The 57,022-nt window shown below is 54.9% G+C and overlaps 2 protein-coding genes across 3 annotated transcripts; both read left to right on the forward strand.

Annotated features, from left to right (window-relative positions):
• Nucleotides 1-992: 992 nt before the first annotated feature.
• UBL7 (ubiquitin like 7) lies at nucleotides 993-14,056 on the forward strand. 2 transcript variants are annotated; one of them, XM_019832056.3, is made up of 11 exons: nucleotides 993-1,146; nucleotides 2,724-2,936; nucleotides 3,736-3,867; nucleotides 6,921-7,003; nucleotides 7,835-7,919; nucleotides 8,446-8,503; nucleotides 9,580-9,713; nucleotides 9,973-10,022; nucleotides 10,264-10,431; nucleotides 11,001-11,123; nucleotides 13,808-14,056. In XM_019832056.3, exons 1-11 carry the CDS (start codon nucleotides 1,059-1,061, stop codon nucleotides 13,943-13,945), a joined length of 1,272 nt encoding a protein of 423 aa, XP_019687615.2. In that variant the 5' UTR covers nucleotides 993-1,058; the 3' UTR covers nucleotides 13,946-14,056. The 2 variants fall into 2 exon arrangements, with proteins under 2 accessions (XP_019687615.2, XP_003987003.3); XM_003986954.6 differs by having other exon boundaries at nucleotides 3,748-3,867.
• A 10,719-nt stretch (nucleotides 14,057-24,775) lies between these two features.
• Nucleotides 24,776-47,822, forward strand: SEMA7A (semaphorin 7A). Its single transcript, XM_011283023.4, has 14 exons — nucleotides 24,776-24,994; nucleotides 38,193-38,344; nucleotides 38,887-38,928; nucleotides 39,254-39,346; nucleotides 39,569-39,653; nucleotides 39,773-39,883; nucleotides 40,535-40,674; nucleotides 41,249-41,433; nucleotides 42,273-42,381; nucleotides 42,466-42,664; nucleotides 45,086-45,213; nucleotides 45,414-45,568; nucleotides 45,768-45,829; nucleotides 46,138-47,822. The coding sequence occupies exons 1-14, from the start codon at nucleotides 24,826-24,828 to the stop codon at nucleotides 46,497-46,499; spliced, it is 1,992 nt and encodes a 663-aa protein (XP_011281325.2). The 5' UTR covers nucleotides 24,776-24,825; the 3' UTR covers nucleotides 46,500-47,822.
• Nucleotides 47,823-57,022: the final 9,200 nt, after the last annotated feature.

Raw genomic sequence — 57,022 nt, forward strand, 5'->3', positions numbered from 1 at the left:
TCTCCTCAGACAAGCTATCCCGCTCAGTTGCTGCCCCAGTCCCAGGCTTACGTTAGAATGTTCTAGAATTACACTTCTACGTTTGTGCACACCAGATCAGCCTTCGGCTGCTATGATCAACCTCATTCACTTATATTCGCCTGTTCTTTTGCTTTCCTTAGTCCTTGAATTAATTCTCGAATAGAATCCAATTAGAAGTGGCCACTCTTGGGGCGCCTGGGTGGCTAAGCAGGTTGAGCACCAGACTATTGATTTCAGCGCAGGTCATGATCCCAGGGTCACAGGATCAAGTCCTGCCTCGGGCTCCAAGCCGAGCCCAAGATTCTCTCTTCCCTTCCCTTGCTCTCTCTCGCTCTAAGATTTAAAAAAAAAAAAAAAAAAAAAGTAACCTTCTTCAACATTTTAGCGCTAATTCTAATTTCTGTGCAAACGCAAACCAATTCTAACCATGCATTTAAAATACGCAGTTTCTCTATTACAGTTCAGTGGAAATTCCCCTCTCCAAATTGATTCTATGAATGACTGTTATATAAACCTCACCACTGCATGGTGAAGCAAGGATTCCGACTTAACAGCGGACCCACGTTTAGAGGGAGTCGTCCTTCCGTTCCTGCTTTTGCCTCATTGGTAGACTGGCTGCGAGAAGCGCAAAAGAGGATGCCTTCATCCGAGAGCCCTCGGTTTTCCAGGGGAGGGCCGCAAGGTACCACTGGGTGTGTCTGAAGAGGCCGCTAGGGAAGGCGGGTGGCGAGCGTCGGAGCAGGAGGGGATCCGGGAGGGGCCTTCCCTCTGGCGGCGCAGTAACAACCCAGCACTGCCGGAGGACTCTGCATGCTTCTGGGGACCGCGCCAGGCCCACCTCCCGCAACTCGCGCCCTGGAACGCACACAGGCACCAGGTCTTTCACCCGCGAAAGCCGCAGCGGTGCCCCGCGCGGGAAATTTCAAGGGGCTCGGAAACCACGCCCACCCCAGAACCGGAAGCTTTGCAATTAGCGCCACCGGCAGGCAGGGGCTTTAGAAGGGACCGGGCCGCAAGCAGAAACTGCAATTCCCAGAATGCAGCGCAGGGTTTCCGGTTTCCGGCGAGAGGTCCGGAGTGTGTTTACACCGGCGGCTCTGCGGCCGGGTTCCTTCCGCGGGACGGGTGAGGGCTCTGGGCCCCGGGTCGCGCGGGCTCGACATGTGTCCATTAGTTAGCTGGTTCCGTGGGAGTGGTGGGGTCGTCACCTAAGAGATAGTGCCCCTGCCCCACCATTAGCTGTCTGTAACCTTGGGCCGGTGACTTCACCTTCCTGAGTCACGGTTCCCTTGTCTTTAATGTTTAGTTGGTAATGCCTGTCTCAAGGAACAGTTGTGAGGATAAAATGATATGGTATATAAAAAGACCTATTTATTTCCTTCCTTCTTGTAAACCTGGATATCGGTACCTTGAGGATGCCTTGGGGTCTGCTGTGCAGCTTCAAAGCCACACGGCCTTTTTTTTAACTTCCCTACTAGAGGCCTCTTTGGAAGCAATAATGATTATAACGAGGGCTTGCCTTGGAGGATTCTTCCACCCTCAGAGTTTCTGATTCATTTTCTGGGACCCGCATCTGCCAAGCGTTGGGACAATAAAGGCAAAAATTCTAGTCTTTGCTATCAGGGGCCTTCAGGAAGGCGTTGGGGACTGGGGTTTGACAAGTATATAGATATTTGTAACCCTTTGCCCTGAGTATATGTGGGAACAACAGAGGAAGGAGAGAGGGGACAGAGAAGGTTGTATTTGAGTTGATCTTGGTAGTTTGCTAAGAGGCCAGAGGGAGGAGGAGGGATTATACATGCAGAGTTAGCAGATGAACAGAGATATAAAGTGGGAGACGTTTGTTAAGACTGGAGGCTTCCTGGGGGTGGACTTAAGTGCTGGGGAGGTTAGGGCAGGGCAGGGCTCTGTTGGGGAGGAAGGCTGGCAGAGGGAACAGAAAGAATGTTGTCATAAAACAAAACAAAACATAAAACAAAACAAATGTTGTCATAAGCCAGGCTGTGGAGTTATAGACTTATTCACAGAAGTGGTTTGGAGTCGTTGGAGGAGTCCTAAGCAGAGGAATGTTTTGATAAGATCTGTGTTTTAAAGTGATGATTAACTATGGAGAACAAACAGATGGTTACCAGAACAGAGGTGGGTGGGGGGGATGGGTGAAATAGTGATGGAGGTTAAGAGTACATTTAGCATGATGAGCACTGAGTAATGTACACAATTATTGAATCACTAGACTGTACACCTGAAAATAATATAACACTGTTTGTTAGCTATACTGAATTGAAAAAAAATAGTGATGAGTTGGGTGGCAGCATGGGTATTTGATAGGAAGAGAGGCAAGAGGCAGGGGCTTGTTACAAAGCTATTGCAGTTCAAGCAAGAGTTGATGAAGAAAATTGGAAATAAGGAGTGTACGTAAGGGAAGGGGTTGGATGATCTCATTTGAACCTCACGACATTCCATTTTTATGTCCACTTTAAAGATAAAGAAACTGAGGCCTAGCAAGCTGAAGGTTTTTTGCTGTTTATCATAGGATGGGTATAGAAAGGACCCCAGATTCTAGTTCTGGCTTCCTGATGTTGCACCCTGTGTTTTTCCAACAGTGTCACAATGAATTATCTTTCATTCAGCCCCTTGGTGGGGTGGGGGCGGCGTAGGGTGGCAGTCTGCCCTTTAACCACTAAGGCTCTGTTCCTTTACAGGGAGAAAGAGAGAGCGCGAAAGAGAGAGGATGTCTCTCTCAGATTGGCATCTGGCGGTGAAGCTGGCCGACCAGCCACTTGCCCCAAAGTCTGTTCTTCAGTTGCCGGAGTCAGAGCTGGGTGAATACTCACTGGGGGGCTATAGTATTTCATTTCTGAAGCAACTCATAGCTGGAAAACTCCAGGAGTCTGTTCCAGACCCTGAGCTGATTGGTGAGTCTCTGAAACGGGTTGGGCTGCTGCTCTGCTCTCTTTCGGGGGAGGATACTTCGGGAATTACAAGGGTAAATTAAGAGTTTGGGATTTGTTGCCTCATAATGTTAATGGTCCAGGGAAGTTAATGGTAGTTGGGTGAATAGAAACACAAACCATGAAATAAAACTATTGGTTGCCATTTCAGTTGCGCATTATACTGAGTTCCTTTATCACAGAGCTCCTTAACCATGACATTGTTAAATTCTTTCCCTGAAAGAGCAAGAATTTGGGGTACGCTAGGGAAGGAGCAGCTCGTTGGGGGAGGCCCCCAGTATATGGCATTTGAGATGGGTTTTAAAGGATAATTAGAAGGATTTGTGTTTTTGCTTGCTTGGTTGGTCAGAGGGAAGGCAGTAAATAAAGGAAAGGAAGATGGTAAGGGTATTCTAGGTGGAGGAAGAGGGAATTTAAATATAATGTTAAATTATATCATAAACGTAATTTATAATAGCTGAGGTGTCCAACTGGCAAAAAGTATGTTCTTAGTCATAAAAACACTGGGTTCATCCTTTTTTGTTGTTGCATTTTCCCATTCATTTAAATATCAGTCAGCATGATGTTAAGCTCTAGAGCCTACCTGCGCATAGATTCTGTATTTTATGAGTTTGTACTTGCTAATAATTTGTTACCAAAATGTATTTATTAATAAAGAGTACTTTTTAAAGCACGTATCCTTCTCCAGCTATCCGATCAAGGTAAGTTTCTTAGGGGCAGAAACTATCTACACTGTTTTGAAGAATATAATATAAATGGACAGTTCTCTTTTTAGATCTGATCTACTGTGGTCGGAAGCTTAAAGATGACCAGACCCTTGACTTCTACGGCATCCAACCTGGGTCCACAGTCCATGTTCTGCGCAAGTCCTGGCCCGAGCCTGATCAGAAACCAGGTGAGTAAGGGCCCTTAGACAAGCAGAGTTTCTGTAATGTCTACACCGAAAGGGTCTGTGTGCTCTTGAGGCCTGGCCTGGGTGGAACAAAGAAGTGAGTTACTGAGATAGTGATGGAGGATATCTATTATTACCTAGTGGATGAGTCCCATTGGTAACAGAGTGCAGTTTTGATTTTTTTTTTTTTAATGTTTCTTTATTTTCGAGAGAGAGAGAGAGACAGAGCACGAGCAGGGGAGGGGCAGAGAGAGAGGGAGACAGAATCCAAAGCAGGCTTCAGACTCGGAGCTGTCAGCACAGAGCCCGACGCGGGGCTCAAACCCATGGACTGGGAGATCATGACCTGAGCCGAAGTCAGACGCTTAACTGACTGAGCTGCCCAGGCGCCCCAATAGAGTACAGTTTTGGTCTACTTGCTGCCAACACCACTAACAGAAGGGGACTTGTTTCTCTACATTTTAAGTTCATTACCCATTGTATTCTAGTGGGGGTAGGGAGCGTGTGTCTCTTTAAACTTGTTTAGATTAACGGTTTATTTCTCAGTGAACTTTGGATCTCTTTGTTGTTGTTGTTCTTACTAGGAAAAAGCTGAAACTCCCTGTGCTCTCCTAATGCTGTAGCAAATCTTCCCACAAGTGGCCCTGGACAGCTCACTTCTGCTGTACTGGTAGTTTATTTTCCTGAAGCTTGAAAATATTTGAACAGTACTAAAGTAGCTCTTGGAGAACACTCACAAAACCTCGAATGCCCTTTTGATTTATTAATAAAAGGTGCTGCTTGGCATTCATAATTTCAGTTTTACATCTGTGTTTTAAAAGTGTCCCCAGGGATAAAGCTAAGCTATGTAAAAGAGGTTTGTTAAACTGCCCATCTGACATATTTTTGAAATGTTCATGACTGCTGTGATTGGTTATCAGTCTGAAATATCCCCTCTTTTCAATTCTAAACACCAAGGACAAAAAGATCTCTTGTCCACTGACGGGAGGTGAGAAAGAGAAAGGCAGTCTCTGACATTCAAGGGTTGGCCTGGCTCTTGGCTAGGCCTTGACACATGAACAATTTCAACAGATCGCCAACACCCGTAAGGCCACTCACTCTGAGACTATAATGGATCAAGACAAAAATAAGATCCCTCTCATTTCTGAACAGAGACAAAGCCCTGAGCGTTGTTCACATCACAGAAGTGACCAAATATCCCTCCATCCTGGCTATTATGAGCGGCTGTTGCTTCTTTACCAGTTACAGCGTTGGCCTCGCTCTAGTTTTCTTTCCTCTAGCTAAGGATTATTAGCTATCCGATCATAAAATCACCCCCACTTCCTGACAGCATTCAATCCAGAACAAAACCCTACTTCTTGAAACCGCCCCCCCCACCCCTGATCCCCCAGCCGAATCCCAAATCCTATAAATCTTCTGTAACATCATCGTATGGCGATACCCCCAATTCTCGTGGTGTGCATCCTTCCCTTTGTACAGAGCAGTGAGCCCAACTTGGTCCACTGCAGGTGTGCCCCTCTCGTCTTTGGCTGGAGGGCACTGACAGAAGGAAAGTAACATTTGTTGCTTCTTCAAGCCAGATTGTTTCTCTTTGATATCCCATTTAATCATTAGACCTGCAGGCCAGGTAACAGCATTAGCATTTGATAGATGAAGAAAAGGAAAGTTAGAAAAGGTATTTATTCAAGGTCACCTACTTAGAAAATTAATGCAAGAGCTGGGATGTGAATCAGCTTTTCCTGGCTCTAGAGCCCACATTCTTTCCACTGGGCTGGCTGCTTCCCACTTCCAAAGAGTGAGGTAGAGATTAACTCAGAGATGTTACAGAGACAACCACAGCTCTTAGCTGATGATTGGATTCAGATATTAAGAGTCCTTTTCCTCCTCCCTTTGGCCTGGAGTTTTATCTTTGAAACACGTGCATGTTTTCTTGCGGGGTGAAAATAAACTTAGATCTGAAAAGAAACGGTTTCGCGGTGGCATTTTGGATATTTTATTTTTGAGTGCTCTTATAAAAGGAAGCACATTTCTGGGTCTCCCACTAGATTAGCGCCTGTAGGAGGAGAACCTGTCAGTCCCTCCCTTCCCACCTGGATCCCTTTGATGGTTCTCTGTGGCAGGTTACGGATCTCTTCAGGATCTTACTTAGCCTGCTGTTTGAGCAGGGACGTGTACCGTGAGCCCTGGCTACAAAAAAAAAAAAATGACTTGGGATTCCATCAAAGCACCTCATTCTTTTATTCTCCCATGATTTTGCACACAGTCTCACTGAAGCTTAGAATACCTTCTCCTAGAAAACATCTGCTTTACCAATTAAAACTAAGCCAACGGCTAAACTTTCCCATATATACAAATCATAGTGTCCAAAGATCAGGAAGGAGCTTTGAGTCCCAGTGAAATGCTTGCTGTTGGGCGTAGGTGATAACAAGGTTAAGGGGTACAGTGTTTTTTCTTGGTTCTTATATATATGTATATTTTAAGATTAAAAATAATATAGAAGCCTAAAAGAAAATATGACAGAGAAAACAATTAGCCTTGATCCTGCCACCCTCCCTAAGTTCTCTTCTCCCCTTTGTGCCCTTCCAGCCTTGGACCACGTGCACACTGACACATTTTACGGAGTTTTACTAGAGAACATATGTACAACTTCGTGTTCTATTTCTTTCTCTTAACATATTGTGTCAGCATTGCTCCATATTGTTCAGATGGCTTTTGGTTCTTATTTTAAATCGCTGTCTAAAAGTCTACAGAGTTGGCTATACATTCCTCCTTTTCAAATGTAACAAGTCTAGAACTCGCGCAGTGGGATATTGATCGGAGCGGTCTCTTTCAGGTGCTGAGATCCACCACTGCCACCTGAACTTGAATTTGTTTGCCTTGTGTACTGGAGCTGCTCCAAAGAGGGTGTGGTTCTCCCATCTGTGGTGGCATTAGTGGGTTTTTCTGAATGGGCACTCATGTTCTTTGTGGGGTGCTGAGGGAACACGCTGGGTGATGCTCTGCATCTGCCGCAGGGACAGGGCCGGGTTGTAGGTAACTGAGTGTCTTGTCCCCAGAGCCTGTGGACAGAGTGGCTGCCCTGAGGGAGTTCCGGGTGCTGCACACTGCCCTGCACAGCAGCTCCTCCTACAGGGAGGCGGTGAGTGTGTGCCGAGGCCCCTTGCCCCAGACTCTTGCCAGGATGGCAGGAGAGGGTGTGAACGCTGGTGAGTGGTGTCGAGTGGGAGCTGGAAGCCTGTTACCATGGCTACTAAGAGTTCCTTGGGGAGTTTTTGTCGTGTCTGTGGGTCTCAGCAGAGCCCTATCATCCCCCAAACAGGCTCTCTCAGCTAGGTCTTGTTGATTTCCTCTTGTGAGAATGATACTACCTCTCCTGATACTGGATTGGCCTCACGGAATGAATATAGTTGCAGCCAATGGATCCACATGCTGTTTCTGCCGGGCGTCATTCTTTGACTTTTGCTGAACTGCCTGCCCACTGCTCCTCACCTGGATTTCCTCATTGGGCAAATGTGCTGATGTCTTTCTGTAGGAGAGTTGATAAGCAGAATTAATAGAGCTGCAAACTTCCCGACATATATGCATATGAAATGATAATTTTACAGAGATTGAAAAGGGCTTTTGGCACCTAGAAGAACGTTTGCCATTGGGCTTACAAACTTTTATTTTGGAAGCTTTATTTTTTGAGCTTTTATTTTGGAAGCATTAGAACTACAGATGAGGAACAGGACTAGAGATTGTAGGTTTACCGTGGTCTTGCTTTCTTTAAAAATTGTTTGTTTCCCCTCCAGTAAGCTACAATCTTAGAGAAAAAAGTTCATGTGTTTCCTGGGGCTATTGTTCCACTGTGGTGGTGTGCATGCAAGCACACAGAGGGAGGAATCACTTCAGCAGCGTGCAGGTGTTTGCTGAGTGGATTGAACTGGTTGAGTGCTCAGCGCCTCTGCCCCCACCCCCATTTCTCCTGCAGGTCTTTAAGATGCTCAGCAATAAGGAATCTCTGGATCAGATCATTGTGGCCACCCCAGGTCTCAGCAGCGACCCCATTGCCCTCGGTAAGTGCAGGACTGAGCTTGAGGAAACAGGAGTTGTTGGAGAAGGAGAAACAGGGAGAGGCAATTACCATCTTGTGAAGAACCACTGGTCTTGTTGGGGCGAGGGGTAACCAAGATGTGTTACATACACCCAGCCCTCCAAGAGCGGTCAGTGCTGCTGAGAAATCATGGCCTAGCTAACATCATAAATGAGATGGTAGGTTGCCAGATGGGGGCAGCATTTAGCCCCCAGGAGGGAAGACTTCCTACACACTTTGGTGGCCAAGGGAGGAACCCAGACATATGGGGAAGAGAGACTGATGTGTCGGTATGCAGCATGTGACCTAAGTGCAGAGGGAGGTGGTGAGTGGGGAACACGGTGGAGAACACTTGGGTTGTGCTTCTTGGTGTTTTGTTTCCTCCTCTTCTCATGAGAGCTGCTCTGTGATCCTGTGTCCCTGTTGAACTGGTTGCTCTGAGACCTAAAGCCTCTTCATACCCTCCTAGACTAGGAAGAGTCTCTGAGGTGAGCCCTGTTCTCCTTCAGGTGTTCTCCAGGACAAGGACCTCTTCTCTGTCTTCGCTGATCCCAGCATGCTTGATACGTAAGTCTACCCATCTTATTAAAGGGTACCCTGTGTCTCCTCATGGTTGGGCCAGAAACCTAATCGTTACCCCAGATTCTGCTCTTAGAGCCCAACCCCATCTCTCCCAAAGTCTACCTGTTAAGTATGTCAGCAGGTGAGAAAGAGCAGGGGCTCCCAGTAGACCGACCAAGCCCAGGGACAGGACACGTGGAGATGCGGAGTTGAAGCAGGGTTCTGAGGGAGGTGGCTTTGCAGCCGGGCTCAGTTCAGTGCTTATTCGGTAGACATTGGAGAGCCTTTAAAATATATACATATGTAAAAATATATATAAATTAAAATATATATATATATATATATATATATATATATAAAGTGTATATATATGTGTGTATATATATATACACACACACACACATACATATATATACTTTTTTTTTTTGAGAGAGAGAGAGAGAGTGAGAGAGCGAACACACACATGCACAAGCAGGGGAGGGGCAAAGAGAGAGGGAGGCAGAGGATCCAAAGCGGGCCCCATGCTGACAGTAGAGAGCCTGATGCAGGGCTTGAACTCACGATCCACGAGATCATGACCTGAGCCGAAGTCGGATGCTTAACCAACGGAGCCACCCAGGTGCCCTGAGCCTTTAAAATATTTTAAGATGGGGAAAGATGCAGGAGCATTGATCCCTAAAATTGTAGAACTAGAAGGGACAGTACAGGTTATAGACCTTATTTTGCAAGTGAAGAAAACAGCTCCACCCTGGGAAGAGAAGGCACCTGACAGAGGTCATCCAGGAAAGTAGTGACGGAGATGAGACTAGAGAGAGACCCCTGAGCCGCCTTGGCTATGCATGTCCTATCATGCCTTGCCAGAGGGGAAGGTAAAGCATTGGCAGTGGACCCTAGGACTGGCGGCCTTGCCATTGCTGCTGAGGGCAGGGCAGGAGAACAGAGCCAACTGGTGGGAGGTGCCAAGGAATTTAAAGTCAGGCAAGGGAATGCAGCTGTTTTGAGGGGCACCCAGAACTGCTGGCATGCTGAGGGGTCTCTTTCCTTCTTAGTCACCCTTGTGTTTCTTCCTGCCTCTGTCCCAGGTTGGTGCCTGCTCACCCAGCCCTGGTCAATGCCATCGTCCTGGTTCTGCACTCGGTGGCGGGTAGCACCCCACTGCCAGGAGCTGACTCCTCTTCGAGGAGCATGCCCTCCAGCTCGTACCGGGACATGCCAGGTAGGCCCCAGAAAGCGTAACGTAGGCCCCCTCGGGAGCCGGCAGTGGCCCAGGGATTTGCTTTACTCAGCAGCTATGTATAGCGCTGGCAGAGGGCGTTCCTCGGGAACTCTCGGTTTGAGTCAGGGAGTGCATCTGTCCTGTAATTTTCCAAGGGGAGAGATGAAAATGTGAATTTGGAGAGTATCTGAACTGAGATTCTGGAGCTACGCCTGTGCCTTTCTGTTCTTCCTCCCGAAATCTGTTCTCCCTCCTCCAGGTGGCTTCCTGTTTGAAGGGCTCTCTGACGATGAGGACGACTTTCACCCAGTAAGTGGCCTGGCTGCTTGCCATTTAGAGGAGATGGTGCCAGGGACGCGTCTCTCCCTGGGACTTGGCACACCCAAGCCGGGGGGTGGTCTTAACCCCTCTGGTGGCCAATCTATGTCATACTATTCCTTTCTGAACCTGGCAGCTTGGGGAGGCTCCTTCTGTTCCTGCCGCGGGGGCGGGGTTCATCTGGGAATGTCTCAGTGCCACTTCCCTGATCCTGGGCACCTCCCTTCTCCAGACCTCCAGGTCCACGCCTTCTAGCAGCACACCCAGCTCCCGCCCAGCCTCCCTGGGGTACAGTGGAGCTGCTGGCCCCCGACCCATTACCCAGAGCGAGCTGGCCACTGCCCTGGCCCTGGCCAGCACTCCGGAGAGCAGCTCTCACACGCCGACTCCTGGCACCCAGGTATGAAGATGGGGGCTGGGCCCCCAGGGGAGAAGCTCCCCAGCAGTGAAGTGGGTTTACCTTTGCTGACCCTGGTGCTAGATCTGGTTTGAGCTGAAGTCTTCCTGGAACCCTGGTGGGGTTCTCACTGCAGCCCGGTCACCCTCTCCCTGACTTGCCTTTAGGGCTTAGCATCCGGGGTGCAGTACAGTCCAGAATTCCTCCCCTCGTCGTTCAGAACCTCCCCTCGCGTAGTGTGCCCTTCCTCATCCTTGACAGGTCTCAGCCGTCACCGGCTTAAGCGTTCCTGGTAATGGTCACTCTAGCTGCCAAGGCCATCTCTCCCAATGCTGCGGTCCTAGGCTAGGTCAGGGGCTCAGTTCCATTTCCCTGGGCAGAAGAGGATGGAATCTTCTCTGGCCTCAGCGAGCTTTTAGGCACCCCTGTGTGGTTGTCCCACGTAGGTGTCTGTTGGGAGGCAGTAGTTGGGTACCCCAGGGACCCACGATGGGGTACCGTGACGATCTCATGTATGTACTGGAAGATTGAGGTGTCTCTGAGGGTGGCACTAACCACTGATTTGTCTCTAGGGCCATTCCTCAGGGACCTCACCAATGTCCTCTGGTGTCCAGTCAGGGACACCCATCACCAACGATCTCTTCAGCCAAGCCCTACAGCACGCTCTGCAGGCCTCTGGGCAGCCCAGCCTTCAGGTCAGTTTTCCCCACTCCGGTATCCATGCGGCTGCCTGGTTACTTTGAATACGGAGCTTCTTTCTGCTCTCTAGAGGGCCTTCTTCGCTCTAGGAACAGCTGGCAGTGTGACAGGAGAGGATGCTCCCAGCAAGGGCAGTTTTCCCTGTGGCTTCCACTCCTGCACCCTGTGGCCCTGGCCTGACTCCACTGACTGTGTGGCTGGGACACTTAATGGCCGTTTTAGTCAAAGAGTCATTCATTCATTCCGTGAGCATTGACTGAGTGTTGAGTACTGAAATACCAGATCTGGGTCCAGCTCCTGGGGCAGAGGTGAGCCATCATCATCTCTGCCGTGGAGGGGTACCAGGAGATTGAAACGGGAGCAGTAGAGCGAGAAGCCCAGCCCAGGCTTCAAGTGAGGGCCTGGGTCAGGCAGAACTTTTCTGAGGAAGGGGCGTTTTAACTGATTATCAAAGAATTGGTTAGAGGTTAGCCAGACAGGAAAGGGGTATTTGGGAGGATGGTGTCCAGGTAGAGGCAGCCACCTGTTGGAGCAAATGTGTGGAGGTACATGTGACATCCCCGAGCCTGCAAGGCCAGAAGGCAGTGTCCTCATGGAAAAGATCCTCAGACGGAGCCAGAGAACAGGGGAGCAGGACCCTGAGTGTGACAGCCCTGAGTGTTTGAGGAAGGAGACCAGACTTGATCGTGTAGTCACCAGGGAGCCAAGGAGGGTTTCAGCAGGGAATGACACCATGGCTGCTCTGCTTCATAGAAAGGTCACTCGAGCAACTAAGTGGAAGACCATAGGAGCCAATGTTTTATTGCATGTCTCTGTGCATGAGCTGTCTGCTTCACTCTGTTTCCTTTGCTTTGTTTCCTTCACTCTGTTTCCAAACACTTTGTTTCCTTTGTTTCCTTCACTCTGTTTCCGCTCTGTTTCCTGAGCCTGGGGGTGAATGTCATTTCTGGAATTGGTCCAGGGTCATATAGCCATCAAGTGGGAAAGACAGGGTTCAAGCTCCCGTGGTTTCCTCTAAACCTATGTGGTCCCAGTGGACAGTGAGGGGAATAGGAGCAGGGTCCGTGGACAGCTTGTCTGTTCCATTCCTTCATCTTCCCCAGCTAGATGCCTGTTCACTCTGCTCTCCAGCTCAAGAACTTTCACTGGCTCCACCTGACCAACCAAGTTGGTTTGTGTGGTTTTTGAAAGACCCTCCACACCTCACTGCCTGCCTGCCTCTCTGAATTTGCATTTCATCCCCACTGCCTTCTTCCCACGAGTGAGCACATTGTCTTCCTTAAGTTGTTCACTTCCTCCTTCATGAAGTAGAGATATTGATAAAGCTTTGAAAGTACTAAAAGAAAATGTGGGGGGCTCCTGGGTGGTTCAGTCGGTTGAGCATCCGTCTTCGGCTCAGGTCATGATCTCACAGCTCGTGAGTTCAAGCCCTGCGTTGGGCTCTGTGCTGACAGCTCAGAGCCTGGAGCCTGCTTCGGATTCTGTGTCTCCCTCTCTCTCTGCCCCTCCCCCGCTCATGTTCTGTCTCTCTCTCTCTCTCTCTCTCTCTCTCTCTGTCAAAAATAAACATTAAAAAAACTTAAAAAAAAAAAAAGATTTAAAAAAAAAGAAAGAAAGAAAATGTGGGTTAATTTCTTTAAACCCTTGTAGTGGAGAGGGCCTTGTGTAGCTGAGAGTCAAAATCCAGGAGCCATTACATAAAGAGTAATACATTCTGAGTTTGTAGAAGTGAAGATTTCTGCATAGGAAACCACACCAAACCAGAAGCAAAGACCAAAGGCCAACAACAAACAGGGAAAAAGTCTGTAACACATACCAGGCAAAACTTCCCTGGTGTGTAGAATTCTAGTAATTTAGGACCAACAACTCCATAGAAAAATGGGCAAAGGACAGGAACAGGCTCTTCATGGAAAGGAAGTGCTGATTAACGCCATGATTCCTTCCAGCCCCATTCTTGGAATTTCTCCTGGAATTATGTGTGTGCCTGTAGAAAACGACATTTGTACGGAGGCCGTCACCTTGGCATCGTTTGTAGTGGCGAAGGGTTGGAAACAGCTCAGTTATGGTACATTTCAAGACATGTATGAGTTGGAATATTGTACAGTTATTAAAAAGCTCTCTAGTGGCAAAGAGAGATCATCAGGCTACGTTAATTATGTTGGAAAAAAGGCAGGTGCTGAGGGTAGAACAGGGTCTAAGAAAAGAGTAGCTACGGGAATCTATATTTGTATTTTCTCAAAGATAAGTAAAATAGGTTCTCTGGGGTGGGTATGGGAGTGGATAGAGGGAAACTTTTCACTATGCATCACACTCAAAAACAAAACTAATTTAAAAATGTACCCCCTCCCCCCATCTGTGTGTATGTGTCTGTCTGTCTATACATAGAGCAGGAGAAAGAAAGTAATTTAATTTTTTAAAATTTAGATAGTGAGTAATCTGTGCCTTCTTTTTTGATCCTTATGTTAAATTTTTCCTTTTTTAATTGGGAAAACTTCTCGTTTGTTCTCTAAACTCTCAAGGCCCTCTGGTAGTCTTCCTAGAAGCCCTGTGTTCTGCGGAACTTCACATCAGCGACTTTGCCTTAGGAACCGACCTTCGTCCCTCCCCCTGAGAGAGCAGACCCCGGCAAGTCTACTGAGGATCCCAGCTAACAGCTTCCGCTTGTCCTGTCTTTCTGCAGAGCCAGTGGCAGCCCCAGCTGCAGCAGCTGCGTGACATGGGCATCCAGGACGATGAGCTGAGCCTGCGGGCCCTGCAGGCCACTGGCGGTGACATCCAAGCGGCCCTGGAGCTCATCTTTGCCGGAGGAGCCCCGTGAACTCCTGCTCCTCCTGACCCCCCAGCAAACTGCCAAGGCGGCTGCCCGTGGGAGGCACTCCTGAAGGTGCCCCATCTCTCCTCTCCCCAATACATCTGATGGTCGACCTTCCGCCTTGTCCATTGCTTGGCCGTTCTGGCTGATCTGAGCTGGTGGAGGCAATGGGGCAAGCGTGGTGTGTGGGTCTTGGCGCCGTGGGATCAGGGATTGTGGCCTGCCCCTGCTTCTGAGCCCTGGGTGGAGAATTTTAGACCCACATCACGGGATGCTGTGTGATGCCCACATTCTCTTTTTTGGAGAAGTTTCCAGTGATAGCGCCAGGACCTTTGGTACGTTGGGGTGTGGCAGCCTCAGGACTTGCCCAAGGCTGGAGCAGAACCACCACCCAGTGTCCAGGGTGGCTGCTGTGGCGGCTGTGGCCAGAAGAGGCCTGCGCTTCTGAGATGACCCCAGTCTGAGGAGTGGCCAGGTGTCCTTTTACTGTGAGCGGGTAGGGCAGCTCGCCTTCCCACAGGCTCCCACAAGATTCCGTATTCCTCCCCTGGCCTCCTCTCGCCAGGGAGTCTTTGATGCCTATTCTGTAACCACGCCAGACTCTGGGCCTCAGAGCTGTGCCAGGAGGCAGGGCCCTCTTCTCTGTCCTCAAGGCGTAAATACAAGAGCAGTTAAATAACAATACTAAACAACAACACCAACACGAACAGGGCTCAGCTTTCATCTTGAAGAGAGGGCACCAACCCCCAAGCTGCCGCTCCATCTGCCCGAGCTCTCGTTCCCCTTGGCACAGTGTTTCCTACTGCGTCGCAGACACGTCCAAGTTGAGCGAGTGGGTTTCGTGTGCTTTGAATACTTTGTCAGGAAAAGATCCTTCCCCTCAGATGGTGTTTCAGTGGAAAGGAGCTCAGGTCTGCGCCTGCCCTGTGCCTTAGGCAGACGTCCTGCCCACAGCATCCACCGTCCTGGTCATTCAGCCTCTGCTTGTCACTTCCTGGGACAAGAGGTCTACCACTGATAAGGACTGCCTCTTCTGTCCTTTGGTCCCATCTCTGCCCCGAGGGAGCACACAGACAAGCCTGCTGCCCTCTCTGCTCTGTTAGCGTGGCTTTAGTTAGGGAGAGGGGTGACAATTCACTTGCCCCTTTGGCCTGTGCTGGTTTTGGTGCCTCGCACATCCTGTTCTCCATGAATGACTTCCTTATCAGTGATGCTCTTAAGGGGAGGCGCTCAGGAGGACCCCCTGTTCTAGATATGGCCTGAGTAGCATAGTGTTCTGTCCCTCCTCCAGAAACTGTGAAGTCTTGCCACATTTCCCTCTCCATCCTAGAATTAATGTTGAGAGGTGTTTGCATTTGCTGCAAAGGCTTGGAACTTACCAGGCTTCTTGGTGCTGGGCCTCTTTTGGGCCTCAGTGGTCTACCTGGAGCCCAGCTGCCTCCTTGTGGGTGGGAACAAAGACCAAGAAGGAAGCTCTCTGTCTTTTCACCCAACGTCTCTGGCTTGACTGTGGTAGAAACAGAGGTCATTTCCAGCCACATGGGACCACTTGCTGACACAGCCCTTCTCCCCATGACACTGCGTGCCTAGAGCTAGTTTCCATTCTGTGGCCACTCATACCCTGCCCCTGGGGACTGCCATCACAAGCACTGGGGCTCAACTCTCCCACACCATCATGCTGGGGGACATTTGAGTAACCCTGCCCTGTCCCTGGAACTGACCCCCCAAATACCAGTTGCACTGTTTCCAAGAATTGAACCGTTTCCACGATTTCCCCTTCCCTTCTTTGTCAGCTCTTTCCTCCGAGGTCTTGGCAAGTTGGCTTTACTTCCTGTGGCCATGTTTTAAATAATATATGTTGAGTCTGATAAGCGCCCACACAGAGCCTGGGGCTTTCCACGGGCCAAGGACTCCTTCCTCACCATTGTTCCCTTTACTCTCCCAAAAAACATTCGTTCAGCCTCTGCTCTGTGCCAGGTAAACCTGATGGGGTCCTTGCTATCACAGAGCCACATCATTGGGAAGACAGAAAAACAGATATTTACACTAAAGCCTGATGACAGGCAGACGAGGCAGGTCCCCCTAGAAAGGGGAGAAAGGGTCCCCATAGAAAGGGTTAGGGTGGGGGTGTGTGAGTGAGGGAGAGCTTCTTGGAGAGAGTGGTGTCTGACTTGAGAGCTGAGGGGGAGGAGGAGTTGGGCAGGAAAGTGTACGTGCTGAGAGGGCCAGAAGCAGGGAGAATACAGCTCCTGTAGCCCTGTGTGGCAGGGTGGATTTTTGAGGTAGGCAGAGGCTGGATCCTTTTAAGCCATGTATAAAGAGTTTGGACTTCTTTAAGAACACTGGGAGTCACAGGAGATTTTGAGTCCAGGGAGAGTGAGGTTTGCATTGTAGATAGGTCACTGGCTGCTGTGTGTGAACAGGTGGAGAGCGGGGCAGGCTTGAGGCAGGGAGGCCAGTGAGGAAGCTGTGATCCACTAAGCACTGACCGTGGGCTCACCTGGCAGTCTGGCCGTGTGGAAGGGGGGCGGGTGGAGAGCCATTTGAGGACTTAGCATTCACATGGCCTCTTGGGAAAGGTGAGCGTTACTTAATTAGCCCCGGTTTTCGGGTGAGGGCACGGGGGCTTGAGAGGTGAGGTCATCCGTCCACAATCGCAGTTAGGCATTGGACAAGTTGGCCTCAGGAACTCAGGTCTGTCTTGCTCCAAAGCTGGTGCGCTTCCCACTGCTGCTCCTGGCTGGTGGGTGCAGAGGGGTGGGAGGCGGTGCAGGGGCTGACCAGGTGGAGGAGCTCGGGCTTTATCCTAAAGGCAGAGAGCACCCTTTGGATGGCTTTAGGCAGGCCAGTTGGGGGGGGGGGGGGGGGGTGGGGGGCGGGGACCAAATTCGTGTGAGGTAACCTGACAGCTGTGTGGAGGCTGGATTTGTGGGAAGTGAGATTGGCAGTGGGAGACCAGCTCGGCGGCTCGGCGGCTTGCTGCCTGCAGATGGGACGCACGCACGTGGGGACTAGAGCCGCAGCAGGGGGGCTGGGTGGAGGGGAGGGATGTGAGATGTGAAAGACAGACTAGATGTGGGGACGAGGGAGACGGAGAAGGTGGTGGGGCGTGAGTGGGTAGATGGTGGTGCGGCCAGAATAAGAGATCGGGGGTTGGCTTTGGAATGCAGGGCCAGTTTGGGACACGTTGGGCTCACGGTGCCATGGGGACAGCCAGGTGGGGGTGTCTTGTAGAACAGTGGGTGTTTCTTAAGTTGGAGATAATGATCAGGGAGTCTTGGGTTGAAGACTCTGCTTGTGTCCTGTGAGAAGGGAATTCAACTTTTCAGGGATGGGTAGCAGCCAAGGGACACCCACTAAGGAGTTAGACTTTATAGGGATGGTGACTGGTGACCATGGAACACAGAAGGGGGCGGTCTCCGCCGCTTCTGGGAAGGTGAGACCATGAGTCATCAAAGCTGCTGGAATGGAACTGGACAAAGAGGGTACGGTCAGTTTTGTGAGGTCTGTGGAGAGACCTTAGCAGCCAGGGCTGACCTTGGATTTGCTGACTTGAGCCATGGTGACCTTGCGGAAACGTTATAGTGGAACCAGAAAACAGTGGCAGGGGTTGAGGCCTGAATAGGTGGGGGCAGCAGAGGCAGGGAGGGCAGAGAACTCTGGAGAACCTTGCCTGCAGGAGGGTAGCTGGAGGGGAGATAGTTGGCAGTTGGAAGGGAGATGGGACTGAGAGTGAGCTTTTGCAGTTCAGCAGAGGTGAAGTTGGAATTGATCACGAGAACTTTTCTAGGAAGCTAAGGGAAAAAAAAGGAAAAGACCCCAAAATAGAATATGTAAATATGCAGAGATGGGTGAGTTTTCTGAGCAGATCCCTTCTCCTGATATAACTCAAATTTGGCTGGGCTGGCATGGGCTGGGCTGGCACAGCTTGCTGGGCACATGGGCCCCGGTTCTGCTCCTCGCCTCAGCCCCATCTGGCCTGGGCCCCAGACCAAGCTCTCAGAGCCCTACCCTGAGCTGGCCTCTTGTCACTTCTGCCACGGGCCGTGGCATTGAACGTTTGGTGAGAACGTTGGGGGGTTATTTAGGCCTCCGTGTGCCTACCCAGCCTCCCCGAGCCCCCCGTGGGCCTGGGTGGGGGTTAGGTCGGCTTGGCTCTGCCCCTGTGTCCCTGGGCCCGCCCTGTCTGGCTCCTTCAGGCTCTGCAGTTGCCGGTGACAGCATTCAGCTCCCTGTATGCTTGCAATGCCTTGTGCAGAGACCCAGGCACTGCCCTGCTGTACCTTGGCAAAGTGGCTGACAGCAGTGCAGTAGGGCAGTACTCGTCTATTAACCGTGTCTGTGCCAGTCATTGAGCTGGGTACACGCATATGCCATCTCGGCTGAACCTCCTAACAACCCAGAGAGGTAGATACTACCCCATTTACTGATGAGGGCTTCCTCGTGTAACAGGATGTGGCTGTGCTGGGAAACTGGCCCTTTCTAGGACTGGGGTAGGATTGTATCAGCACGATTCCGTCAGTGTGCACACGTGGGGCCTGGCTGCCAGACCTGGAAGCCACTCGGAGGCACATCCCTCCACGAAGCGGCAGCTTGGGTCTTCGAGGGGAATCAATCTTCTGAGTCAGACGGGCTGAGAGTTAGGTCTTCTCCACAGACAGCCTAACCTCTTGGAGCCTCGCTCGTGTCCTGTTTGACATTTCCTCTCAGTTTGTAGAGATAGATATTGACAGGGTATAAAGCAGAGATGGAAGGGCACTCAGAGCTGGACTGGTGAGTGTTCTAGATGACTGATGGAGTCAGGGACAACCCTAACAAGAGGGACAGGAATAGGGACAACCTGAGGTCCTGTGGTGGGGACTAGAAAACCAATTGTTCTCATGAAGGATGGGTTCTCATTTCCCCCCCCTCCTAAGCCCAGATTCAGACTCAGTCTTTCTCAACCAGTGTTCCAGAAGGCCACTGCTGATGGGTGGGAATTGGCCCAAGGATGGCCCTGGGCTAAGATCGATAGGATTTAGCAGCCTGGTATCTCAGCCCCATGAGGCAGTGCCTTTGGGGGGCTGTAGTCAGGAGGGAAATCAGTCTTCCAACTCTTTACTACTCAGCCTCTCTAAATGTTGTGTTCTGATCTGCCACCAGGGTGCTGTTTTTGAAGGAGATGGACACAGGGGTGCCCAGGTGGCTCAGTCAGGAGAATGTGCAACTCTTTTTTTTTTTTTTTAATTAAAAAAAAAGTTTTTGTTTATGTTTATTTATTTGAGAGAGAGAGAGAGCACGCAGACATGAGTGGGGGAGGGGCAGAGAGGGGGACACAGAATCCGAAGCAGGCTCCAGCCTCTGAGCTGTCAGCACAGAGCCTGATGCAGGGCCTGAAGCCACGAACTGTAAGATCATTACCTGAGCTGAAGTCAGACGCTTAACTGACTGAGCCACCCAGGTGCCCCAAGAGAGCATGCAACTCCTGATGTTGGGGTTGTGAGTTCAAGCCCTACATTGGGCATAGAGCTTACTTTAAAAAAAAAAAAAAAAAGTAAATGAAGGAGATGGACACAAACCGAGCTGCCCAGCACCTAAGAGCTTCTCTGTAGAAGTTTGTCAAATGCCTGACGGCTGACGTCCTAAGAATCAACAAGGATCACAGAGAACAAGCAAAGCCCCTGAGGGACCTAGTTGGAATTGGGGTTATTTGCCGTGAAAAAAGAGTAGATTTAGAAGGGCATGACCTCTGCTGAAATTCCCTATTGAAATCCCCTGGCTGTATCCCAGGAAGAGAGATTAGACGTGGTCTGTGTGGCCTCAGAGGACAGATTTAGGACCACTGGGCAGGAGTCTTCTCCCAGGGGAGATGGCTTAATGAGAGCTGAGTAAGAGGCCTTGGAAGTGAGCTCATCATCACTGGGGGTATGTAAGAGGCTGCATGACTGCCATCTAGGCTGCTGTGAGGGGCTCCCAGGTTGGACTGAATGACCTCCGAGAGTCAAGAATTGGGATTCTTACGTCATTGTATCTACAAAAGAACATGAACTGTTTGTGGGAGATCACATGTCTGCATGTCTTTCTTTTCATGCAGGTGGCCCCAGCAGGCTCGGGTGACACATCAGAGCTGGGAGGGCCTGGGACACCTGTCCTGCAGAGATAATTTTAAAAGCATATCTGTTTCAATCTACAAACAAGGAAACGCAGAAAGAACGAGAAAGTTTGGTGTGTCTCTGGTCTAGATTGGAGATAGACCAGAAGGATAGTTTCTCTTTGTCATTTTGTAAACAAAGAAATGGAGGCCTGGGCTAGGGCAGGGCCTTACTTGGGTCACTGGCCGTGCTGGGACCTGCTCTGACCTCAGCCACATCTAGTCAGGAGACTTTTTTAGGCAGGATGGGTTCCACATGACTCCCACGAGATTCTGCTGTGCCACAGGCCTTGGGCACTGAGAATAGAGGCTCAAAGATGGGGGTGGGGGTGTGGTGGGGTGGAGGGAGGAGTTTGTCTCCAGAAAGGCTTGGGAGTCTGTATCTACCCACAGTCTATGCTAAGACTCCCCTCTGTTCCAAAGTGGCCACCAGGTGGCACTCCTGCCCCACAAGCCCAGGGCCTGGCGTGTCGAGTTTGGGGGATAAGACACTGGGTTGCCCCTGCAAGCCATGGGAGGACCTGACATGTTTTTAGGTGAGCTGAGTGTCCTGATGGAAGGAGAAAAGGGCTAGCTCTTATCTGCCAGTCTCCTGTCCGTCACTGAATAGCCCCCTGTGGATTTTTGCTTTTGTCTCTCCCCTTGGCAAGCCAGACCCCAATCTTAACAATTTAGGGTAGGGCCAAACAAATAAAAATGTATCTGGAATAACTAGATCGGAGAACAGAGATGCAGGAATGGGATGCTTCAGGAAAGCGCTGACCCTCAGCCTAGGAAGGGTAGCAGCAGTTGTGTGAAGTTCTCCGTCTGAGCAGCCGCCTGGGAGACCGTGGCTCTGAGCTGGCCTAGAAGGAAGACACAGGCTTGGATAGGTGGGGAGAGTTTTAGGGGCAGACAGAGCTCTGAGGGGAGGGGGAGATGTGGTACCAGGGCCTGCGCAAGCCAAGGAGGGTGTCCTGTGTGTACATCATGTGGTCCATGCCTAAGCCCTGATGTGGTCTTTGGAGGTTGGGCCAAGTACAGGGGAGGCAGCCGCTGTTGTGTCTATGCCTGTGCCCATGAGATAGTCACGGGCCTGCATACAGTGAGCACACAGTAAGTTGGAATTTCCAGACATGGTCTGGGTGGTCATAAACATTTTACTTGAGTTTTCTGGTTTCTGTTTTTTTTTTTTGGCGGTGGGGGGTGGTTTGCCACTGTTTTAAAACTGATAGTTTCAACATAAACTCAGTTTTCAGCTTCCAGTGAAAAGTCAGACTGCCTGTCATCTTGGGTGTACTTTCCCATGGCCCCTATAGCCTGGGGCTAAGTAGCAACTGCTCTGTAGATGGAGCGTGTGCCCTCCTGGTGTTCCCCAGCCCCACCCCGCCCCCCTTCCGCTTCACTGTTCTCAGAATTTCCCTGGTCTCTGCCCCGTGCTAGTGGAGGGGGTGCAGTTAGAGCTGCTGCTGTGAGTGGACATGAGACCTCCTAACATGGTGGGTCTAGCACCAAGGGGCTGTTATGGGCTTGGGTGCCTTATACCTACGACGGGCTTCTTGTTAGAGGCAGGTCACTCCTTTGAAGACCCATGGAATCAGGGCTGAGGAGGGGGTCAGAGAAAGCTTGGAGAGAGGAGGAATGCTCTGATAGGGCCCTGCAAGGCTTTGCTTGGAAGTCTGGGGAGGGGTCCCGATGCTGCTATGGGGCCATGAACTTCAGGTCGGTGTGTGTCCATTTCTCTGACTCCCTAAGGGGTCTTCCGGATTTGGCTGTGCCTCAGCTCCCCACAGGGAAGACCCCTTCAAGGTCTTTTTCTCCAAATAGGAGCCCCTGCACCATTTCTTTCTCCCAGCTTTCTCTCCGGACTCCCCCATGTGGGGAGCCATGGGAAAGAGGGCAATAGGAATGCACTTCCCCTCAGATCTGTCTGCAGTCACATCTGTGGCTTCCTCTGCTCCTTCATTTCCCACCATTTGCTGTGAGTGGAGATTATGCCCCCACCCTTGGTCCAGGCCCCAAAGCTAGCCTTGGCCTCCATTGAGGCAGGCAGGCTCTTGTCACCACCTGTGCCATCCTCATTTGATTTCCCCGTGCTGCCTGAGGCACACCAAAGTCCACACCCAAACACCAGTCCTCTGCTTTGCGCACCCTGGGTACCTGCTCCCACTATACCCACAGTGTAGTTGCTTTCTCCTGTAGAGCTACTGCCCCAATCACGGGCCCAGTCCTTACCTCCCTAAATGCCTGTAGCCAACCAGGAGTGGGCTGCCATCTGGCCCTTTGCCCCTAGATTGGCTGGCTCAGGGGTGCCCGTTGGTGTAGCAGGTGCTAAGCCAGGCATGGAGAAGCCCAGCCAGAGGCCCACCCTAGGGCATGAGGTGGAACAATCTTCAGCATTACCCCCTCATCCCCACCCCAGCCTGGAAAAAGAAAATTCCTTGGCATCTACCCCAGTTTCCATCTGCTGCCCTGTTGCTTGGGAGGCTGAGCCCGAGCCTGGCACCTGGTAACCTGGGTCCTGTCTGCGTCTTTCCGAGGATCATCTGGATCCAGTTCCCAGCTACACACAGCAGGCAGCAGCAACAGGGTGCAGTGCCCTGAGAGTGGAGCATGATGATGTAGAAGATAAAGGTGTGGGCCCCAGGGAGATGACCTGAGCTTCTATCCCAGCCCTTCTCTATCTAGCTGTGTGACCTTGGGTACATCACATTCCCTCTCTGTACCTTGGTTTCTGTTTGTTTGTTTGTTTGTTTGTTTGTTTGTTTGTTTGTTTGCAAAGGGAGCCAAACAATAGCACCTACTTACAAGACTGAAGATGGACTGAGTTAAAGTGGGGCTGTGAAACATGTGTAGCACATAGTAACCTCAGCGCCAGCCACTGGTTGTTGCAGTCAGAAAACCCAGGTCCACCTTGGCTCTACCAGCTGACCTTGGGCAGATCCCTCCCCCTCCCTGTGCCTCAGTGTCCTCTAATATGGGGTTGTGCCCCCTCCCTCGGTGAGGGAGAGAATGTAAAACTGGTGGGGATAAGGTAGGTGGAAGTGGGTTGTGTGTTGTGAGTTGCCTAGCACATGGGCAATGTGATCGTTAAGTCTGACTTCTCAGTGCTTAAAGGCAGGCAGAGGTGATTTCTTAATTTTCTTTATCTTTGCAGAGAGGATAGACTTTGGAGGCCATACAATTCAGCAGATGAGGCCCTGGGCTGGAGAAAGAGTATGTCCTGGAGAGGAGCCTGGGCAAGGACATGCTGCTGGGTTCAGGGCCACGGGCTTGGGTGCGGCCTGGGGAGGGGCTCTTTGCTCATAGCCTCCCTCTTTTTTGGGGCACTGTACTTTGGGCATCAGGAAGCTGTTGGCCCCACCCAGGAGGCCAGGAACCTAGTCCTGCCCGGTCTCTAGAGGCATCCTGGTTTCACCTTTTGGCCTGTTCGGGTACCTTGGGGCCCTTAGGGAAGAAGGAAGGGGATAGCTGGAAACAAAGTATGGAATGGTACAGCAAAACTTCCTGGTAAGAAAACTCTTCTGGCCATGGCACAGGGCAAAAGGCTGGAGCCGGGGCTGAGGCCTGGGCAGCCTATATCCGTCTTCGATGGTATCTGAAGCGTGTAAATCAAGTCCAGCTAGGCGTGTGGGTCCTAGAGGCCCATGTGTACCTCTGCTACGTCCTCCTCACCCTGCCTCCTCTCAGTGCAGCCTGCCTGGGGAGAGGTATCCAGTAAGTCCTGGGTAAGTGGGATTCCCATCCCTCAGGCACAGCAGAGGTGGAGAGTCTGGGCGCTCTCTGGCCCGAGGAGAGGAGACCCCCTCATAGAGGGCAGCCACGTGGCTCTAAGAGGATGAGCTGATGGCAGAACTGCCTGGACTGTCCACCCAACTGCAGAGGGACTGGGTCTGGATCCTGCCGGGCATCATCACTCAGTCATCAGGTTGCCTGCTTGGCTGAGCCCTATATGCTTTGGGGGCGGAGACTCCCTAAAGCTGGTCTGACCCTGCCTCCAGGACAAGGAGTCCTGGGAATGCAGGAGGCTCCCCTCTCTCTACTTGGGAAAGGGGACTTCTTAATTACATCCCCCTCCACTCACATGGAAATGAGTTTGGATTTTCTGAGCATACACCAGCTGGCTGGGGGGAGGCAGCCCAGAAGGCTGCTGGTTGGGAAAGGGAGGAGAAGGGAGAGGGGAGGGAGTCAGGCCAAGATGAAAATTCCACGTTCTCACGGCAGAGCAATGATGGGGTGCTGAGTGCTCCCCACAGATCATCTACTCCTCTGCCTGTTTTCCCCCAGGGGAAAGCATCTTGCTCCTCCATATAGTCTCCGAGGGAACCGTGTACACTCAAGCTAGCCTGTCCTCTGAGAACCAAGCTTTCAGGGGCCAAACCACTTAGCTGGCCATTAGTGCAGTTACCTGGTCCATGCCCTAGGAGAGATGCTTCCCGACCTCTAGGCCAACCCTTTCATGGGGTATGGGGGAGTGGATTTCAGGCCCAGAGAGGGTACAGGGCCTGCCACCGATCAGAGAAGTCCACGTCTGTCTTGTCCCTGGCGGTCCGGGTTCTCCCCTTGGAGTTGCCCGGGAGAGGGTGGCGAAGGTTCCCTAGCTGCGGGCACTGCGCCCCCCTTGGGCAGCAGGGAGGCGAGAAAGGCTGCGGGGTGGGGAAGCGGGGAGGGAGGGTGGGGTCAGGAATTTGACTCCGCCTCCTTGCACTGGGAGCAGCCTGCGGTCGGGCGCTGGCTCAGTCTCGGCTGCTCGCCGCTGTCGCTCCCGGGCTGCGGGATGACACCGCCTCCGCCCGGATGCGCCTCCCTCGGCGCCCCGCGCGCCCGCGTTCCCGGCCGGCTGGCTCGGTCTTGGCTCCTGCTGCAGCTGCTGCTGCTGCTCTGGACTGCCGCCGCCACCCAAGGCCACCAGAGGAGCGGACCCCGCATCTCCGCTGTCTGGAAAGGTAGGTGGCGCCGCGCGGCCGGTGGGGAAAGGGAACGGACGCCGCGCGGGGCGGGTGCAGAGTGTGCGGCACCGGAGGGAGTGCGTGCGCTGCGCTGCGGGTCCCGGGCTGTCCCCGCGGGGAGCGTGTGGGTCTGGGTGAGTGTGTGAGTGTGCGCGCTGGCACGCTGGAGCGGCTGTAACGCTGCGGCGAGCGAGCGGCGGGGGCCGGAGCCCCGGCTAAGTCGCTCCAAGTCCGCCCCCAGTCGGGAACCGCAGCGCCGGGGCGCAGGGGAGGAAGAGGGCCCCTCTCTCGGCCGAGAGGCATTCTCGGTCCTCCAGCGCTAGGACCTCTGTACAGGACCTTTTCTTCGGCCGGGACCTCCACCCAGGTCTCCTCTTCTTGAGCTGCGGGCTCCGCTGTCGCACGCAGCGCAGGCTGGGCCGGCAAGGGGGGCGCGGACCCCTTGCCGCCGCCGCTGCGCTCCGGCTGCGGGAACAAAGACCCCGCTGCCTGCCCCCGCCCCCGCCCCGGCCCCGAGCGCGGGCCGGGTAAAGGGGTGGACACCCAGTGGCGAGCCGGGACAAGGTGCGGTGCGGAGGCTTGGGGCACCCGGGCGCTGCCTCTGCAATGCCAGGACCGGCCGCTCCCCCCTTGTCTGCACGTGGCAGTTGTCATCAGGAATCGGCGCCAGCTTGGGGGGCAGTGCCCACTGGGTGGGGCACGGACGTTGGGACCCCCAGGTGGCGGATCTGGGGAGGGAGTGCAGCTTTTAGGCCTCGATAGATATGTGAACCGGGGGACCAGAGTCTCCCCCAGGGGCGCCTCACTTTAGACCCCTGTACAATGGGTCAGAAAGCCGGCTTAGGTGGGGTTGGAGTCTTTCTGCTGCCAGGAACTGAGCTCCCCTCCCCTGCATTGCACACAAATGCTTCCCCGCCCCTAGACCGACAGAGCTCTGTCCTCCAAATTTGGCGGCACTGCAGACTCCCTGTGGTGGTGGTGGACTCGTAGTGGGGGCTGGGGGACTGGGGGACTGGTCTGGTCTGGCCCTGCTGGGGGCCCTTTGATGCCTGAGGCGGTTTGCAGGAATTGCCAGAGCCTGAGCATTATCTGGGGCAGGTATTCTTAGCAGAGAGAGGAAAAAATCCCACACACAAAACAAGTAGCCTGATCTGCAGCTGCAGCGGGGGGAATGTGACTTGCCCAAGGTCACTCCGCAGTGTGTGAGCTCACAGTGCAAACTGGGGGCTCTGATCTGGCACAGGACCAGTGCTATTTCTGAGTTAGGGAGGGGAGAAGGATTTAGGCAATTTTTTGGCCATAAAGGAGGGACTCTGGGGGCCAGTTCTGCTACCCAGCCAGAGGTATTTCTGGTAGGAGTAGAGCAGGAAGCTGGACCTCTGGTCGCCTATTCATGGTGGACACCTGCCCACCCCTCAGTCATACGAGCTCCAGCCCAGGCTTTCTCTGCATTGCCAGCATCCCTGCCTTGACTCCGTCCCCTTGGCTGTCCTGGACAGCACAGCATTTGGGCACTCTGAAAAGGGCAAATGGCCATATCTGAGTGTTCTGGAATCTCCCCCCTGCACCCAACCCCTTGCATTTGGCTCTGCTTGTTCCTAGCCCCAAGTCTTCCTAAGACCCCTCCCCCTATACTTAATGCGCAGCCACATCTTAGCACTTAATGTGAACCTCCACATCTTGGGCACTTAGTCCCCACCCTGGGGCTATTTAAAGCTGCTTTCAGTCCTCTTACCCACTTTCAAAGCTCCCAGCCCAGCTCCACCTCTCCCCTGCGCGCAGTTCACAACTGTACCACAGAGGCCCGCATTGGCCGTGCCCTCTGCTTCATAATGCACTATTGATCCCTACTGGGAGCTGCCACCCCCTCACCTATCTTGTCCAAAGGCAGTCTTTGCTCATCTGCACCAGTGCCAGGCGCCCCACTGGCCAGACGGACCCTGCCATCCGCCTATCCCCCAGGCCCACCAGCTGGTGATGGTATGCCTGGCTGACAGCTGTCTCCTATTTCCTGTGGGGTGACACATGGCAGTCGGACAGGAATGGGTTTGGGCAGGGCAAACAGGGGAGTAGGCTGAGAAGAGGGCCCTCCAGCCTTTGCTGTAGGCCAGGTCCCTGTCTTGCAGGGGTTGGGGTGCTGTGGGAATTGACTTCCATGAATGACTAGGTCAAAGATAATGGTAGTTCTGGAGCCAGTTTTTTTTATGAAGCATAGACTAGAGTTTTAGTTTTAAGCCAGGATAGGTGCCAGGACTGGAGTGGATACGGAGGGTTCTTCTCTGTCATTTATTTTTTGTTGCTTGGTCTCCTAAGCCTCAGGAAAAGATTAGATCAGGGAGTTCTGAGAGATTCCCAGCCTGCACTTATTGGGAAGGCTGATGCCTCTTCAGCCTGATGAAGGCCTGGCCAGGAGAGAGAGGACTGTGTCAGCACTGACCTGCTGGGTTCCCTTGAACTCTGCATCTGTCTCTGACCCTCAGAGCTTGCCAGATCAGGAAGGGCTCTGGAGATTGTCCTCTGAGGGCATCACTGACACATGAACTGGTCACAGATGCCAGGTGTGAGCCTTACCTCCCTGCAAGCAGGGGCTAGAGGAGATTGTGTTGGCATGCTTATGTAAGCTGTGCACCCCTCTCCTGTTCCATCCCTGCTTGGAGGAGATGGAGAAGCCCAGGAAGGTCCTGACCCCCAAGATCAGAGGTGAGCCAGCATGAAATGAGAGAAACAGTGCCCAGTCTCCAGTCTCCACGTGCCCAGCTGGTTCTGGGCTCTCCCTTGTCCAATTAAACAACAGGATGTTATTGTTGACTTGGTGGCTGCTGGGGGAGCCATTATGGGGCGACTCCCCAGGGCAGGGGGTTGTTGTCACCTCCTCCAGGAGATGAGGTCACGGCTGGGGCTCCCCAAGCATCAGCATTTCCAGTGGAAATCCTTGCCCCCTTGGGGACTTAGATGTGCTCATCACCTTCAAGGTGAACTCCCTCTGCAGAACCAGGGAAGGGGGGCAATTCCCAGGAGGAGAGGGGGGTTTCCTAAGCTGGGAGAGCTGGGAGAGATGCACGGTGATGTCACCGGGAGCATCCTGCCAAGCTGTGTGGCCCCTCTGTCCTGGATAGTGAAGATTCTGAGAGTAGGCTGGGGTGGGGTGGATGCTGGCACGGGCTTAAGACTATACGGCTTGGAGAAAAGAGATGGGAGGTCTGGAGCCTGGCTCTGGTCCTAGCTCTGACCTGGTTTTTTGTGTGACCTTGGGCACGTACTTGCCTTTTTCTGAGCCTCAGTTTCCTCAAATGTCCAAAGTGGGCAGAAGGAGGGAGGAGCTTATATTTATCAGAGTGCGAATTCTCTGGGATGGGCAGAGGCTGTGGTGGCCAGTTCAAACCTTAGCGGTGAGGAGAAATTGAAACCTGGGAAGTCAGGGGAAATCCTTGAGTTCTGTGTTCTTTCCTATCTTTTTCTCTTGTGAGCTGAAGGCTGTGAATCAGCTGGAGGAAGTGGCTCATTGGTTTGTGGTCTCCAGGGTGGACATAGTAATTTAGCATATTTGACATTTGCTGGGGCCAACCTTGTATTGGTCCCAGGGCAGGGCTTGGGGACCCAGGGATGAGAAAGTAGACAAGTTTGTAGATTTCTCAGGGTAGATGGGGAGGCAGACAGGCAGGTCAGCCTTCAGTTACAATAAAATGTGGCAGGGCCTGTAACAAAGGGCAACTATGGGGGTTGAGGAGGTACCTAACCCAGTCTGCCCAATCAAGGAGGGCTTCCCGGGAGAGGTGGTAAGTTGGGATGCCAGGAGGAGTAGAAGGCAGCGTCGGAGGGGAGGGACAGGAGGAAGTACCTGGTGTGACATAATTTCATAAACTTGCAACTAGGACCAGGGAGAGGAGAGGAGCTGAGTGGGTGTCTCCAGGAGGGAGACGTTGAGTTAGCCAGGGCTTGGGGGCTCCAGGAAGGTTTCTTGCAGGAGGGGACATCTAAAGTGAGCCATTTGACCTTACACAGCCAGCAGGAAGAGGGATCTGGCAGGGAAGGCCTCCTGAGTGTCCTAGCTCCCTGATGGGAAGCCAGGGCTGGGTCCAGGGAGACCAGAGCTTTCTGCCTAACTCCTGACTGCCCAGGTTCTGCAGATGAGGCAGCCTGTTCCTCACCAGAGACTCTCCCTGTGGGGAAGATCTAGGCCCTGTTGCTGAGGGCAGCATGCCCTTCCTCTGACCAGCTTTCCCTTCCAGGAGAAAGTCACCTTAGCAGGGGTAGGTCATTGGGCATAGGGGACGTGGCAGGTGTGGGGCAGAATTCTGGGCACCCAGGAGAAGCAGGGAGAACTGGGTACCCTTCTTTGTGGGGGGGTCGGGTCAGGGCCCCTAATGTGCAGGTGGTAAGCTGAGGCTTCAGCCAGGGGAAGGGGTCCAGCAGCCCGCAGAGGGCAGTGGTGGGAGTGGGTGGCCCTACAGTTGACAGCTGAGGCCCTAGCTGACGTCCTGTCTTCCACACTCAGCCCCGTGTCCCTTATGTCAGCCACTATAGGCGTCTGGCTATGTCACAAGAGACTGACCATACTTCCTCTGCTCTGTTGGCAGCTCGGGGGCCGGAAAGCTTCCCCTTCTCTTAATTTCCTTTTTTGGACACGTCTGTGTGTCCCGTGAGGCCCCTCCATCCCTTCACGTTAATGCACTGAACAGTTCACCTCGAATACACAGTGACAGAGCTACTGCTTTCCCCAGTGCTGCGTGGTGGCCGGGCCCCATGCCTACCTTGTCTCCCACACATCTTTCCTCACCGCTCCCCAGCACCCATGTTTTCCTGCCTCAGGGCCACTGCCCTGCTTGTCATCCGCCCCAGCACCCCATTATCTTCCTTTCTGCCATTTCTGTCTCACTTCCTCCAAGGAAACTTCTTGAATGACTCCAACCCACACAGCCTGATGGGGCAGAGCTTAGGACATCAGAAGACAAATGTCAGAGATCCACACGTTCCCTGACATGTTCCACAGATGGGGAAACTGAGGCCAGAGATGACAGAGACTGGCCCAAGGTCACCCAATGACATAGGCAGAGCTGGGACCAGGACTGTATCTTCTGCCCAAGCCCGCTCTTGGCCTCAGCTATTGGCCTCCCTTCACTTGTCTGTCTGTCTACATGCTCTTTCCCCAGGCTTGGGGCTCACTGAGCACTTTCCTCCTTGGCCAGCTCGGCTGAGCCCAGACTCTTCCGGCCCCAGTGCTTTCTGCTCCCAGGAGCCCCACTGGCCATGACCATCTTCCCTTCAGGACTTTAGATGGGGCCAGCTCGATGTGCCTCCTCTGGTCTTTTCCTCAGGGCAGCTGGGCCTCAGGTCTTGAGGGCAGGTTGATCTGTGTCACCGGCTAATCTGGGTTTAACTGTCACGGCAGCCTGGGATTAGGCTGATCCTACCCTGCCTCCTGCACCCCTTGCTTCTAGTCAAGGGCTCGGGCTCTGTGCTAACACCTTCAGGGGCAGCCCTCACTGTGGAGGCAGCCAGCACCTGCCCCCGTGCCTAGGTCCGTGCAGCTTCTCTAGGGGAGAGAGCAGGAGAAGGCCCAAGGGTTTGCCCTTGGGGAGCACACAGGTGCCTGGAGAGGTGGGCCTGCTGCCTGGTTAGGGAGGGCACCTGGGAGATCTGGAACCTGTAGGTGTAGCTACAGACTGTGACAGGAGATGAGAGCAGGACAGGTCAGTGTGGTGTGAGAGGAAGAGCCAGACTGAGAGCGAAGGGCAGGTGTATGTGGTGGGGGCAAGGTGGGGCACAGAGAACCACTCATGTTGTTTATCTGCTGGGCCCAGGGCTCTGAGCCAGCCTGGTGAGGAAGGAAGGTCACTGTGATAAACTAAGCACGCTGTCAGTGGCTCAGGAGCCTCATCCAAGATGTTAGTTCCTCCGACGTGGCCTACTACCCCAGTCTGCCCCTCCCTACTATCTAAACTGTCCCTACTTGCCCAGCCCTGGCCTTGGCTTGGCCCAGGGCCCACAGAGCGAGAGGAAGCCTGGACTTCACCTTCAGGACCCCACAGTCCAGGTGAAATCCCACCAGACAGGTGATCTGAGAGAAGATGGTGTGTGCCAGATGGTATATAGCACAAGGTCAGAGGGAGGACAGAGCAGTGAGGGCTGGAGCAGTAGGGAACACTTCCTAAAGCCAGGGAGGTTGAGACCAGGTGTTCAAGGACAGGAAAGACCATGTGCACAGACAGAAGGGGAAAGGGCAATCAAGGTAAAGGAGAGCACAAGCAAAGGTGCGGAGGAGGGAAAGAGCCTTGGCAGAGATGAGCAGACATGGGCCTTGACTGCCAGGTAGAGGGGGAGGGCCCCGCTGGGTAGGCAGTTGAGAGTCATGGTGGGTTTTTGAGCTGAGGGGTCAGGGGTGGAGGCGAGTGTTTTTGGTTGGTGCTGGTTGGGTAGGAACCTGGCTGGACAGATAATAAAGAAGGGTTCATGAGCATATCCTGCCCTTCACTGTGGTCTGCCTCAGGCTCGACAGTGCTTTCTATTTTGGGTAGAGATCTCAAGAGATTTATCTTCCTAATTAGTCATGCTGGTCAGCACTCAGTACTGTGCTGCACCCCCAGATCCCTACCACCCCACCCCACACCCCTAATCCCTGGTGCCTCGGGTCTGCACGCCCACGCTCTTACACTCTCTTTGGGGCATCGCGGTCAGGCCTTCATGGGTCAAGAGGCCTCTGACCAGGCTCCACCCTCTCTGCCCCCCAGTCTTCTCTTTTGTGTGGGAGGCACTGGCCTGGAAGCTTCCAAGGGCCCTTCTATGGAGCGCAGTGCTTTAAGCACAGATTCCAGAATCAAGCTGCCTGAGAGTCAACCTCCATCACTTAACAGCTGTGTGATCCCGGGCGGGTTACTCAAGTTCTGTGTCTCGCTGAGCCCATTATAAAATGGGGGTAGTAAGAGATCCCACCTTCTAAGAGTTCAGTGATGACCAAGTGAGTTAATTTATCTACAAATCACTTAAGAATAGTGCCTGGCACATAATAAATGCAGTGGGACAGTTTGGTGGTAGGAAAATCACTGTTGCCATCACTGTCATTCTCCTCCTTTGACATTCTGATTTCTGATGAAATGCAGCCCTGGCCGCCGGCCCCTGCCAGCTCTCCCTTACTGGCTCTGCTGGGTGCCTGCCCTTGCTCTTTGCCCACTCCCACCCTCCCGACTGGCCCAGGCTAAGAGTGAGCTGGGGAACCTTCTGTTTCTCAAGTCTTCCCATCGTGTCTGCCTCCCTCTGCTAGGGTGATGTAGCCATCTCTGCCCTCTCCCCCACCTCTGCCCTGGCTCTGGGCCCAAGGGCAGGCCCTATGCCTCTGCCCATCCTCTCCTTTGAAGGATAGTTGACCTTGGCCTTACTCTGGGGCTTTTGGAACCTGCTGGGCTGAAGAGCAGGCGGAAGGTGGACAGGACATGATGTTCATCCTGGGTTTCCTGCCTTCCCTGGCCTTGGAACCTCCTCCCTGCTCCACGTAGGCTTTGGTGTCAGACTGGCGCCCCCGCAGCTTGCTGTCCACACTGCCCTTTCCCCTGAAGCCTTGGCCCCAGCTGGTCTCCCCACCAGCCAAGCCTCTGGCCCTTCGAGCACAGTGGCGTGGTGCAGAGAGCGCATGGCCCTTGCCGGCTTGGAGGGGCCTTAGTTTTCCTGTCTATAAAATGGTACAGGGGCACCTGGGTGGCTCAGTGGGTTGAGCGTCTGACTCTTGATTTTGTCAGCTCAGGTCATGATATCGAGCCCCTCATCAGGCTCCATGCTCAACATGGAGCCTGCTTGGGATTCTGCACCCCCCCTCCCCCCTCTGCTCCTCTCCTCCACTCTCTCTCTCAAATAAAAAAGTAACTAAAAAAATGGGGGTGCATACACTTGACTTGCCTTCGTTGCAGGGTGGCTGGGGAATTTGGCAGGCTAGTTGATGGAGGCAGAAGGTGAGGTTGGCTTCTTCTGCTACCCCCACCTCCATCCAAAAGCTGTCTCTGACCTTTCCAGGACTCGTAATCCCACCTTCCCCAAAAGGACCTGTGAACTCAACCCTGACTGTTTTGTGATTTGTCCTGAGAACCATGAGTGGGTTCTCAGGTATGGTAGCAGGTACCAACCTCTTCAATTCACAGAGAAGGAAACTGAACTCAGGAAGGCCCTGGTCACAAACAACCAGCCACCTGGCTTCCAAAGGGAGCACAGGCTTCTTGGAGCCAGGACTGAGCCCACACGTGAGATATGTTCCCCTCCCCGCCACAGCTGACCTTGGTGGGTGGGAGGATGTGCCCCTTCAGCCCAGCACACAGCTCACTGTTCCTATGGCTGATGAAGACAGGCAGACCTGTCACTCCGCCATGAGCGACGTACCACCTCAAGGGCCTGCCAGGCAGCTGTCTGGAACATTGCTCTGTCCTGTGTTACCAGATCTCCAACAGCAACCATCACTGCTCCTTGGCATGGGCCGGGGCCACCCTGGAAACTGGGCTTGTGGATAGGAACGGCTTCTCCTGCCCTCATTCCTGGCCATATCTGGAGAAACAGATGAAACACTTGTTCATTTGCACTCATCCCAGTGGAAGAGTTTCCCTCCGCTGATCTGACGCAGTGCTGAGTTTCCCCATTAGTCACTCCTTAGGGTTTGAGGCCTGAATTACTAAAGGCTCCCGAGAGATCAGGGCTCACCTGGAAAGTGGGCGAGTGGGTGATTCCCTTCAGTTATCAGGTTAGCAAGTTTTCACCTGGTGGTCAGGGAGGGAAGGATGGGGAGCAGGAAATGACCCAGGGAAGTAGGAAGAAGCAATATACAGTGCTTTGTAAATCAAGAGGCTCTCAGGGAGGTCCGGGCTGTGGTCCTGGAGGGCTGGAGCTGGTGATGGGCACCGGAAGCCCCGGGCTGTAGCCTGGCCCTACCTCTGCCCTCTTTGCCATGTGTCTGGCCTCTGTGCCCTCTCAGCCCAGTGATTGTTCAGATCCTCTCTCTTCCACCTTGACCTGTGGGGTATGGGTTGCAAAGGGTGGAGAGGCTGCATGCTAATTCTTGGACTGCATGTGGGGAGGAGGACTCCCTCCTCTTTCTCAGCCACGTGTGTGTGGTATGCGAGGGTGTGAGGTGGGCCTGACAATGCAGGGTGGGGTGCCGTCGTGGGAGGATGTGGCTGGGTCCCCAGTCAGAGGTTGGCCTGGCTCCTGCTCCGTGCCCCGGCCCCCCAGGCTGCCTGACTCAGGCATTCCCTGCTGCGTGCCCACATTCCTGCCATTCTCAGAGCCTGCCTCAATGCCCACTTTCAAAGGGCTCCCTGAGGTTAGCATTCAAGGCCCTTTGGGTCAGTGGGTCAGGTTGGAAGGCTGTCCCTGCCTTGTCGCTCCCTTCATGGACAGCAACATCCCATACATTCCAGCCCCAATTCTACCGTCCCCTTGGGCTGCCCCCGTCTTTCATAGGCAATGAGGATATGGGGACAGTGGGGACCAGATGGTGACAACACACAGAGTGAAGGAGAGGAGGAGCAGTACCTCTCCAGGCCAGCCTGCTTTAGGAAAACTCAGCGCGTGTGAACCCCGGACTTGCCCCAGCCCATGGGCCACCGGGACCGTGGTAGGAGGGTGGTGGCTCCAAGAGCAGTCGGGTCTGATTCTTGCCAACAGCATCTTGTCTCCCACCCCCAGCCATCTTCTTGACCCTCCTTTCTGGCTGGGGCTGGGCCTTGCAGCTCCTGCCACTGTGAGGAGGGAGGGGACTCAGGGGGCTTTCTGGGTCCAGAAGGAGCAAGGATGCGGTGGGTGCCTGGCCCACCTTTGGGGCCATGCCCTCCCCATGTGCCCCTAGCCCCCTCCCCTGCCTGAACCCCTGGTTATTCTGGGAGCTTTTAGCTACCACTTAGTCAGCCACTAATGCGTCAGGCCGGGGAGTGAGGGGGGGAGACACGGTGCCAGACGGTGCTCCTTTTAGACATCCAGGATGGGAAGCAGAGGGGGCTGGTCAGGCAGGGAGAGAAAGGAGGTGGGGGATGCTGGAGGAGGGGAGGTTTTCCCAGCTTGGCCCTGCAACCCTAGCCCTGCTCCAAGGGAGGAGAAGGCAGCAGTGGAGACTGATGGGCAGTATCCTTGGGCTTCCGTACCTCCCCTCCACATCACGTTCTGGACCTTTTGGTCTATGTACCCACCATTCAGTCAGCCTCCCCACCTTTGCTCAGCTGGTTCCCTTGTCTGGAATTCTCTTCCTGCCTGTTCCTGACCCACGTAGCTTTGATCTGCCTCCCCCAGCCCTATGGATTCACCGGGAAGCAAAAAGATGCATTTAAGGATGTGACACTTGCTCACTTGGCTGGGTCTTTTTAGGGGCAACCTCTGGGCTTGCTCAGCCCCTGCATGGGCGGAGCCTTGAATGCCGCCCCCTCCTTGACCCAGCTCTCTGTGATGGTGCCATCGGGCCATGGGTCCTGGCTGTGAAGGCTTAGTGCTGCCTTCACTTCCAGGCAGCCCTCCTGCCCCTGAGCCCCCAGCCCCCGCTCCTGTGACCTGAACAAAGCTTCCTTTCATGTATTCATCGAGCTGCTGCCGCTCAGACACTTCCCGGGCACAATCAGGCCCTTTGAGGGCCTCGGGCAGTGCGGGAGCCAGGCTGGGGCAGGGGTGGAGAATGGGCCAAGGCCTCGAGCTGGTGCCGTCCTCCCCATACACATCGCCAGGCGCAGACTGGGGAGGGGTAGGAGCCAGGGGGTCAAGGGAGGCAATGCTGCCAGCCCCTGTTTGTTCTTCTGCAAAATGGGGCGAGTAGTCCCTTGCTTCCCCCCAACCCCAGCTGCTGCAGCCAGGATTTAAAGGGAATGGGGCGCAGGCTTGCAGATCTGTGCAGGACTGCCCTGGGCCTGGTGCTGCACCCAGCTGCGGGCAGCCCTCACCCTCCCTCCCATTGTGTCCTCAAAAGTACTTCGTGAGCAGTCCTGAGTTCTGTCCCAGAACAGTTTTGCGTGAGATCTGGGGAGGCTTGCTTTGGTGTGGCCATCTCACTTCTGTGGCTGGATTTTGGTGTCGGGCCGGATCTCCCCCTCAGGCCTTGCTCTCCAGGGCTGGGCCATGCATCTCCCATCAGGCTTGACTCCCCAGGGCAGGGCTTTCTTTCCCCCATCAGACTAAATTCCCCACGGCAGGACCGTGACCCCCAGACAAGAGCTGTCCCTCAGGGGCCACTCGGGTGCCTCTTTCCCAACCACTAGAGCTGTGTGTGATTGGCCTTGCAGTCCCCTCCTCTGAGGCCAGTGTGGCTTGAGGGGTAGGATTCCAGGGGCTTGGGCTCTCAGGGCCCAGCCTGTCTCCAGACGCAGACAAGCAGCCTTCCCTGGCCATAGCTGGCTAGGGAAGTGGGGGCGGGGGGGGCGGGTGGTGGTGGCTGCAGACCGTCTGGATCTCTGGCTGGCTGCCGGTGAAAGGGGAGCCAGAGAGCTGACCCCAGCACTTTAATTTTACCCCAACTGAAAAGGCGGGGGAGCCCCGGGGACTGAGACCTGCCAGCCATGAGCCTTGGCCAGCACCACGTCCCCACGACCTGGTGCAGAGCCGGGTCTCAGCCCTGCCCTGCACAGCTGGGGCTGAAGGGGTGAGCCTGGGGTACGATGAAGCCTGATGTGCTGAGCTGCTCTGGCTGTGTGTGGGGTGCCCCAGGAGAGCCAGGGGAACCTGAGAGCTGTGAGCTCAGCACTTCTCTGTGGCCCACGGTGTTACATGTCTCTGAATTCCCCCCCCCCCCCCCCCCCCCCCCCCCCGCCCCAGCCAATACTGTCTGGATAAGGCAGCTTGTCTTCCCTCCTAGTGTGACCTTGGACTAGTGTGCCCCCCAGGGGCCGAGTTTCCGCCTCTGTGCTGTGAGCCAGGCCACAGCTGAGGTGAAGACGGAGAATATCCCACTTCCAGGGATGATTTGACGGAGCAGGGAGGTAGCTTAGGGAAAGGGAACGAAGGTATGGGTCACAGGGTGCACTCCCGTTGAAGGCAGAATCAGTAGGAATGGCTGGTTGGCAGCAAGAGGGCTCGGGGGTGGGGGCAGACTCAGGGAAATGGCTGTCCTCTCCTGTGGGGCTGTGGTGCGTCCTGCTTCAGGGTCTTGGGTAAGCTGGCTGCTCCTGAAATTGCTGCAGCTGAATAAACAGTGGTCAGGCCGCGCTCTGGGGTGAGGCCTCGAGCTGGTCAGAGGTGGGGAGATGCTAGCTGTGGCTGATTGCTGGGGGCACAGCCACAGGCTGTCCCATCCCTGTAATTTAGCCCTGCAACCAGGACAACCTCAGCAATGTCACCGGAGATGAGACGTCTCCTCCCTGGAGGCAGTGGCTACAGACGGTTTCTTTTTTGGGCAAAATTGTCCCGGTCAGCCCTTCTGCTTACTGTGCCCTGTGAAGGGCTCCCTGTCCCGGAGTTGCTGGGGAGAGAGGGCTGATCTCTCCCCACCGGGGTGAGCTGGCGGCCCTGTGAAACCAGACCAGAGCAGGCCAGGCCACAGAGCCCAGTTGGGGGCAGCAGCGTGGGCTCTAGTTCAGTGCCTGCTACCGACCGTGTGACCTTGGGCTGCCTCTTTCTGGACTTCCATTTTCCCATCTGTAAACATGGGAAGGAGTGGACGTTCAGATTCCTTTCTAGCTCTGATCTAAGTTGACCGGCTCACTAAGGGGCTGGGTGGGCGGGAAGGGGTTGCAGAGGGCTTCCCAAAGGAGGGGTTCGGGCTCTGACCAAAGTGATCCCTAGGAACCTTGACTCTAAGTGGGCTGCTTAGAGGCCCAGCTACCTGCAGGGGAAGGAGGTGACTGCTTGCTCTGTCCTGGCGGCAGAGACGGGGAGCCCTGGTTCCTCCTGCCAGAGCCCAGCTTCCCAGGAAGAGCCGACTGTGTGTGCGTGTGCGTGTGTATGTGCGTGGTGAGTGTGGGGGGGTGTTTTTTCTCCCCAGGGGTCCCTAAATCCTGCCCTCATCCTGAGGTTACACATACTGTAGGACAGGGGCCTTGGCTTTGAGGTGAGGACAGCTGGTTGCTGGACCCCAGCAGGGGATCCCTCACTTCTCCCACTCGTGGCTCTGAGTCCTGGTACTGCCCCAGCCCGGACCCAAACACTAGCTGCCACGCAGGTGCTGATACGCCTGGCAGGGTGGGGAGGGTTGGGGTTCTTCCTGTCCAGGGCCCAGCCTCAACGTTTCTGCCAATTACCTCCTCCTCAGGCCGCGCAGGGCAGGACTGGGTGGACTTTGGCCTGGCTGAGCCTCACACGGTGCTTTTCCACGAGCCCGGCAGCTCCTCCGTGTGGGTGGGTGGACGTGGCAAGGTCTATTTCTTCGACTTCCCCGAGGGCAAGAATGCCTCCATGCGCACGGTGAGCCTAGACCCCTCTGCCTGGACCCCTCTGCTGGCTCCAGGGACAGAGCTGAGCCCCTTCCTCCTTCCCTCCCCGCCCCATTTCTCTCATCTCCCCTCTGTCCTTGGTGAGGGGCCTCAGGGAATCCGGGGGAGCTAGCATCTCTTCCTGAACAGGTCTCCCCCCCATTATGTTCCATATGTGGTCCCTGTGAGAGGCTCCCTAAAGGTAGTCCAGATTGGTGTGGGTGTTGGGGCCGGCAGTGCGGAGAAAAGCCTGGAGCTAACCTCCCAGGCCAAGTGAGTAGTGCTGATGGGGGAGACCCAGTCAGGAAGCTGGGCTCCAGAACCCTATGGCCCCTATCTTCTGAGATCTCTGGGCTGGCCTGTGAGCTCTGGGCTTTGGCTCTGGGTATCAGGGAAAATAGCCTGTGTGATCTTGGGTAAATCACTCACCCTAGTTGCTCATCTATAAAATGAACTCGTCCTGAGGATGCATAGAAAGCACACACAGGCATGTTGCCTTGGCAGAATGGCCTAATGCTTTCCCCTCCCCTCCAGGTGAACATTGGCTCCACGAAGGGGTCCTGCCTGGACAAGCGGGTGAGTGAGGGAGAAGGGTACAGAGGGGAGGCTGACCCGCTTGGAAAAGGGACAGGAGTCCCTGAGAGTCTGGGGAAGGAGGCATGGCCCTGCCTCAGGAGCCACAGTCTGGGAGGAGAGAGGTAGCCCTGCCCCAGGATTCCCAATTCTGAAGGGAGACATGCTTCTTCACCAAGGCCCCTGTGTCCTTGCTGTTCTTGGGGCATTGGAGTCAGTGGCACCTCCTCTGCTCAGATCCGAAGCCTCCTGCCCCAAGACTGAGGGTCCTAGTGCTGGGCCTGCCGGGCCTCCAGCCAACATCTCTCTTTCCCTTTTGCCCTGGCAGGACTGTGAGAACTACATCACGCTCTTGGAGAGGAAGGGTGAGGGGCTGCTCATCTGTGGCACCAATGCCCGGCGCCCCAGCTGTTGGAGCCTGGTGAGAAGGCCCCTCCCCGTGCACCTGGTCAGCTCACCCTCGTCTGGGTGGGCTTCTGCCCCCACCACGTTGGGAAGGAGCTGGGGGGGGGGGGACTCTGAGGCTGGCCTCACTTTGTATCAAATCCCTGGGAGGATGGGGATCGTGGCTGGGAAGCTGGCGCCCACAGGAAGCGGTGGCCATGGCATCATGTGCTGTCTGACCCTCCTTCGTCTCCCCCAGGTGAACGGCACCGTGGAGTCGCTTGGCGAAAAGAGAGGCTATGCCCCCTTCAGCCCAGATGAGAACTCGCTGGTTCTGTTTGATGGTAGGGCAGCTGCCTTGGGCTGGGGGAGGGTGGTCAGCTCTGTGTCCAGTGGCCCAGGTTCGGAGGAGGGACTTCGAGGAGCTGTCTGCCCTTACCCATGCCCCTCCCACCATGCCCAGGGGACGAAGTGTACTCCACAATCCGGAAGCAGGAGTTCAACGGGAAGATCCCTCGGTTCCGCCGCATCCAGGGCGAGATTGAGCTGTATACCAGTGATACCGTTATGCAGAGTGAGTCGGGCTGTGGCTGGGCTGTGGGGGCTGAAGGGGTGTGAATGCCCAGGGCAGCAGATGGAGAGCCCTCAGTTTCCATAGGAGGGCTCCCCAAGGGCTGCTGGGCCACAGCCCGCTCAAGAAACGGGGGCAGGTACCCAGAGCTGAGGAGGTTGTCTTTAAGGGAGGAGGGGACCAACAGAGACAATGGTGTGGAGGCAGGGTGGGCCCAACACATTGGGAGCAAAACAGAGGAAGCTGCAGACCCAGCGTGGGGTCCCCAAGAGCCATAGCGTATCCTTCTGCTGAGCTCATGTCGGGGCCACACCTCCTCCTTCTCATTAGGGCTCTGCCAATTAGGCAGAAGTGACATAGGGGCCCCCAGGGACCTCCCCCCAGTCCCTAGGCATGAAGTCATTGCTCCTGGGCCGATGACATCTTTGTGGAAGAGGGCAAAACAAGTGTGGGGTGGGGGTGCAGAGTCTCAGGCCCCTTGGGCTGTTGGACCTGATGTTCTGAGTTTTAGTCTAGGTCTGATTTGCTCTGGGTTTGTTTGTAGAGACTAGGTGTGTGTGTGTGTGTGTGTGCGCGCGCGCGCGTGCACAGAGTCGGGATGGGTCCTCCGGGCAGGCTCCCAGCCTCACATCCATTCATCTGTGTCTCTGGCAGACCCCCAGTTCATCAAGGCTACCATTGTGCACCAAGACCAGGCCTATGATGACAAGATCTACTACTTCTTCCGAGAGGACAATCCCGACAAGAACCCCGAGGCTCCTCTCAATGTGTCCCGTGTGGCCCAGCTCTGCAGGGTGAGTGTGTGGCCAAGTGGGCAAGAGTGTGTGTCTGAGCCTGAACAGGAGCAAGGGAATACATGCCTGGGTCAGGTGTGCACACGTGTTTCCATAAAGGAGTGCGTGAAATGTGCGAGTGAGTCTGGGAGTGGGATTGTGGGAGCAAATGTGTATGCACGAGAAGGCCCATGCATCTGTACGTGGGCAAAGAGGGGGTCTCGTGCATGTGTGGTGGTGTGCAAATGTCTGTATTCATGCCGGATGTGTTTGAGTGTGTTCGTGAGTATGAACGTGTGTTTACACGTGTTTGTTTCACCTGTGTGAAGGTGCCAATCTGTTCTATGGGGACCTGGCACCCTTACCCTGCAGGTCCCCATTGCTGGCCCTGTGCCCTGGATCGGCTGGAGCCTGGCCCAAGGACCTGGCCTGAGAGGAGAGGCAGCTGTGCCTTGTCCCCTGGCAGTCCTGGCCCCTTTCAGAGCTCTCTTTCCTCCTCTGAAGCCTGGGCGCTGGCATTCCTGGTGGCAGGTGCCTCGGGTGTGTGCAGCAGCGTGGGCAGGTGCTGAGGGCCTCCTCTTCCTCACCCTTTCAGGGGGACCAGGGCGGCGAGAGTTCACTGTCGGTCTCCAAGTGGAACACCTTCCTGAAAGCCATGCTGGTGTGCAGCGATGTCGCCACCAACAAGAACTTCAACAGGCTGCAGGACGTCTTTCTGCTCCCTGACCCTAATGGCCAGTGGAGGGACACGAGAGTCTATGGTGTTTTCTCCAACCCTTGGTGAGTGACCTTCATGCTGGGGCTGGGGCTGGAGCTGGCGTTGGTTAAGAGGCTTGGGCTCTGCTGAGGAGAAGGCTGATGTGGCACGAGTGGGGACCCAGGTTCAAGGGACAGGGCCGTTGCTGGGCATGGGGTGGGGGATAGCCAGTGCTCAGGGAGGTGCGTGCACTGGTGTGTTTGTGAGTCTGTATACGATGGGTGTGCGCGCACATGCCATGTGCATGCTCGTGACTGCGCCTGTGCCTGTGTGTCCACCAGCTATGTGCTCAGAGTGGGTGCTGGGCGCTGGGAAGAGGCTGCTGAGGCCTCTTAGGTGCTGGGTGCTATCACACCTGCTCAGGCATTGCCTGCGCCTGATAATTCACACCTCTTAATCACTCTCATTGATTGAAAACAAGGCAGGCAAAGGTGTTAGGCGGATGTGAGGAGAGTTGGGGGACAGGGTGGGGAGGCCAAAACCTTGCTCTGTTGCCCCTGGGCAGGTAGACCCAGCCAGGCTGGGAAGGGGACAGGCCTGTGTTGGGCATCAGTGTGCTGCAGCTGTGTCCAGCGAGGTTGGCGAATCACCTAACAGGAGTGCGTGTGTTGGGATTTCTCCTGCCCTGGGGTTAGCCTCTGAACTCAGTGATTCTGTGACAGAACACAGGTTGGGTGATTAGATTGTGACAGAGAGAAATTTGGTTAAACTTCCCTCTCTCCCTTCCCCCTTCCTCTCTCGTTTCCTCCTTCCTTCTCCGGTGTTTCATAACTCTCAGGCCCGGGCTTGCTGGGCTGGCCTGGGTGAATGAGGGTGGGTGGGTCCTGGGCCCTCCAGTGAGGCGGTCTCTGTGTCCCCCCAGGAACTACTCAGCTGTCTGTGTGTACTCCCTTGGTGACATTGACAAGGTCTTTCGTACTTCCTCACTCAAGGGCTACCATTCGAGCCTTCCCAACCCTCGGCCTGGCAAGGTAAGCTGTGACGCCCACCGTGGCCCAGGCCCCAGCCCCGCCCCCCAGCCACTTGACTAACCTGGACCTGTTCTCCTTGCCCAGTGTCTCCCAGACCGGCAGCCCATACCCACGGAGACCTTCCAGGTGGCTGACAGTCACCCTGAGGTGGCACAGAGAGTAGAGCCCATGGGGCCTTTGAAGACGCCACTGTTCCACTCAAAGTACCACTACCAGAAAGTGGTTGTCCACCGCATGCAGGCCAGCCGTGGGGAGACCTTCCACGTGCTTTACCTAACCACAGGTGAGGGGCTCCCCCAGGATCTTCTGGCCTGCTTTGTAAAAACGGACATGAAATGTATAGGGAATGATATCACTGGCATCTGGTTGGAACTTTATACTTGGAAGGAAGAATTGAGTGACCAAGAGCTGTCAGGTGTCAGTGTGTGTGGCTGTGGAAGGGAGGTGGGGGCAGAGGGAAGAGGAGAGGGTATCCTAGGATGGGAGGAGAACAAGCGTGGGGATTCAGAGGCAGAAATGTAGCAAGACCGAGCAAAGCTGGGCGTAGCTTTGGTCCAGATGTCTGACCCGGGGAAGGGGGTAGGAAGAGAAATGGAAAGTCAGGAGGAAGGACCTGGTCACTGGGATCCTGTGGGCTTCTGCTAGGCAGAAGGAGGAAATCAAACTCTCTCCTTGTCTTGGGGACCATGCAGGTGAGAGGAAACATTTGATATGGGATGCCAAGAATTTAGTGAGCCGTGAGGAGGGGCTTCCAGACAGCGGAGCCTTTGCAGAGGACCACAGAGGGGGCTTCCCCGGGGGGCAGTTTTCTGCTGAGCCAGCTCTGAGCTGAGTTTTTTGGTAGCTTCTTGCTCCCAGGCTGTGGGCAAAGGGGGCTGCTGGGAGAAAGCATGGAGATCAGTGTTGGTGGGGCCACAGGCTTTCCTTGGGACTGAGTGGTGGTGCTGTGAGAAAGGGCAGTGTCTCCCCCAGGAGCCTAGCAGTCAGGGCCTCAGGCACCCACCCTCAGTTATTCACATCTCCCCCTCAACGTGGCTTTCTGCTATTGTTTCACTCTGTGGCCTTCTCCGGGCCATGGTGGCCTTATTGGTTGTTTGACTCCTAGAGGCCCCCAGGAAAGGAATTCCCCAAGGGGTCCGGCTTCTGGGTCCTGAGACCGCACTTCTTTACTCCTCCATTCATCCTGGTTACACCCATGGGCCCCTGTCCTTTCTCTGCTCGGCAGCGGCTGGCCTAGCTGCTGTGGTCAGCCAGGCGATGGCAGGGCATTGGGGTGTCGGAGAGGAAGGGTCACACAACACAGGCATGGGAGCAGGAGCCAGGACCAGGAAAGCCAGGTTGGCTGTGGGCTCCCTTCCTGCAGACCTGGGAGGTGAGTGCACGTGAGTGATGAGGTCTTGGTGTGAGGGCCATTGGAGAGATGCCATGTTGGATCCTGCAGCAGGAAGGATTAGGGCCAGATGAGATATAGAACTTTCTGAGCCCTCTGCAGAGAGCAGGAGGCTCACCCATTTGGGAGAAGCCGTGGGAAGCAGTTACGGGGCTGCAGCAGGCAGTGTGTGCAAAGGCAGTGGCAAGGCTGGGGGCTTGTCAGGACAGAGGAGCGTCTGGCCACATCTCAGAGCCTGCGGAGGGGGGCCATAGACACATAAAGGAGAATCCTAGGCAAGCAATCATCCCATCATCTGACTGCTTTTTTGGGGCAAGTGATGCCCTGGGAAATTGGGAGGGAGGAATGGGGGAGGTAGGCTATTCTAGAAACTGGGACAGCCGGTGAGGTGGGAACGGGAGGGCCCAGGGGTCAGGATGCCCATTAGTCCCTGACAGGTATGAATGGAGAGAGCGTGGCCTCAGAGGCAGGCAGCCTGGTCCTTTTTAGATCTAAGATTTTATAAAAATTAAAAAGAAACTCCCCTAAGATTAAATACAATGTGGAGTCCTGGATTGGATCCTGGAACGGACAAAGGACATTAGTGGAAAAACCCAAGAAATCCAAATAAAGTCTGTAGTTGAGGTAATAGTAATGTCTCAGTGTCGATTGCTCCATTGTGACAAATGTACCACAATTACATAAGACGGTAACGTTAGGGGAAACTGGGTGAAGGGTATTCGGGAAGTCTGTGCTATTTTTGCAGCTTTTCTGTAAAGCTAAAATTACTCCGAAATGAAAAGTTTATTTAAAGAAAACATCCCCAAAGAGTCCACGAAACAGGGGAGCTGAGGGGTGGGGTTCTGATGCCTCTGGGTTCCGGTCACCACCTGTGTGACCTTGAGCAAGTTGCTCAGCCTTTCTGAGCCTCATTTCCTCCTTTTTGAACTGGGAGGATAATACCCACCTCTTAAGGGTGTGGAGGATTCAACAACCGAAATGCTAATGCGCATGGGCTCCCACCCACGGGATTTAGGCTCTCGGGGCTGTGCCTATAGGACAGTCGGCTCTGTGCCCCTGTGGACTGGTAGAGCCTTGGGCCTCCTGGGATGGCCTCTGTGGCCCAGATTTGGAAGCTTTCAGAGCTGCCCTCAGGCTCCCAGTCACCCTCTCCCCGCATCACCCCACCCCAGTCCTGTGACCCTCGCCTGAGCCATGACTTCCCAGCCCTCCTCCACTGACTATCCCATTGGTTGGCGCAGCCTAGAGGGAGGCTGCCTGGCTCTGGGGATCTCCTGCCCACCGACCCGCTGACCCTCTGCCCCTCGCCCACAGACAGGGGCACCATCCACAAGGTGGTGGAGTCAGAGGAGCGGGAACGCAGCCTTGCCTTCAACATCATGGAGATCCAGCCCTTTCACCACCCGGCCGCCATCCAGGCCATGTCGCTGGACGCTGAGCGGGTGAGCCTCCCCACCCCACTGTATCCTATGGAGCTACCCAGCGATGGCCAGCTGAGGACAGAGCTCCTTTGCATGCGATTTGCATGTCCTTTTAAGAGCCTCTGGGCCCCAGGGCTCAGAGCCTGGAGGGTAGCCTGGGGACTTAGAACTCTCTTGGGGCTGGGGGCCCTGGCCTGACCCGAGTTGTGTTCTTCTTCTAGCGGAAGCTGTATGTGAGCTCCCAGTGGGAGGTGAGCCAGGTGCCCCTGGACCTGTGTGAGGTCTACGGCGGGGGCTGTCATGGCTGCCTCATGGCCCGAGACCCCTACTGCGGCTGGGACCAGGGCCGCTGTGTCTCCATCTACAGCTCCCAAGGGTACGTTGGCCAGGATCCCTTGTTCCTGGGAGGAGGTGGACATAGGAGTGGGGGTGGCGTCAGTGGGCTGCAAGAGGCTTCGGTGCTGGGCCACAACCTCCTCTGAGTGGGGGGGTGGGGTGGGGAACGAGGACAGGGATGGGGGGCCAGACCCGAGACCTCCTGTCCACTCAGCTTTCTCTTCCCCTTCCAACTCCAGGCCGGTGCTGCAGTCCATTAATCCAGCTGAGCCACACAAAGAGTGCCCCAACCCAAAGCCAGGTACCTGATCTGGCCCTGCCGGGCCCCAATCTGCTGAGGGTGGCACAGCCCTGTCTGAGAGAGACATGGCCTGGCCCTGGGGGCCCCAGGCAGATGGGGCAGGACAGTCCTGCAGAGCGGGCCCTGTCGTATGGGAGGGTGGTTGTTGAGAGGGGGATGGTGAGGGAGGCAGGGGAGAGTGGGGAGGAGATTGGCACTGTGTTCATTTAGAAGCCTTGGCCCTGGAGGCCCAGCCAGCAGAGGAGGCTACAGTCTGCCCTGGGAGCCCTCGGCCTCTCCTCACGGCTGCCTCCCCCGTCCCTCTCCAGACAGGGCCCCACTGCAGAAGGTTTCCCTGGCTCGGAACTCTCGTTACTACCTGAGCTGCCCCATGGAGTCCCGTCATGCCACCTACTCATGGCGCCACGAGGAGAACGTGGAGCAGAGCTGCGAGCCAGGCCATCAGAGCCCCAACTGCATCCTGTTCATCGAGAACCTCACAGCCCGCCAGTATGGCCACTACCACTGCGAGGCCCAGGAGGGCTCCTACCTCCGTGAGGCTCAGCACTGGGAGCTGCTGCCCGATGACGGCGCCATGGCCGAGCACCTGCTGGGTCGGGCCCGGGCCCTGGCCGCCTCCCTCTGGCTGGGCGTCCTGCCCACGCTCACTCTCGGCCTGCTGGTCCACTAAGGTCCCCTGGGGCTGGGCATGGCACAGGCTCCTGCAGCCTCAGGGGCACTAGGAAAGTTTCCCGTCCAGAGCCGGCTGGGCCCGGCGAGCTCCTTGCCCGATGCTTCTTCCAGGGGGACTGCATAACCTGATGAAGGACACCAGGCCTGGAGATGGCCAGCCGCAGGCGGCTGCCGGGCCCGAGCAGGCACGGGTGGCAGGGGCCACAGAGTGAAGGCGCTGACTGTGAAGCTGGGGCATTGGTGACCTAAGATTTTACCTTCTGGAGATTACTTTTCAAAAACTCCTCCTCAAACTTGACTAAATGCAGTGATGTTCCCAGCCCAAGAGTCCATGGGCCAGAATGGGATTTGGAAAGGGAAGCTGGGCCCCAGGCTCTGGACCTTGGGGCTGAGGCCCGAGTCCATCGGACTCTATACGCAAACTGCCCCCTCCTCCTCCCTCCTGCCATGGCTGGGGGTAGCTGCTGTTCTTGTGGGCCCAGGGCTGCCTTCTACGGCTCCCTCATCAGCCCTGGGTCCTACTAGGCAGCCGTCTTGCATGTTTATTGAAGGATGTTTGCTTTCCGGACAGAAGGACGGAAAAAGCTCTATTTTTATGTTAGGCTTATTTCATGTATAGCTAATTCTGACTGCATCTGTATGAAAATACCAAAACTACATGCTGGGGGTGGGGTGGGACAGGGAGGGACTGGGGAAGGAATGGGCTGGGGTGGGGGGGTCCCAGTCTGAGGCTCCGGGGATGGGATAAGAGTCTAGGGACAGGCATGGGTTCGAGGAGAGTGGCATGAGCTGGCTCTGCCCTGGGATCCCAGTCTGAGGGGGGCATGGTCCCAGTCCCCAGTGTGGGGCGGTTATGGGAGGGGGTCGGGTGAGGGAGACGGGAAAATTAAGGAGAAACTGAGCCCTAGGTTCACCACATTCATATAGAAGGAGGAGCCGGGTCCTCAGGGGGAGGTTCCAGGACTCTGCCCTTGGCATTGGGGGCTGGGGGGCGGGGGGGCCCCCTCCCCTCCCCTCAGCCCCCTTCCCCAGGGGCTGTGCTTCCATGCTCCTAGTCTCCCACCTTCAGCTCAGGACATGTTATAACTTAGGCTAAACTGTGAATTCCGGTGGGGACAGCCTGGGCCAAGCTCTCCAGGTGCACGGCTCTGCCCCCAGCCCTGTCCGTGGGTTTCAACAGAGAGCTGGGCCCTTCTCTGGCTGTGTCTGGCCAGCCCAGGGCAGGGCCTGGGGCCGGCGGCCTTCCAGCTTTGGCCCCTGCATCTCTTCTCAATGCACTTTAATAATGTAACATATTACTAATAAACAAGCTATTTATTTACCTGTGCCTGCTTCTTGCTTGTAAAGCCAGCCCGGTTGGGGGACAAGGGTGGGGGGCTCCTGTTTATGACTCGCCACCTCCTCATCACACACACTCGCTGTTTCTGCCCTTAGAGACCTAGCTAGCGAGAGACAGGGGTGGGGTGTGCACCCACATCTCCTGGGCCGTGGTGTGCTGCCTGCAAAGCTGTTGACGGGAAGCCAGGCGGCTTCTGCACGCCAGCTCCTCTGTTCATACCTGGGGAGCTGGCCTTTCTCCCCACCCCACCCCACCCCCCCCCCCCACCTCCACCCCCCTGCCTCTACCTCCCACCACTTCCCCTGAGAGGCCTGGCCTAGCCAGGCTAGAAACCGCCTCAGGCCTTCCTGCCTTCAGGGGGCCCACGCTGGGAGGGAGAGCTGATCAAATGAGACCCGGTGGGATAAATGTGTGGTGATAGAAGTGTGTGTGCAGGAAGCCGGAGGGTGGCGGCAGGTGGTGCCTGAGTGGAGACGAGGTACTTCCTCCGGGCTGGCCTGCCAGGCAGGGCATATGTGCAGAGGGGGAGGCTGGCGAGCAAGGGGACACTGGTGGCGGGGTGCGGGGTTTATGTGCTAGCCCCAGAGTTTGGCTTTTCAACCCCCAGGGCAGTGACCAGGGCTGGGGTGGGGTCTGTGCCTTAGAAACTTGACTCCCTCCAAGGTAAAGCGCGTAGGTTTCAGAACTCAGAAGGGTGCATGAGAAGGGATGGGGTGAGTGGCAGGGAGGGGAGTTAGGAGGCTGTTCAGGGAGGTAGTGGGCTAGGGCAGGACCAGGAATGGGACTGCGCTAGATGGAGGGACGTGGAGAGGAACCTTGCAATCCCCCAGGCCTCTCCTCCCCTTTGTTCCTTTCTGGCCTACCCCTGTGGCAGGGACCCAGACCTTTTGGGGTTTGCTGGGAGATTTTCCTGAACAGTAACTGCTGGAAAGAGGAATGTGGCAGATTTGGGGCAGTTCCCCTCTCTGAGTCTGAGCCCAGCCTCTGGGTGGCTCTGGTGGACACCCACAGAACTGGAATCACCCTCACCCATGGCAACCCCTCCCTGTCAGCCTCCCCTGTGCTTTCCTGGGCCAGTCCCCCACTGAAGATTCTGCCTGGTTCTTTCTTCCCCATACCCAGCCTTCCCAGAATGACCGAGGCAACAGCAGGTGCTCGGGCCAGGAGTCCGGGAGTTTGGGGGGATCTGGAAGAGCTCTGGGCTGGGTGTAGAGACATGGGTCTGCCGTCACCCTTGTGATCCTGGGCAGACCTTGCCCTCCCTGAGACTCATTCTCCTTATGTGTAAGAAGAAGGGGCTGGGCCGGCGCTTCTGTGGGGCCCTTTCTTGCACACAGTTCTGGGTTCTAAGACCAATTAACTCGGTCTTGGAGGGAGCTCAGGGTCTATATCTTGGCCTTGTCTGTTTTCCCAGCTCACATCCAAGCAAAGGTAGAGGCAGGGCTTCCCCCTCAGCAAGCCCACCTACCCCACGGTGGAGGAAAGGGAGGAAGGAGTGGGTTCCAGGAGCAGCAAGTAGAGAAAGTGTGGGTTCAAGTCCTGGCCCTGCCTGGATTGCTGAGTGACCTCCAGTGAGGTTTCTGCCCTCTCTGGGTAGGATCCCTCTTTCCTGTGGCGGTGCTCTAGGTGCCCGGATGGGCCTTTGGGGAGAAGACTTGAGGGACAGAACACACTCCTTTGTCTCCACAGAGGTGCCGGCAGAGGCCAGGGAAGGAGGAAGCCGTGTGCATCGAGGCATGAAATGAGCCCGTGTAAATCCCATGTAAATGAGCCGGCGGGGAGGGGCATGCGGGGCACAAGCCTCTTGTCCTGTTTTCTCCCAATGGGCAAGAAGCACAGTGGGCCTTGGATGGCGGTGGACCATCAGGACCATTCGGCTGGGCCTGGAAGCATGGAGATCCACCTGATATCATGGCACCAGCATCAGCCTCTTGGGGGCCAGGCTGGGGCCAGGAGCCAGGCCTGTCTTTCTGTCTTCTTTCCTGTGCATCGCCTCCTGCCACCAGAGGGGAAGAGGGGATCTGGCAAAATAGGGAGTTGAGACTGTGAAAGACCAAGGCTCAGCTCCCCTGGGGAAGGGAATGAGGAACTCGTTTATAACTACAGGGCCATTAAGGTTTACCCCGGAGGCAAGGCAAGTGGAGGCAGGGTGTCTGCCTCCCTGCCCCCTTCCCCTCCTGTCTCCCTTGGGGAAAGATCACTGCCTTCTAGTTTCTCTGCTGCTTGATGTCCTTGACTCTCTATTTACAGCCCCACACACCCCTGTCTTCTCTATCCTCATCACCCTCAGTCCCCTACCCACCTTTGCTGGAAACACTGTGATTTTGCTCTTGTGAATCTCTCCCCTCGAATGCCAGGGGTAGGGCGATCTCAGGCAGGGATTTCAGAACGACTTCAGAGGAGTCCTGAACCACCCTCTCTACCAGCACCACGAATGCCTAGGCCTGCTGGGTCCTGAGCTGCGGGTTGGGGAGGGGGCAGATTGAGCCTTCCGGTGAGTGCAGCTGGAATCAGACCCTGGGGTCCTGGCTATGGAAGGCATAGCACCTGCCCCTGAGACCCTCCCAGCCTGATAGGGGAGGCAGAAGTGGGGCTGGAGGGTGAAAGTGCAAGTGATGGTCCTAGGAAGAAGGTACCCAACCTATGGTGGGGTGGGGGTCAGGGAAAGTTTTGAGTGGGCCTTAGGGGATGAGTAGAACTCCCTAGGGTAGAGAAGTCACTGAAGAATGGAAGAGCATTTGTGAAGGCCTGGGGTGTGCAAGGGCCTGGAGTGTCGTGGGCTTGGCTAGAGCAGTGTGAGCTCCAGGAAGGCCGGGAGACTTTTGTCAGTTTAGGTCACAGTGGCATCTCTAGCACCTAGGACAGTGACTGCAACACATCTTGTTGAATCCATGAATAAGATAAAAGAGGAGAGAGTATCTGGAACTGGGGCGGAATGACTGTTGGTGCCAGCTCCTGAGAGCTAAGGCCTTTGATCTTCACCCTGAGGGTTCTAGGGAGCCATTAAAGGATTTTGAGCAGAGGGTGGGTGTTGAGGACTATAATGATGATAAGGGTGATGGGGGCTTAATGGGGGCCTCCCTACCCATGTCCCCCAAAGCTCACCTCCTCTCCCATCCCCAGCAATTTCCATCTGCCCCCGCGGCCCAATTTTAGCCTCTCATTGTCTGGAAAACAAGGGAGCGTCTGGGTCAGGTTCCTCCCAGCTGGGGTTCTGGCCAGGAGGTCTGCGGGCGTGGGCTGGTGGACTGGGACTGAAATGGCTAACCCCGTCTCAGGAAACACTTTTATGTTGATATTGGTTAACTCTGGGAGGAAGAGGCCTTGGGAAAAAAAAAACAAAACAAAAACAAAACGCACATTCCCAGGGTCACCAGTGGCCACAGGCCAGCCCACAGGAGAGGAAAAAACACAGAACCACACCCAGGAAGTACTTGGATAGTGCCCATGCCAGAACTGCTTGACTTGCACGTGAAGTTCTGGACTCCCACACTGGAGGTTTAGTAGGTCAGGCATAGTAAGTGGGCTCAGAGGGCTTAGGTGGAGGTGAACACAGGCTATAGCATGTGGACTGCAATATTATGCAGCTAGCTCGTGGGGCCTACCCACGCCCGTAGCAGACATCACTAATCAATGGCGGCATTTCTTTCTCCTGAGCTCAGAGGGAGAATTTCCTCTGGAACTATGTTCTTCAAAAGCTACTGAGCCCTTGAAATGTGACTCATCTGAATTGAGAGGGGCTGGAAGCACAAAAGACATAATGGGTTTCGAAGGTGCGATACGAGAAAAAATGGTCTTTTTAATAATTTGTTACGTTGATTACACTTGGAAATGAAAACGCTTTGGACACCTTGGGTTAAACAATACATAGTGTAAAAGTTAATCTCACCTGTTTCTCTTAACTTCTATTTAATGCGGCTGCCAGAAAATTGAAAATTATCTGTGTGGCTCCCAGATATTTCTATTGGACAGCACTACTGTTAGAATACCTGCTGTATGAGGGCAGGGAATTGTCTTTTTTGTTGTTGTTGTTCACAGCTAAATCTCCAGCACCTAGATTAGTGTCTGGCACATAGTAGGGGTTCAATCATTGTGTGTGGAATGAATGAATGACTCCTTGTTAACATGGTCCTTCAGGCCACCATCAATTAATCAGAACGCATTTGCTACCCTGAGCCTATCCAACAGCTCCAGCATGGTGCTCAAATCCCCATTTGTGCTTTGCAATTTTAGGGCATGTATCGCCTTCGCTGGACTCTCTCGAAACCCAGAAGGGGCAGCTAGTGGTGGTCTCGGGTGACGGCTCTTCTCCGCCACTGGTCCTCTGAAGAGGAACTTTCGGTTCCTTCGGATGAGGAAGCAGGGCAGTGCAAATGATATGGAAATCACCTCTTACGGGCATTTGCCTCTCTGGGGTGCTGGAGATGCTTCCAGTCTACTTCCTGGCCCCAGCCCCTCGTCTCTAGGGACAAAATAGGAAGCTTTTGAGCTCCAGGTGCAAACGGGGCCACTTCCGTCTTTCCCCAGCACACAAGGGCTATAGCCTGGAGCATCCTTGTCTCTCCATCCAGCAGGAGCCTAAAAATAGTCTGCAGTTTCAGCCTCCCCCACAGCCGCCTGCACCGAGCCAGGCCCTGAGCCCGCCAGCTCCCCCACAGCCCAGAATGTCTGCACAGTCTGCCCCAGCTACCGACCCACGTCTCCTCCGCCTCAGTCCCATCCTGGTCCCTGGGGACCCTGAGCTCAATGCTCCCACTGTCAGACCTGCTGAGGGTCTGCCTGCGGCTCCGCCCTCCCAAGCAGACTGGGCCCCGACACCCTGGACTTCCAAACCCTGTGTTCTGTCCATTTCCCCCTTCTTGAGGGGATGTCGGCCACACACAGAGGCAGGGTGAGGGCGTTCCAGGCAGTAGAATCAGGAAGTGCACAACCAAATGGTGTGAGAGGCTATAGCACATGGCAGAGGATGAGCTGTTTGGAAGGGCTGATTGAACAAGATGGAGCGGTGGGGTCAGGCACAGGCCGGAAGGCAGTAGGGTAGGTCTGCTGGCTCCCATCCCCCATGCATGGGTCCTCTAGCCCACTCTGTCCTGCCCCACAGGGAGGGGGCTGTCCCTCTTACATCTGGCAGCCCATGTTGCCATTCTGTCCATTCCATGTGTGGAGCCCAGGGGCTCTCAATGCCAGGGCCCATCCCCGCAGTTTAGGCCACCCACATCTATAATTTGTGGGAAACCCTGGTACCTTCCAGATACGATCTGCCTGGGTTCCTGCCTGCCCATAAGGCTGCAGGTGGACAGGCAGGATTCTCCACCGATGCCCAGAGAAAGGAGGTACTCGAGGCAACCTGGAGTGACTCCCAGAGCTGGGACTAGAACCTCCATATCTTGACCCCGCTGCTGGGACCCATCCCCCCTCCACCCCCCACTCTGAGATCAGCTGATCACCGTTGGGAGCACATCTTGCTCTGAGTCTGAAGAGTGGGGTTTGGGAACCTACTCTGGGGAGGGCCTTCCTGGTGGCAAGAGTGAGTATGCAGATGACACTGTTGGCCCATGACTGTTTCCCCACTCTGAGCTGAGCGGGGTCACAGCTGCAGGAAGTGAGAGCGGTGGAAGTCATGTTTTCCTTTTCTGAGGGGTGACTCTTGGGGAAATGCTGAGTTCATAGAGCAGGTCTTCCTATACCTGGTGGCAGGAATCCTTACTACCAAAGTCCTTTCTTGCCCCACCATCTCTTGGTAGGCTGGCCAAAGTGCCAGTGTGGTACTTTGGAGGCAGAGTGCCAGTGTGGGCCTTATTGTCCCCCATAGAAGACGGCGGGTGGGGGGAGGAGTGATGCCTGGGAGGAGAGCTTCTTGCCCAGAGATGCAGAGTTTCTGACAGCCTAGCCTAGAACCCAGGACTTTTGCCTCTTCCCACCCCTACATGGCATGTGCCCCCAAGGAAGCAGGGGGTGGGTGTGATCTAGATGCTTCTTGGCCAAGGTGTTGGGGGAAGTTTATAGACCCTTGAGGTTTCCTTATCTGCAGCCACCGCCTTCATTTCCCAGCAGACGGGGGCCCTCCTCAGTGTGAACATTGGCTACCATGCAGTGTCAGTCTTAGGACATCTGTCTTTGGCCCTGGGGCATGTCATAGGTGTTCCCCTCCCCTAGCTCCCTCAAGAGCCCACAGGCATCTGAAGCTCTTCTGTACCCCGGATAGCATCCTTGGGACCCTAAACCCCTTTCTCAGTTTGAGAAACCACAGCCCTTGAAAAAGGCCCAGAATGGCTCTGTGAATGACGAGGTGTGGAACTATTGCCATCCCAGCCCTGATGCGTCCCTTCCCTGAACTCCACCTGCTGCCTGCTCACCTCCTCTGGACACCTGCCCCAAGCAGTGTCATAAGAGGAGAGCGCTGTGCCCTGGCAGCCCACGCCGGGGAAGATGGAATTGCGGGGTCTCTATCTCTGTGCCTTTCTGTCTCAGTCCCATTCCTTTTCTACCGGTCTCTCTCTTTTCACGTCCCTCCTGATTCTCTCTGTGACTCGTTCTCTTAGGTTTACTCACAAAGGATAAGCACGTATACATATACCATGCAGGCACACAGGACCACACACATTACCTGCTCACGTGTACACTCATGCAGGCACGCTCATCTGTGCACGCGTGCACACACCCACAGGACCTGCCCTCCTTGGGTCCCGTCCACATACTTGGGGAGGGGCATGAAGCTATTTTCTCGTGTGTCTACAGGCTTAAGGCAAACCCGCGTCTCATTTCCAGCTGTCCCTGCTTCCCTGGTGCTGGCAACTGGGGGCTTGAAGACATAGTCTGGGATCCCCACTAGTATCTTTGGGAATCTAGTAGGGATCATTGGGCTGATGTCACTTGCAGAGAGACAGGGAGAGACCGCCCTGGAGGTGAGCCGAGGAGAGAGGGACACAAGGATGCAACGTGGAGTTAATGATGCACTGGCCCAGAGGGTCCCCAGACCCATTTATGCTCCTTCCCTGTGGTTCTGCTGAGATGCCCTCTGACCCACCTGGGAGCTGGGGACAGAGGACAACTGAACCATAGGAAGCACCAGGGTCAGGAGGCTACAGGGAGGAAGGCTGACTGAATACGTACCCCACCCACGGAGAGCTGGGGGCTGGATGTCCCTGGAGGGAGGGTCATGGTGACCGAGGACTTGGTTTCCGTCCCTTTAGGACAATGGGCCAGATGAGACCCCACCAGGTACTTGGGTTTCCTGGGCGGATCAGGGCTTTCCTGGAATGCCTAACTTCCCTGGTCTCCCAGGGTCAAAGTGATCCCATGGAGGGGGAGAGGGGGAAGGGAGGTGGGGCAGGCAGGAAGTCCCTGGAGTCACCAAGGACCTCCCTGTCCTGGCTTCAGGGCTCCAGTGGTCCCCAGAGCCTGTCTCTGTTCAGAGCAGACCACTTACTGATCACCTATTAAGCACAGGCTCTGTGTGGTGGAGGCTTGTGAGGGGCAGGAGGATCCCGGGTTGGGCACTAGGGAAGGGGCAGCTTTCACTGCTGCGGCAGGAGGTAAAGTCCCTCCAGGGTCTGGGGCTGACCCAGGAGGAGCTCAGAAATCTGTCCAAGGGTGTCACTTATCTCCCCCCTCCCTCTTAGCCAGAGAGGGGCATTGGTCAGCCAGTGCCCTGGCTGGGCTCCCTCGGGAAAGGCCACGGGGACAAACAATTACGGTGGTGGCTGTATACCATCTATCACACACATGCTTGAGACTATTCTAGAAGTTTTACATAATTATCTTAATTTTCTCAGCAGCCCTATGAGGTCGATATTGTTATTGTCTCTATTTTATTGTTAAAGGGACTGAAAGAGAAGGTAAGTAATTTACTAACTCATCATGGCAAAAACACACACTAGTTTTTGTCTTAGGAAAAAAAACACACTAGTTTTTGTCTTAGGAAACTGGGGTTTCAGGGGTGCCTGGGTGGCTCAGTTGGTTAAGCATGTGACTCTTGATTTCCATTCAGGTCATGATCTCACAGTTTGTGGGTTCAAGTCCTGCGTCAGGCTCTGCGCTAACAGCATGGAGCTTGCTTGGGATTCTCTGTCTCCCTGGATCTCTACCCCTCCCTGACTCGCACTTTCTCTCTCTCTCAAAAATGAGTAAACTTAAAAAAAAAAGAAAAGAAAAAAAAACTGGGGTTTCAGACCAGTTCGTTTGATCTCGCTCGAACTCATTCTGTAGCTATTCATTAAACTGTTCTTTGCTGGGCTTGTGGTTGACACAGGATGTGCATAGCAGAGGCGAGCAGATGGATGGGGTCACTCTGGCCAACTGAACAAGGTCAGGTCTGGGGCAGAGGCAGCCCCAGGGGACCAGGACCTCTCACACATAATCCGCTTGGACCTGATGCTTGGCCATCAGAGGAAGATGATGGGACCACCATCTCTGTTCCAAGAGGCTCAGAGAAGGGAGGGCCGCCTGCCAACTTACCCTCCAAGGGTGGGGGCGGGGGCCCCTCTACCTTGGCTGGGGGGCCGCCACAGGTGGGTGGAGAGGGTGTCAACCTTCCCCTTTCAGTGGTTCCCACCAGAACCATCTCAGGAAGCAGCTGTTCACAGGGCTCGAGGGAGCCGACAACTTGCTCCATTATGGCAGAGTGCACACGGGGGGGGGCGAGGACCCCTGTGGGGGCCTGAAGCTGAGTAAGGTTGAATCAGGCTGCCTCTGTGGAAACCTCTGCCCACAGCTGTCTCCAAGCTGGGTACCACAGTCCGACCAAAGGAAGAACTTCCCAACTGCGGGGCCATACACTGCTGGAATGCGTGCCAAAGGAGAGGACTTTGTGGGGGTGCCCAGTCCTCTGGCTCTGTCCTCCTGCTGGTGTCCTTGAAGGAGAGGACAGGAGCCTGTGCGTCAGAAGCCTGTAGCCAGACCTCAAGTCCCTTTGTCGTGGGGGACACCTGTCCTGAAGCTGCGCGCACAAGGGGAGGGCTCCATCCCACTACGAGGCCCACTGGGTCCCCTGGGGCGCTCTCACCTCCTCCTCCCAGGCTGAGTGGCCGTGGGGGTGGGGGTGGGGTGAGCGGGTTGCGCCTTCCCAGGGCAAAGAGTGGCTCCCGTGGGGTGGTGTTTTCAGACACAAACCAGCCGGCCAGACAGGTTTGGCCTTCCGACTCATCCTTAGGGAGGTACTTTGCTTTCTTTTTTTTAACTGA

The sequence above is a fragment of the Felis catus genome, chromosome B3, assembly GCF_018350175.1.
Source record: "Felis catus isolate Fca126 chromosome B3, F.catus_Fca126_mat1.0, whole genome shotgun sequence".
NCBI lineage: Eukaryota > Metazoa > Chordata > Mammalia > Carnivora > Felidae > Felis > Felis catus.

Bases quoted from the DNA above. Each gene is read 5' to 3' on its own strand.
- UBL7 (XM_019832056.3), top strand. From the start codon at position 1,059: ATGCAGCGCAGGGTTTCCGGTTTCCGGCGAGAGGTCCGGAGTGTGTTT. The intron at 8,504-9,579 runs GTAAGTCTACCC...CCTCTGTCCCAG, and splicing joins GATCCCAGCATGCTTGATAC to GTTGGTGCCTGCTCACCCAG. The intron at 10,023-10,263 runs GTAAGTGGCCTG...TCCCTTCTCCAG, and splicing joins ATGAGGACGACTTTCACCCA to ACCTCCAGGTCCACGCCTTC.
- SEMA7A (XM_011283023.4), top strand. From the start codon at position 24,826: ATGACACCGCCTCCGCCCGGATGCGCCTCCCTCGGCGCCCCGCGCGCC. The intron at 41,434-42,272 runs GTGAGTGACCTT...GTGTCCCCCCAG, and splicing joins GGTGTTTTCTCCAACCCTTG to GAACTACTCAGCTGTCTGTG. The intron at 45,830-46,137 runs GTACCTGATCTG...GTCCCTCTCCAG, and splicing joins GTGCCCCAACCCAAAGCCAG to ACAGGGCCCCACTGCAGAAG.